The sequence below is a fragment of the Manacus candei genome, unplaced genomic scaffold (genome assembly GCF_025592945.1).
Source record: "Manacus candei isolate 608988 ecotype Guabito, Panama unplaced genomic scaffold, ASM2559294v1 h1tg000057l, whole genome shotgun sequence".
NCBI classification, from domain to species: domain Eukaryota; kingdom Metazoa; phylum Chordata; class Aves; order Passeriformes; family Pipridae; genus Manacus; species Manacus candei.
In genome coordinates this window covers 4,546,464-4,615,069 of record NW_026138105.1, presented here as the reverse complement: position 1 = coordinate 4,615,069, position 68,606 = coordinate 4,546,464, and the positions used below count along the sequence as shown (strand labels likewise).

General features: G+C 45.8%; 1 long non-coding RNA gene across 1 annotated transcript; it reads left to right on the top strand.

Annotated features, from left to right (window-relative positions):
• The first annotated feature begins 39,019 nt into the window (after nucleotides 1-39,019).
• LOC127477840 (uncharacterized) lies at nucleotides 39,020-47,643 on the top strand. The gene is made up of 3 exons (XR_007907044.1): nucleotides 39,020-39,133; nucleotides 46,950-47,032; nucleotides 47,538-47,643. It is a non-coding gene; the product is annotated as an uncharacterized LOC127477840 (long non-coding RNA).
• The last annotated feature ends 20,963 nt before the right edge of the window (nucleotides 47,644-68,606 follow it).

Sequence of the window (68,606 nt, the reverse complement as noted above, 5' to 3'; positions counted from 1 at the left end):
CTCACAGCTCTCTGCATGGCAGGATAATTGCTGTACCTACTGCTGTTGGACTTCCCAGTGTGAGCAGGGCTGGTTGGCACCTGCAGGCAGCCTCCCTGGCTTGCTCAGGCTTCAGTGAATGTCACTGCTGGGGCAGAGGAAGCTCAGGTGCCCCCTCAGTTCCTTCCCTGCTGGGCTTTCTCAGGCAGGACTTGATGAGGGACCATCAAAGAGCTCAATGCCCTGGTCAGCCATGCTCCAGCTGGGGAAGAACATTGCACACCAGGAAAACAAAGGGCAGAAAAATGATATTTTTTTTTTTTAAGAAAGGAAAAGTATTTGTGGGCTGATACAATCCTTTTTCAGCCTTGCTGTTAAATCACTGTTGTAATCAATCCCCAGCCAGCAGCTCAGCTCCATCCCCTTGCCCCAGCTGCCTCCCCACTCCCCTCTGGTTGGATGGGGAAGAGAAATGGGAGGGTAAAAGGGAGAAAACTCATGGGTTGGGATAAAGACAGTTTAATAGGGAAAGCAAAAGCTGTGCACACAAGCAAAGCCAACAAGGAATTAGTTCCCCACTTCCTATGGGCAGAGAGGTGTTCAGCCATCCCCTGGGCAGCAGGGCTCCATCACATGGAATGGTGACTTGGGAAGACAAATGACACCATTCCAAAGGTTCCCCTTTCCTTCTTCCCCCTAGCTTTATACTCTGAGCATGATTCCATATGACATGGGATGTCCCCTTGGTCCCAAGGGATCCCCTCCCAATCTTCTGTGCACCCTGAGCCTCCTCAAAGGTGGGATGGGATGAGGCAGGCCAAGGTGCTTGCGTGTGCAAATCATGTGCTTAGTTAGGAATTAACCTCTGTTAACAACTTTTTCTCTAGAAACCTCAAAGCTATTGGTGAGGGAAGGAGATGGATTTTTGTGATGGTGTGGGAGGTGCAGAGCATCACTGCAGGGGTGTGGTTGCCTGTCCCACACCTAGTAAGAGGCTGTCAGGGATGGCCATGACCTGTTCCCATGGGGCTGGATGAACTTGTCTTCCCCTGTGTGTGTGTGAGCCTGGCTCTGGGTTGCAAGAATTGTTAGCACAGCCCAAGAGAAAGCCAGGCCCTTCCTTGCTAATCCCTGACTTTGAATGCTTCCCCACCCAAAGTGGTTTTTTTCCACTGAGAGGGCACATGCAGATGACAGTTCTTATATGTCTGCATTGGTAAATCTGTTTTTTAAGGTATATTTTCAGTGGGTTTTATGGATGCACTCATAGATACAGATACACACATATCATAGAACGGTTTGGATTGGAAGGGACCTTAAAGATCATATTTTTCCAACTCCCTCCCATGAGCAGGGATGCCATTCACCAGACCAGGTTGCTCAGGGCCCCATCCAACCTGGCCTTGTTGGATATCAAATACCAAAATCCTCATTTGCTATAGGTTTGGGAGACATTGGTGGCCTGCAAGTGAGCAAGAGCTCAGTTATGCTGCAAATGTTTGCACATGCTTGACTTGTGGCAGGGGAAAAAAAATAGTTTGACTCTTTTTTATTATTTTTAAGACTCAGCTAAAGCGAGATTAATGGAAAATCAATTAGTGCGCTGTAAATTCTGTTTAGTTAATAATACAATGTTTTAAAAGTACAAAATAATAGGAGGGTAGGTAGGGATAAAGAGACAGTAATTGATGGATCACCTTTGATTTTTGTAGAGAGAATAATTGTGTGTGTAACTGAGCTGAGGTACCTAGCAAGCTGACATCTTGTTCTGCAACTCTTCCGTCCATTCAGTCATAAAAATCACTGTTTTTAGTGTACCTGAAGAGCTGCACAGGAGAACAGCGTGGTACATTTGTTATCAAGTCTTGGAGATGTGTTGTGCATGAGGAGCAGCCAGGAAGGCTGCAAATGTAAAATGCTAACCTTGTGTTTTGTTGGGATGAGGACACTCTCTCATGTGCCTTGTGTGCTGGGTCCTTCCCATTCCCCACTGGAGAGGTGGCAGGACTTGCTTCTCCTAATGGGTATGAAACTGTGCTGCCCTTGGCATTGTTTTTGTGGGGAATGCCTGGTAAGAAATGATCTGCTGGCTGCTAACTGTATTCCCAACTCATTAAATCTCTGGGGAGTGAACACTCACTGTGCTTCATGCTTTGTGTAACTCCCAGGGAGTGGCTGTTTGGGACTGCCTGTCACAGCAAAGCTCAGCAAAGGCTGCCCTGGGTTGAAAAACGAGGTGGGTCCCTTGTGCCAGGCTGCTCTCAGAGAAAGGGAACACCTCTGATCTCGGTGGCTTGTAATCCAAGCCAGTGACTGGACAAAGTGCAGGAAGTGGGAATGATGTGGGGGGGTTTTGCCTCTCAGAACCAGGGAGGCAGGGACAAAAGCAAAGGGTCCCAATTTGCAGCCCTATCTTCGGCAGAGAGGGATCCATCAAGTCAGGAACCATCCTGAGATGGGCAGCCAAGCTCCCTGCAGGGATGGGATGTGGTCACCCTTGGCTGCTGCACACATTGGCACCCTGTGTTGGCTGTTGGAGGGACTCCAACTCTGACTTTTTCCCAGCTGTCCTTGTGACAAGGTAGTATTTTCCAAAGCAGGAAATCTGTGAGTCAGCCACAGCACCAGCCCAGGCCAGGGAAGCATGGGTATAAGTTTGTTATGTAGTAAATATTTAAATTTGAGGATGAGGTTTCCCCTGGAGGTCCAATTTTGTCTCAGAGTTGGTGTACCAAGTATCTTCTTCCATGATGAGTGGGATATAGAGTTATGACAACCTGTATAGCAGAGAACTCTATCAAGGGAAGTAATACCTAATTTTCACAACTGAAATGGTTTCCCAGAGCTTCTGGGCAATAAGAAACACAAGCATCCCTCAGCATGCAGTGCTGTATCCTGCTGGTCATTGGTTTATTGGATGAGGTCTTGACCAAAACATTCCCCTTAGGAAGAGGAGGGTCGGGCTGGTGGCAGCATAAAGGTGAGATTTTCCTCCAAGCTGGTCTTTAACCTGGGACAGGCTCTGCTTGGATCCATTAAAATATCTAGGATATTGAGCCCTCGGGAGCAGCTGATGGCATTTGTGGGTGCTAGGAATGCTTCTCAGAGGCACAGATGGAGGTCGGGGCCTGAATCTTGTAAGGGAGACAAGGTCCTGGGAAACTTCATGGGAGTGGGAGGACCTTTTTCTGAACTCAGTGCACCCAAGTAGCAGGAGTGTGGGTTGAAGCCCAGCTGAAAATTATACCCCAAGGAGCCACTTCTGAAATTTTTAGGCATGAGAGCAAGTACTGTGTAGCCATAGCTACACCTGGAAAGGCTGGTCTTTTCACTTGAGATTGATTGCTCTGCCTCAGCCTGTGTTATTAAACATAAAAAATACAGTACTCTAGTAGAAAAACACAGAGATTTATGCTTGAGCTTTCCCACCCAACTCCTATATTTGTTTTACTGCTTACTTAAGGAGCTCAATTATGTCTTGGAAGAGGCAGAGGGTGGGGAAGAAGCCTGTCACCTCAGTGACAAGGCTCAGTGTTCAGTGAGGTGTAATTCCTCCTGGCTGCTGGTGGGGAGGATGAGGGACTGGTTTGGATGACAGTAATTGGGTAATGTTACCTCAGCAATAGCCCTCTTAGTGTGTGTGTGTGTGGCAGGTGAAAGTCTGGGTCTGAGGATGGGTGGGATAGAAATGCTCTTGCAACTTGGATGTGCTGCTGTTCCAAAACCTCCTACCTGCCTCCCCTGCCGAGCCTCAAAGAACAAACACTGGCAATTCTTAGTAGAAAAGAAAGAAGAATAATAAGACTCTTGGGAAGGTGTTTTTTAAGTAGAAAAGTTGAACTTTAATGCAATTCAAAACTCCTGAGGATCTGAGTTAGAGATGTCTCCTGGATTCAGTATGTTCCTTGCTGCCTTAAAAATGTTGTCTGTTCTCTCAACAGCCTGCAAGGGAAGGCAGCATGCTCACTTTCCATCACAAAATAATCCCATATGGGGTAGAAATTTCCCTGCAGCATCTCAGCTGTGCCTGTGTGAGGTGCCAGCAAGGAGGGGGGATCGGGCAAGTAGATTTATGGACTGCTTGTGATGGGCAGATTTAAGATGAAGCAGGGAACTCATGGGTGCTGGAGGAGATATTTGCTGCTGTGGAGATCTTGGTTGCTCTGCTGGCACCTCAAATGGGAGCTTTGCTAGAAGAGTGGCATTTTCTAGAGGTGGAATTGCAGTGACTTGGTGGTGTTGTGAGCTCACTGCCAGCAGCAGGAATCCATGTAGGGTGAGGATCACTTTGCTTTGGCTTTGCTCTCTTGAATGGCACAGGGTAATGCAGCATGAGAAGCAAACCATGAAGAAAACCTTTGAATGCTCCCAGGGATGGGGCATCCACAGCCTATGCCAGTGCCTCACCACCCCTGTTGGAGAAAAACATCTCCCCAAAGCAGACCGAGACTAAGGGTTGGGGTCCTCTTGCCTCCTCAGGGCTCAGCCAGTTTCCAAGGATGTCAGATGTGGAGTCAGATTTGCTAAGCTGAAAACATAAACAAGGCAACTTATATAGTTGGCCTAACCAAAAAGATTCAGGGAAAAAGAAAAACCCAAATGGTTGTTGAGATAAGAAACTTTTTTTTTTTGTTTGAACAGCAGCTGGGTTTTGTTCTGTATCCTCCAGATTTCCACCTCTCTCATCCAGCAGTAATTTTCCAGGGGTTATAAAGGCAGTTGTTCTGCCTCTATACAAACACACTCCTGTCTTTCAAACTTTCACTTTTTAAAATACATTTAATGAAAAAAGCCCACTGAGCAATTCATTGCAGCTGTTTGTCGCGTCACCAGGGAGATACTGAAAGAGGAACAAGTCTGGCATTGCAAAAAGCTGGGAAGGCTGGGGGAGAATGGAAATGGGAGAAGGAAAAGAACAGCCAGAGGGAGAAGCAGAACCCCCCTCTGTGTGTGTATAGGCACATGTGTCCATTATGTGCCTGTGTGTACATTTTCATACACATTTAAATATAGATCTATACGTGTGACAAACCAGCCCACAGAGTTTATTTATTATCTCTTATTGGCAGGAACTTCTCCTTCCTTTGTCTGAATATAAAGGGAAAAAAAAAAAATCTATATTATTGTTTCATGCCAAGTTGTACAAGATGCCAGTACACAGGTTAATGAAAAAAATGCATGAATTTGGGTAGATATATAAAGGTCCCTTGGGTGTTCAGTCATAAATCTTTGTAGCTGGAAGGCAGAGCAGACATAAATAGGCCTGATATAACCAACTGTTTTACATACAAATGAATGCTTGCCTTTTATTTAGTTGACAATATTATTATTTTGAATCCAAGGAGAATATTAAATGAATTCTGTCATGCTGCCTCCATTAGGAGTGATCCCTGATCTGTGAATTGACTGTAGTGCTGGCTTTGGGCTCCATGCAGGGCTCTATAAAGTGAAGGGGTGTGCACATGTGTATTTTATTTCATGTAATGAGGCAAATGTCACTGAAATGCACTCAGTTCTTTATAGAAACGTGCCTTCCCCTTAAAGGTCCACTGGTAAACAGGAAAAAAGGAAATAAATTGACTTATGGTGACCTCATACTTTTAATTATGGGTTCTGTACAATGCATTTCTATTGAACCAACAGCAGCAGAGAACTTATTTCTTTTTAAATATCAGTTATTTCCTCTTTCCCCTGCCAGGCAGAACTGTGCTGGTGTATTCTGCCAACTTTTCAGCACTAGGGTCCACATTTGCTTTTACCTGTGGGATGTGCACAGGTAATAAATGCCTTCCCCTTCCTCTGCCTGGCAGCAGGAGGGGGTGCATAATGTATGGGAACCCCCAGACACCCATCTCGTGGTCATCCCACTGCAAATGGGGACAGAAACCACTGTTTTACTGGCACTGTTGGTGGGACAGGCTCCTGCTGCAGCCTGCTCAGTGTCAGGCTTGTAGGGGGCCCTTGGGAGGAAAAAACTCTGCCAGTCCCTGGAGCAAAAGAAAGATGTGATGTGGGAATTCCCTGCAGTACCACCCAGCTCCTGGTAATTACTGGGCAGTATTAAAAACATAAATAAAACGGTGCTTGTGTATTCTGGGTGTTCACTGACTGCAAACCCAGCAAAAAAGGGCTTGCTGCACTTTGCTGGGCAGTGAAATGCATCTGGAGGGAACATGCAAAAGGCAAGTGGAGATGAGGCTTCTTGAGCTGATTTTGTGGAGAGTAGCACTTACCAGGAAAAGGGGAGATGTCTTATGGGCTTTGTACAGTTTGTTCTTTAGGCTGTTTGTGTGTCTTTGCATAAGCAACATCAAACTACTCTAAACACTCTGGGGTTTTTCTATGGCAAAAGCTCTCAGAATTCCTTAATCACAGGGAACAGCATCCCTGAATGTTTGTCTGGGAGTTGGGGTTGATCACTGATGAACTCAGTCTTTTGCTGATGAGAGATCTCAGCACAGCTTGGCTTTTTTGAAGCTGTTTGGTAGGATCTGTGCCTCGAAGATCATCTCTGAATGCCTGAATATGTGATTTCCTCACTGGTTTGTCTTCATGCTCCCAAAAACCAGAGTAGGTAGGAAAATGTAATTATCTACCCTTTACAGACATGGATGGGGAAAAGAAAATTGAAATGGTTTGTTGAAGTTTGCCCAGACAATCTGTAGAAAAGCTGAGCCCAGTTTCCCACAGACAGGACTCAGCTCCCACCCATGGACCAACCTGCATCTAGACCAGTCTGTGCAATTTTAGTTTTCCACCATCATTCTTTGGGTAAAGCAGATGGTACCCCGGAACCTAAAGGTGCCTCTGCAAGGGTTTAAACAGTCTGGGGGAAAACTTAAATCTAAGAATATTGCTGGGTGTGTGAATTGAGGGCTGAGAGTGCTGCCATGTAGAAAGGACCTTGGTCACCCTTCCAAGTCAATTTGTTTGTTATTGGGAAGAGTAGTAAAACAAACTGGAATGTTTGAGACTTCTCAGATCCTTTATTTTTTTGCCCAACTTGCCTTTTTTTGGCTGCTTCAGAGTGCTGGCTCCACTTCTGGCCCCAGCTACGTGCAGCTCTTAGTACTGAGCTGATGCTGGAAGGCAGATGAGTTATGCAGGAGATGCCTTCCTGGTGCCTTTGCATTTTTTAGCACTGCCAGACACACCATCCTGCTTTCCATTCCCTGAGCTGAGTTCCAGGCTGTTTCTTGCCTCTTTGGGTGCACAAAGCAGAACCCAGTTCAGTTGATTTGCTACAGGTGTTTGAGGTCATCTTTTATCTTGGCTCACCAAAACCATAGAAATATTGGAGCTATTCCCATGAAGGGAAGTTTAATTTTAAGACAAAGCCTTCAGACAGTCAGAGCCAGCCATCAGAGAGGATTGCACTTTAAAAAAAAAAAAGTAAATTAGCATTTGAAAGCAAATCTTTCTGGTTCTGTATTAATCTGGGAAATTAAGATAAAAAAAATAATTATGGAGCACCACAGTATCCTTTTTTTCTCAGGGCTGAGAAGCTGAAGTCCAAAAGTGGAGAGTGTTCCTGAATCTAATAATCCAGATATTTAAAATTTTTATCCAAGTTCTCTCTTTAGTCTCAGGCAGAGCCCTTGGAAGGCAAGTGGGGGCTTCAGCCACCCTGCCCCAGGTTTGTTCCTGGGCTGGGTGCCCTGGCAGCAGACTGTGGCAGGTTTTCTTTTCCTGCTCCATGGGAATGTGGGGGAGAGAAGGGTGGTGGGGAAGTGTGGGGGTCTTCTCTGGTGCGTGGGGAGGTGCCAGCTGCCGGGGTGGCTTTGAACCCTCCAAGCCTGCTGGCCTTGGGAATGGTTTCCTCCCTCAGATCAGCTTTGTGTCAGTGCCAGGGGTTATGGGCTGGTGATAAAAGAGCTGGCAGGAGAAGAGGGCAGGGGGAAAAGGCTTCTGACAAATATGCACATCCCTGAACTGTAAATGAAATAACAAGGAATAATGTGAGCCCTTTGCCTCTGTTGCTGGATCCTCTTACTGCCTCTGTGCCTCAGCGAGGTTTGTTGCAAAGCCAAAGTTTCCTTTGAATAATTGTATTTAAAAGAAGCCTGAGCAGCACGGGGGTGGTGGCTGTGTGGCCCTGCAGACAGAGCCAGGCAGATCTGCTCCAGGACCAGTTGCTGCTGCTCCCCAGCAAGGCAGGGGCTGGGGAATTGTGGAAGTGTGCAGCAGAGAAATGTCTCAGAGTATTTCTGGAGTGAATTATAATTAAAAATAACTGCAGGACGGAGAGAGTAAAAACCACAGATAAAAGATGCAGATGCATTTGCAAGTCTGTTCTGTTTCAAATCCTGCTGGACTGGGAACATTGGGGCATCTGAGGGGGTGATGTGTTGGTTGGTGAGAGCTGGTGCTGCCTCATGGGCTCTGTGGAAGGGAGGATCAGAGAATTCCAGAATGGTTTGGGTGGGAAGGGACATTAAAAGACCATCCAGTTCCACCCCCTGCCATGGGCAGGGACACCTTCCATTATCCCAGGTTGTTCCAAGCCCTGTCCAACCTGGCCTTGGACACTTCCAGGGATGGGGCAGCCACAGCTTCTCTGGGCAACCTGTGCCAGGGCCTCCCCACCCTCATTGGGAAGAATTTCTACCCAGTATCCATTCTAAACTTACTTTCTTTGAGTTTGAAGCAGGATGCCCTCCTGCAGGGGCAGCGAAGCTCTCTGTATCCATCGTGTTAGGAACACCTTTGGAGTCCAGTTTCTACCTCTATCAGCCCAAAATACTTCCCAGCCTTAATGAGACCTGGGATGGAGAGGAGCAAAGGCCAGAAGTGCCTCAGACTGACCAACTTTTTACTAAAGGTGCTGAGGAGCACTGGGTTCACAGTCACTTGCTGTGGATGCCCCAACACCTCTTTATAAACTTTTTTTGTGATTAAAGCAGAGATTCATCGATATCTTGGACCCTCTTCCTCCAGGTCTGCTGGAGACCAGACCTTCCCACTTCTGGGTGTTACTCTGCTGCCTCTCAGGGTGTCAGTTCTTAAAATCTCATGTTTCTCTGCTTCTGGAAGTGTTGCAAACCAGCTTCGTTCAGCGTGTTGTAAAGGGCTAGTGCTAATAGCTAATGTTCTGTGTTCCTTGTTTAATTTGTCAGCTGGAAATAAGAGAAAATAACAACAGTGGACAACGCTGGCTCTGTGGTGTGTTTGCTAATGTGGGAAGTAGTTATTAACATGACTGCTGTTCACAGCTCCACAAACAAAGGCAAAGCCCTGCAGGAGCAGTCAGCAATTTGCACAGAGGGCTGGGAGGGAGCTTTGACTCCTTTCCTGGGAAATGCCTCTGTGAGCCCCTTGTCAGTGCAAGCTCCTTGCAGTGGGGCTGGGTGGTTAAATGCAGCTTAACTCCCTCTTTTATTTGCATTTATTGTAATATGGCTGAACAGAGATGCAAGCCTAGGTAATGAACACAACTGCAATCTGTTTATAAGGCAAATAAGAGTCATAATTTTCCTATGTGATGCCCTGTAACCTGGTTAAAACTTCACTGAGCAGGGTGCTCAGGGACTTGGTATTCTACTGCTGCTAATCCTGTGTCTGTCGTGACCCTGGCATGGCTTCAACTCCTGAGTTTCTTGCAGATTTCTCACAGCAAATTTCCTTTGGTGCCTCCCTACCAGCTCCTGGGCATGCTGAGAGAAGTCTGAATGCTGCTGGCACAGAGCAACTGCAATTAAGACATCAGGATCTGTGAAAGGGCTTCTGTCACTCAGCATATTGGCTGATATGAAGTTTTTGTTGGCATTACTGATTTAAACTTCTCTGTATCACCTACTCCCTGCCACTCACTTGGTTTTTGTGGTTTAAAACAAAAAAAAGAGATTAAAAAAACACCCACAAAAGAACAAAAACCCCACCTGGTTGACATCTTTTGCTGGTGCCCAGCCCTGAGGGAGGGGTGAGCTGTGGGAAGCAGGAGGGGATGAGGACAAGTCAGGCCTGGGCTGTCCCCAGCCACAGGATGTGATGAAGCCAGAACTCAGTTTAAGCCCCAGACCCTCATGCAAAAGGATCTTCAGCGTCAAATTTGAGGCTTTAGCCCCCAGCTGGCAGAAAGTCACGGAAATATTATCCTTTTGCTTTTGGTACCAAGCTGATGGGATTGAAATTTCTTCCTTTATGTGCTGCAGAGGTTGCAGGAGAGCTGCCTTACGCTGTACTTCCCACCACAGCATGAATTGGGCCAGGAGCAGAGACCAAAATGCTGCTGCATCTCTCTTGGGCATGTGTGCAGGTCATTTCCACAAGGGCCACGTGGAGGAGGCAAACATACCTGTTTCCACCAAAGCAGTTAAATGCTGCTCATGCACATCATCCTGTGCATGTGGGGGAGTGGGGAAAAAGGTCTGGGAGTTAAAGCTCTGGGAAGGGCTGGACCTGAGTCTGCATTGAGATACCCTGTGTTCAGATGTCTGGGGGCTGCTCTACTGGTGGAATTTAAGTGCAGTGGTCGTTGAGATATAATCACAGCCTTTATTTGACACTCAGATGCAGGGGAGATCTTGCTGTGTTGCCCACAACTGGGGACACAGTTTATCCTACACACTTTAAAAACGTCAGTGCTTCCTTAATGAATGTTTTCTCCAAAAATTGGCCTCGGTTGCAGGGGAACTCTTAGATGAAGCCTTTGGAAAGAGCCCACAAATGATGGTTTGGTACAACTTGCATGAGATAGACCAAATATCAGTGTAAGGCTTTTTGTAGATGGAGCTTGTGCTGTGGCTACTGGGTGTTTCTGTGGTACAGAGCAGAGTGGGAGCTCAGGTGCTCGTTCTCTACTAAGGGGTCAGAACTTGTGCTGCTGGTGTGGGATGGTTGGGGATGTTGCCCTTGAATGTGGGCAAGTTCAGAAGGTAGAAAGTACTTTAGCATCCGTTGTTTAGTCTTTGGAAGGGAGAACAAAAACTGAAATGTGCTTATGTGCTTTTCTCCGAACTGCTATTTTTCTTTGAAGATGGGAACCTGAGCAAACTCCCTTGTGGAGTTCCCCTTCCTCAGCCACTTACCTCACTTTGGGGGGAGGCAGGTGGAGACCTGGACCTCTGCTCTGGGCTGGGTGGCCACCAGCATTGGCAGCATCAGCCAGTGGTGGCAACAGGCAGTGCTGGCTCCCAGCCCCAGCTGTGTGAAGGGATTGCTGCAGTTCCAGCCCGTGGTCTCTGAGACAGAGCAAGTGATGTGAGTGCTAAACAGCAGGGCCAGGGCTGTGAGGTGTCAGCAGCTGTGAAACACAGAGTGAGCAGAGAGATAAGAGTGTGTATGAAGTGAGACTCTTTCTCTGATGAGCTCCCAGGCTGGTGTGAATGTTGATAGTTTCTTGCTTCCCTTGGTGTAATCCTCACAAGAAAATGAACTCTGCTGTTCTTCCACCAGGACTGGGGGTTTCCTTGTTTTCATTTCTTTATTCTGAGGCTTCCTGCATCTCCTGTCTCATCTGCACAGAAGGGGGTGGTAAATATTGAGATGAAACACAGCCAACCAGGAACACCCTCTTATTGATGTTTCCTGTGCTGTCTGCCCAAGACTCGTGCTCTCCAGGGCTGGAGCAGGAGGTGAGTCCCCTCTTTGATGGACTAAAATAAGAGAGCATCTTTTAAGATAAATCCCTTCCTCTTGTAGCTCATTTTGTTCATTTCCAAACAGCACTTCAGTGCTTCATGGAGTGTATTATTTCTGGTTTTTCCACCTAAAGGAGGACTCAGATCCTTCCTACTTTTTTTTTTTCTAGAATGAAACTTGGCTTTTAAGAGAGCAGGGGACTCCTTGGTGACTCCTATCCTTCTCCACCCACCCTGAGCTGTTCCTGTCTACAGCAGGGCCAGGCCTGCAGCTCGTGGGAGGAGAGGAGGGGAACCCCCTCTTTACATATGTTTGAAGGTTAGAAATATCAAGGATGGTGAAGGTCATGAAAAATTCATGTCCCTCATGTGGGAGCTGGCCTACATTTCCCACCAAATGCCTCCTGGCCAATGTTTTGAAGATGTACCCCGTGTTTTGAGTTGTTGTTCTGTTGTTTCTCTTGTGTCTGTGTGGATGGATCTGGGTGATCTCTCATTCTCCCTGCCCCATGGAACATCCCTTTGAGGTGGTGCTGGGAAGGGATACACTCTCTGCTGTCAGTGAGGTGATGTGTCTGCAGTTGTGGCCACCAGGATGCAGCACCTCAGTGTCCCCAAATGTTCAGAGGGACATGCTCTTCCCCAGGGAGCTCAGCACCACAGGTCTCTTCTGAGAGAGCACAGGGAATGTGTTGGTGGAACTGGAGTTTTTTCCTGTCCAGGCAAAAAACCTAAAGGATTCTTCTTGCTGGCATGGGCACAGGGGCTGGATAAGCTGCAGGGAAGGGCACACTAAATTCATCATTAAATAATTTCTATATCTTGGCAAAACTGGTCCCCAGGTTATATGACATCACCTCAGGGGGGTCCCCCAAGTGCAGATTAGTGGTTTTTTTGGTATGTGTGGCTTTTCATAACTAGAATCACAATAAAAAGAACCCTGACTGGGACACTGCTACCCTGCATCTGTGCATTTTGTGCTTACTGCCTGCATCTCCCTGCTCATACCATGACTCTCCAATGCTGTCCCCTCCATTCTGCATCTCGTATTTTTAATGCTTTTCCCAACATATCCTACTTTGCCTTTGGAAGAAATTGCTGCTCCACACATCTCAGGATGGCACTTGCAAGGAGGGATGTTCACAAACAGGATCACCAACAGATTTAAGTTAGAAGGCTCCAGGGCTGCTCAGGACCCAGGATGTGCATGCTGTGGCTGTCCTGCTTGTAGGCTCCTCCTGAGCTCCCTGTCATCTCTGTTTTAGGTGGTGGTACAGACAAGGACACTAATAAGTTAAGTAGTTACTCATGTCCAAATCAATTTTCTGCCCTGTCAGCTTCATTTTCTCTTTGGAGCCAATATCAGCATTGATTCCTGGAGTCACCCTTCACATCTCCAGTATTGCACACAGATTTTCAGGGACTTCTGGAACAAGGTCTGAGGGGAGACTTCTGCCTTCAGTGAAACTTGTTTCCCAGCTTTTGTAGCAGTTGAAATACCTTGATGTGGGTACAAATTATTTTTCTGGTAGATCAGGGTGATCTGGCAGAGAGGCAATTAGAATTCTGCACTATTGCTTAAAGGTAAAAAAGGAATGGTGTAATCAGGAGGAAATTGTTCCCTGTGAGGGTGGGGAGGCTCTGGCACAGGTTGCCCAGAGAAGCTGTGGCTGCCCCATCCCTGGAAGTGTCCAAGGCCAGGTTGGACAGGGCTTGGAGCAACCTGGGCTGGTGGAAGGTGTCCCTGCCCATGGCAGGGGATGGAATAAGATGAGCTTTGAGATCTCTTCCCACCCAAACCATTCTGGGATTCTGCAACAAAAGCTGGGTGAAGAACAGGGTCTGCTCTCTGAATGGACTCTCCATTAGTTTCCACCACTCTGGAGAATTGGTTTCTAGAGATCACCTCAGGTGGCTGGAGATCTGTGCAGAAAAACCTGAGATTTTGCAGAAAGTATTGGTCATTTGTCATTTTTCCTGGTCCAAGACCCAATAATGCACCAACAAGTGTTGATATTTTGGAGAAAGCAAATCTCTTGCTCCTTGTCATGCCCAAGAGGTGCTATGACTCCTTTTGTTTAGGTTTCAAAGCACAGAACTGTGACCCTGGGAGCATCTATAGCTCTACAGGCATGTGTCATCTTGCCCTGCTTGTGGTCTCTGGGCTATGAGCTCCAGAAATAGGGATCCAGAAAAGGGCAAGCCTGGGGTGGTCCTACTGCAAGGCAGATGAAACCTCTCCAGCCTCCACCCACGGTTTGGAAAGAGAAAAGACTTTTTGTCGCCTTTGAAGATGAAAATGGGATTGACACCCAAACTGGCTGCTGGATGAGCAGTGTAAGGGTGGGTTTAGCATCCATCCACCTCCACAGAATCCCGGAATGGTTTGGATTGGAAGGGACCTTAATGATCATCCTGTTCCAACCCCTTGCCAAGGGCAGGGACAGCTTGCACTAGACCAGGTTGTTCAGAGCTCCATCCAAGGTGGCCTTGAACACTTGCAGGGATGGGGCAGCCACAATCCTCTCATCCTATGGGATGCAGGAGAAACCAGGTGTGTGGAGATCAGGGCAGTGTTGTATCTGCAGGGGGAGGAATCTTTAGTTCTCATATGTTAAAATTTCAGGAGGTTTTTCACCTCTAGACCCTCTTGGCCTGGGTGTGGCTGCTCTGGCTGATGTGGTGGATGAACACTTGCTGTGGGTGTTCATTGTCTTTTCCTGGGAGCTCTAAATTTATGTACTGCCTGCAAAGGAATCTTTATAGGAGATGTGGTAGATAAAAATAGATGACATGAAAGTAATCAGATTTTTTTAAACTAGAAAATTAAGTGTAAAATTCTGACCATCTATATTAAGATCTTAATGTATTTAAATGAAAATGCTAAAGTAGTTTACTGCTGAAGTTTTCTAATGTTTCAAACCACTGAAAGGATGAATATAACCTGGATAAACACCTGCAGTGACCTTGCTGAAAGGCTGCCTCCACTTTAGAAGAAAGTGTTTTCAGGAGCTGCAGAAAGAAAAATTTTTATAAGAGTTTCATCCAACAGCAAAGCTCAAAAATACATTAATTCAAATTTGGTGAGAACAAAACCAAAAAGCAGTTCAGGAAAGTGGTTTTCCTTCTGCAGCCTCAGATATTATCTTCTTGCATCTGATTTTTAGTCAATTAGCTCTACCATCTCCAAGGCTTTGACCCCAGTTATTGAAAACAAGCAATTCAATTTTATTGACCTCATGTAAATCTTCTTTTGTGCAGTAAATCAGATTGAAATGCAAAGCATGTTTTAATAACAATATTTTTATTACCTAGCACACATGAAGAACTTGTAGAAAGCTGTTTGAAATGCTGATTTGTGCATTTTCATTCAGTTCCAGTTGCCCAAGTACAGTTTGACACAAGTGAAAAATAAACTATCATTTTGTAAATAGTAAAGGGATCACTTAACATTGTCTAACATGGCAAAAAATTGGAAAAACCAGACTGTGAATGAATGCAGTTATCTGTATTTGCTTAAGTGCATACAGACAAGGTAGTGAATTGAATGTAAAGGCTAAATTTAATTGCAGTTCGTGTTTTAATGGTTTCCCACTAATAAGAATGAACCTTTCTGCCCACAAATCACTCAAAAGTACAAACAGAAATAGGATGGAGACCAGTGAATCTTCTGATTTGAAGTACTTATGTAAATAAACCCATCCCTGCTACGAAGGGAATTAAAAGATTTCTCCAGTAGTGGTACAATCCATCAACTCTGTGAGTCCTGGTGCTGCCTGTATGCAGGATGGACCTCGGGGGAGCTGCTGTGGTACCTGGTATCCAGAACTGGAATTTCCATCTTTTCTTCCATTCCAGGGCAGAAAAGAAAAGTTTCCAGACCTTCTGAGGACAAACAGTGAGAAACAGCAACTAATCAAATGGGGCGTGATAGATGGCTCTGAAAGGAATAAAAACCTGCCCACACTGATAATAAACATTGCAGCTGCTTCCAAAATTACTCCTCAGGGAAGCCTGTTCAAACTTTAGCTGTGGAGGAAAAATGACTGAGCCCAGCAGAGAGAGTCCATTCAGTAATAAAAGAGAACAGCAGGGAGAGTGGCCTCGGTGCCTCTTGTGGCTTCTGTCAAGGGTGTTGGGCCAAAGTGACCCTGAATCACCAAGAAGGGACCATTCAGCTGGGTTTGAGCCTCACCATCTCTACCTGGCCTCAGCCTTTCTCCTTCCTTGTGCCTTTCCTCTGCCCATGTCCTTCAGGTTGTGTTTGGCCAGAAGTGTCTGTGTAGGTTTGGAGCTGAGATCTGGTTTAGCACTTTCAGTGTGGTTCTTCTGAGATGCCCTCAGTGATTCTTCTGCTGCTTTTGAGGCTTCCCAAGTCTAAGTTTGGTGTAGCAGTGATTGCTCTTGCTGGAGGGTTGGGAGGCCAAAGGTGCTGAGGGTGAGAGGGGATGTGTCAGACTCTGTGATGCCCTGTGGATGTGGAGCTGTACCTGCTGCAGGTGTAGCAGTTCCTCAACAGAGGAGGAATTGAGGAATAGCTCCTCAATTAGAGGAAGCACCTACAGCCCCTTTGGTGACTTCTCCTCAACATTCAAGGGAAAAAACAGGCTGATGTCTGCCCTCCTGTCTCTTTTCCTTCCCACAAAAAAAAAAAAAGCTGGGATCATTCAGTCCTCACCTTCCAAAACAACAAGAGAAGTGCAAAATGGACCTTGTTCTCCCCTTCCTCCTTCCCTCTTCAGGATTTGCTTCTGGAGACTCCTTCAGCCTTAACAACTCTAGTAGAATTATATCCCTAAACTATGGTTCTCATGAAATGCTATGCTTAATAAAATGTGTGGCACATCAATAATTTAGATACTTGTGACAACACATAAAACTCCGTTAAAAATATTGCCAACTTTGCCTGGCGTCCTTGATAATTAAAAATGGATGTAATGGCAAAGTATGGTAGGTGTTAGCTCTATTTCAGATTCCTTGTATTTAAAACAGGGGCCATCAATTTTAAAATACCCTAAAAAGTATGGCAAGATTGTACTATTTTAAATATATCTGATACATTGTCTCATATATTTAAATTATTAATATGCAATGCAGCCAACAGGAGTCTAAATTCTTCCCAGGACGAGCTCTAGGCAATCATTATAAGAGGAGCTTGGTGAGCTCTGGGGGAATGGAGATAAACCTTAGCAGTGAGTAATCCCCTTCTCTGGGCTCGGGTCTCCCCTGCCTGGCTCTCTACACGGAGCCATTTACACCCCTGCTATCGGAATTCTTCCCTGCCTTGCCCTGCAGGTGGCATTTTCCACCAGGTTTGTGTTCACAGGACCAGATTGCAGCACTAACCCTGCTGTGGGAGCCTGGGCATCCCAGCAGGGAGGTCGGGTCAGGGGTTTGAGATCCCTGGCGGGGTGGCTGAGAGCAAACACCAAAGCAGTTTTAGGATGGGAAGAGAAAGTCCTCTGCAGGTGCCTGGAATCTGTGACTCACTGAGTGGAAAGCTGGGAGGAGCTCTGGTGGGCTGGAAAGATTGAGAAGTATAAAATAAGTAGGAGAAAGCAAATATATGGACCAAAACCACAGAGTTGTTATCAGCCCTTAGGGCAGATGCAGCATTCTGATGGTGGAAATCTGGAGGCACCCCAAGTTGCTGCTCTGTATTAGCAGTTACTCAGCTAAAATGTCGTTTTCAGAGGAATGCTTGTCCCAAGATCACGAATAAAAGGGGTTCTGCTGATGCAGGTAAAATATCTGGGGACCTTGGGCAATACAATGTAAAGGCATGACCCTCATTGCCCAGGGGATGCAGCTTCCTGGGGGCATCAGCAGAAGGTAAAGGCTTGACAAAGCCCTGGTATTTTTTTACACCCATACACAGTGCCAAAATAAGTCAAACTATTTTCGTGTTTGCTGCAGGCTGTGGCCTACTGCTGTCTTTGTTTTGGGACTAAAGAGGTGGAATGAATAGACAGGCATCATCTCTGCTTTACCAGCATCTCTCTGGGACTCCTGGCTTAAGGAGTCCTTATTTTAAGGAAATAGAGCTAGTGTGGAGTCTGGGGTGAGAAGGACATGCATCAAGAAGTCCCAGAATACAGGGAAAATGCTCCATGCTGGGAATTGCACTTTGTTTGTAGAAGTGTACAGACAGAGTGGTCAAAAAAAAAAAAAAAAGGAGCAATAATTCAATTTAGTTTGGTGTGCTGTTCCTGGTGGTGCTGTTTTGGGAGGCTGTGTCTGAGTACAGCCCTTAGTGTACCTGGCCAGCTGATTAATATTTTCTCATGGGGGGAATTTATTCCTGGCCTGACACGAGTAGGTGGTTGGTTTATGCCTTTGATCCTGAGGTTTACGGTGCTGTGCCATTAGGAAAATTGCACATCTTTGTGTCTTTGGGGTTGGCTGGATCCTGCTGCTGTCCAGAGGAGCAGGGGGATCCTAATTCCCTCCCCTTTCTCTGCTCCTTCCAGTTTTCCCCTGAGGGGTGATCTGTGCCCTGGCCCCTTGTCTAACCCAGGTGATCCTGGCTCTTGTTCTGTATCAATATCCTTTCTGTTCCTCTGAGGGCATAATCTGTAGGTAATGTTTTAGAGAAATCAATGTGAAAAGAAAATTGGCAGCTTTGGCTCTGCATGAAATGACAAGTGCCTCATTATTGGCCCAAAGACTTTTTTTTTTGGCGGGGGGAGATTGGTGGAAAATTATCAGTGTGCTTTTTTTTTTCTTTTTAAATGGACTCAGATTATTGTGGCTGTTATGGGAGTGTATTTTACTTTCCATTTAGTAGCACCTTCATTAGACACCAGGACAAATGTCTCTACATGGCAGAGAATTAATCATCCTGTTCACAAAGGTAGTATTTTCAGGAGTCACTAATAGTGATGAGTGTGGTGATTCTTCACCAGACATTTTTTCCTTGAAAAATAATAAAAACTGATCAAGAATAAGAAAAAAATAAGATAAAAAACATTCTTCTGACCTGTAGTGCATGGTACACATCTTGCTGGGCAGGCAGGCAGGCAGCTGGGTGCAGGGAGGAGGAGTTCAGGTTGGCTTCACCTGCCCACTCTGAGTGGGGCATTTTCACAGAATCACAGAATATCCTGAGTTGGAAGGGACCCCCAAGGCAAAGTCCAACTCCTGCCCTGCACAGGACATCCCAGAAATCCCACCCTGTCCCTGAGAGCATTGCCTTGAACATTCTTTGAGCTCTGGCAGCCTTGGGGCTGTGACCACTGCCGTGGGGAGCCTGTTCAGTGCCAACCACCCTTGGGGGGAAGGACCTTTTTCTAAACCTAAACCTCTTCTGGCACATCTTCATGCCCTTCCCCCAGGTCCTATCTCTGGTCCCCAAGGAGATCAGTGCCTGCCCTTCCACATCCCCTCATGGGGGGAGTGTTTTACCTGGTGTCACCCTCCTTGTCTGTCTGCCTGACCTTTTCTCAGAACCTCAGTGCTGGAGTTTGTTGTGCTTTCCAGGCAGCCAGTTCTGGTGCTTTGCTCAACTCAAATTCCACAGTTTGTTTTGATGCTGGCCCTCAATGTGCATTGCTGCAACTCAAACATCTTCATCCTTGCTTTACCCATAGCATATGTCGAGGATGATCTGCCTGTCTCCCTCTGAGGCTGTGACGCTCTAACATGAGGATATATCTTAACTTACCCTATGGCTTCTCTTCTTTAATCTAAATCCCAGCTCCTTTGTCTTTCCTCACAGTTTCCCTTTCTTAGGGTGGCATCTTTCCCAGGTGGCAGGCTGTATGTGGCCCAAAGCCTTGCCCCATCCTGAGTTCCTCACTGTTGGCTCCACTTTGGTCCACGAGGGATGGCCACAGGCTGGCTCTTTCCTATCTAATTGTGACTCTACACAGTTCCTCGTTGACCACAGCCTGCTTCTCCTGTGGAGCATTTCCCTCATTCACCAGGGCTGTTCCAAGGGCTCCTTGTCTCCTGTTGGTGTCATCTCTGCTCCAGCTGATGTTGTCTCCAGACAGTTTTGCCCAGGTCAGGATGTGATTGTAGTGGCCCAGGGCAAATCCTCCCCCAGTGCATACAGATATGTTCTTCCAGTGTGACAACACCATTGAAAGCTGCTTTCTGACTGTCTTCCACCTTGTGCACCTTAACAATATCATCTAATCATAATTCTTGCTTAAAGCAATGTCATGTAAAATGATGCCAAAGACCTTGCTCTGGTCATTGTATAGAACAGGGACCTCCTCTCCCTGCTGCCTTGTCATAGAAAAAATATGAGATTGGCTTGATATTTGTTCCTGACAAATCCATGCTTCCTGTTCCTCGCTGCCTTGTTATCTTTTCAGTGCTTAGAAAGTGTTTGTTTGATGATTTGTTGCAATATTTTTTCTGGGAATTGAAGTTAAGCTGACTGGCCTGTAATTCCCTGCTATGTTTGCTGTTCTCTGCTCTTGTGGGACTCCTCACAGCTCCTGAGTTTTCACAGATAAGTGCTAAAAGCCCTCAGATTGCCTCCACCACTTGGAAGTACCTGGCAGTGAATCTCAGCAGACCCAGCTGATTTGAAAACATGTCATTTATATAAATATCTTCCGGACTATTGCTTTCCCCTTGTAGTCTGAATTCTTCCCTTTTTGCTACGAGGAACAATTGAAATATCTATACAAATGAATCCATCATTTTTATTGGGAAGCATTACCCTCTGCAATGAGAGCTGGTAACAGCTCTGCTGAATGATGGAGGAGTTCTTCTCCTGGTCATGAACTTATTATTAATTTGACTTAATTTGGGGGGGTTTGGTGCTATCATTTAGATTCTTTAGAAGCTTTACAACAGCATGTAACTTGATATATTTTTTTATTTTTTAATTCCTAGCTGCATTCCCTACTCATTTACACACTCCTTAGACTTCTGAATCAGTTTCTATGATTTGTGTTGTTCTGACCTGCCTGTGGTCCAGCATCAGTAGATGCTTTTCTATAGTTTACTCAGTATATTAATTTTTTTAAGATTCAAAGGCAGGTCAGGAGGTGAGAAGATTTTATGCTGGAGTTGGTAGAAATTCCCTGATGTGCCTCAACATCTCTGCTGTGACCCAGGAGGCTCCAGCAGCTGGAGTGGGCATCCTGAGTTATCCCACCAGCCACAATGCCTGGTGGACAGGACCAGGGCAGCAAAGGTACTGCTGTCCCCAAATACCTTAACTTTCCATGTCTTTAAAACAGACCAGAAGAATTTTCACTTTGGAATGACAACCCTTCAAATTTACTTTTATCTCTGTGTTGTTTCACCGTCATTTTGTGACACTGGGAAGAAGGATTTAACTGATAATGGTGTACTATGACAACCTGTTAAGAAAATCACACTGATGTTTTTCTTCCCTGCATTAAGGATGGCTGGGATTTGGCTTCCTGAATGAAACATCAGGTTTTTCCCGTGTTTCAAAGCGCTTCCCATCTAGTTTGCAATGAAATGGTTTGACAGTTTTCAAGTAGGCAACACTTTGATCTGTGTGTCAAACTCACTTTAACTCACTTCACTGGAACAAACAGATGTTTTGTTCTAAAGAACAAGTATTTGGTATCTGTTATCCCTGATATTTTTTACATAAAAAGTCAGAAGTGTTTTGATTCATACATTCCATCATGGTAAAACTTGTCAGTCACAGCAGAGTGTTATAAGTCACAATAGATTTGTCGTAAACTGGGGGGGAAAAAAACCCACCAAAGATGCACAACAGAATTGAAACTAAAATTTCTCGATTCCGAAGTTAAATTCTTAATGGAAAAATTGACTGAAGATCACGTCATTCCATAACTTCTTACTGGTGATTGACAGAAAGGAACATTTTTCAAATAACTTCGGTTTCAAAGAAACTAAATTGTTTTAATGGAAGGAGACTTGGAAACAAAATCGAAACAAATAAAATGTTCTTGTCCCCGCTGTGAGATGCACAAGTGAACCCTCCATTGGTGCTAAACGTTGGATTGTGTTGGAAAATCTCTTCCATTGAATCATTCAGTCTTCTGGCAGGAAGAGCTCCTTTTCCATATGTAGGAGCTCTGCTGGTGCTCTGAGCAACCTGGTCTAGTGGAAGGTGGCCTGTCCATGACAGGAGGGTGGAATGGGGTGGAGTTTAAAGTCCCTTCCAACCCAAACTCTATGATAAAGGATGATAATCCAATAGCTAATTAGTCCTATATCTGTGTATTCCTACAAGCCTGACTAAAAAGAGGAGCACCACAGACTAATTCTTTACATTATTTGCAGTTCTCATCCTTTGCAGAAACCCACTGGGCCCTAAAATGTCCCTGTCCCAGCCTGGCCCCCTGTGCCACGTGGTGTGTCTGCACCTCATCTGGGTCTTCCTTTTTCCGAAAGATTTCAGTTGGAAAATAGTTGTTTGAAGATATTGTATGTTCCTGCATGTGCAGCACGCAGAGCTGGTATTGATTTGACAGTTAAGCTTTGCAGGGAAAAAAGGCAGCATTTTGGGAATTGACGGGATTCGAATGACAGGTTTCGATATTTTTAGTTTTGAAATAACATTTTAATTCAAAACACAGAAAAGGCAGAGGGAGGGGAAAACAGGATCCCAAACTGAAGAGAAATGTAGCAGTTGATGAGATTATTTTTCTTCCTTTTGGAAAGACATTGAGTAATTTAACAAAGGAAAATAATAATTAAAAAAAAGACTCTGTGGCCAGTCTTACACAAAGTGCCTACCAAGAGTGAAAGAGCTGCAGCTGGGAAGGAAAGGCTTATTTCTGCAGTGTAAAACATTCCCTCCCTTCCCTTTTCATCCAGCCTGAACCCAATCATGGTGAGTGTTTATTTTGAAAAATCATCAAGGCAGAGTCAGAGCCGTGGTGACCTGATGGCTGTGACTGAGCCCTGGAACAGCCACCTTCAGTCTGGACCTGACAGAGCTGCTGTGCTGCTGCTGGGATTGCAACCAGTGCAAAAACCTTCAGCTTTGAAGGCTCAGCACGTAGTGAGGTGTTGTGGGTCTTGCATGGAAACAGAGATATAGTGATGAGTGTGTGCACTGAGGGTTTGTCTCTCTAAAACCAGCACCAAGCTGCTGGACCTGTGCCCTGTTTAAGTTATGCAGGATTTGAAGGGTTTGGGTCTAAGAACCAGCCCTGGTAGGTCTCTGCAGGGCCCAGTCTAAGCTTGCAGGTTGGCTGGTTCTGTAAGCAAAGTAATAATGAATATAATTACATGTAGTTTCCAGCTCGTTCACAGTCAGAAGCCAAGTGGAATAATTAAAGAATCCTAATTTCCTTGGCATGACACTGTCCTGTTCAGGACTGGGCAAATAGCACAGAGCTTTCCATTCATATTCCAGTCAGCATCTTAACAGAATTCCTGTCCTGCTCTCTGCTCTCACCTTTGATGGACAGACCCCTCCTGGTAATACTGATGATCTTGGTGCCACGAGGCTTCCTCAGAGTGGGGCTGCTTTGTGCTCAGCAGGGCAAAGGGAGCACATGGCAGCACCTCTCCTGTGTCACACAGGACACCCTGGAGAGATGCCACCCTCAGTCACCAGAGGGATCTCCTGTTGGTGTGACCCTTCAGCCCAGGCTCAGTCTGCAACCTGCCCACAAGAAAGTGCCAACCCCCCAGTGCACTGCTGATTTTGGGATGGGGGTGTTGGCTCAGGAATAGAGGGGTAGTGATGGCATCCAGGGGCAAATCCAGGGCAATTCCTGGGCTCGGGGAGGAGAGGGGCTCATCTGGATCCTGTGTGGCAGCAGCACTAGGGTTTGAATCTGTGTGCTCTTTGTTGTACAGCACGAGGAGTGTCTCCTCCTGCCTGGGGAGAGGAGAAGCCCCTGCAGCAGCAGCAGGGCAGTCAGGGCACCTCCAGCCAGAGCCTGCAGGGCAGAACTGCAGTTTGCTGAACACGCAGTGCTTGGGCATGTTTGATGTGTAGCTGGGGGATAGTGAAATGCTGGGAGGCAGATTTGCAGTTTATAACCTTTTTCACTGCCCTGCCCGTGTGTGTGATGAAGTTAAAATCCTCTTGGTCTTGAGAAAATTACTGCAGGATTTTTGGTGACCGCTTGCCACCAGAAGAGCATCGTGTATCTAAATGGGGCTTTTTTTTTTTTTTAATGTCTCTGAATCTCTGAAGATGCTTAAAATCCCTGACTCTTACCTTTGAAAGTCTACTGTAAAGCCCCAAAACACGAAACAGATACACACATAAAGAGCTTGGCACTCAGGGGGACTCACCTCCAGCTCAAAAGCCTTACTCACGTTTGCAGCATTCATCCCAAAAAACTCGCTGTGTTGAGACTTAAAACTCAGGGAAGGGGAAGGCTGTGCTGGGGTTGCCTCTGCTGGGAGGTGGAGGGCACAGGGGGCTGCAGCAGGGCACGGGGTGATGTGAACTGAGATTCCCAGGGCAGGTCCCATCCCGATGCCTTTGGCTTGATGAAAGGAACTCGACTGACTTAGAATGGTGAGAGAGGAGTGGATACCCACAAAGAATAAAAAAATACCTATCTCATCTGTTTTGACCTCATTTTGAGTTATAGTTTCACTGCTGCCACTACTTTTTAAAAATTATTATTATTTCTAAATTCAAAAAAATATAAAAAAGAGGAAAAATAAAGTCTGAAGTCCATTAAAAGCTCCTTAATCTGTGGACATTTAAAATATCTCCCAACCTTGACGTTGTTGGAATTCTCAGTGGTGAAGCTGAATTCTAATTTTGCTCCAGTAGCTTTGCTAGCCAGCAAGATCTTCCTGGCTCATATCATATGGAACCTTAGGAAAAAATAACTCAGATTTCACTTTAAACAATTTATCCTTTTTCAGATACCTAATTGCACAGCCTCTTTTAGATAACCACGTGATGTGTATGTGTGTGAGTGTTACATCTCTGATCACAAACGGCACATCTGATCCCTATGGAATGATCCATTGGGGAAGGAGGGTAATTAGTCTCTAACAAATACAAATTTGGAACCGTCTGTGTAGATTTAAGCTTAGGGAGCAGAGCTGGGGAGGAGGTTTCAGCAACAGGAAGAGAGTGAGAAAGCAGAACTCAAGATACCAGGCTAATATTGCAATTAAATTAGTCAGCTTGAGGAAATTAAATCAAGGGAAATTGGAATGTGTCATATTTTTCAATCTGGATTTCTGGCTGTTATGAGATTTTGAAGAGAGACAGTGAAGAAAATAGAAGCTAATAACTTTTTTTTTTTTCCTGGTGACTCAGATGAGAGGTAGATGAAGCCCTTTCTGATTTTGTGATAATTAATGTGACTCCCATGCTAAAGTGAAATGCAGTGATTAGTTATAAGTCATCTGAACTCTCACAGTAGATTTTTGGACAATTTCTCATTGTTTCAACCTTTTTTTTTTCCTTGAACTGTTACTCTTGCAGGGCTCCATTCTGTCTAGAGGGTCAATCTTTGCTGAAGAAACCTGATTGCAAACTTTTCTGGGCAGTCAGTGGTTTTATGCTGGTTTTTCCTCTCAGAGGCAGGTGAGGACTGGCACTGGCTATGGAGCAGGTCTGGGAGCTGCAGAAGTAGAGCCACCTGCACCTTCTGCTGTGTGTTATGAGAATGTAACTCTCTGGCAGGGCAGCAGGATCCCAAATCCCTGGATTTTGTGTTTCTGGGGACAGGTCAGAGAGCAGGTTGTTGTGTTTGAAAGGGGAGAGCCTGCCCTGTGCTCCCTGTCACCTCTGCCCACACCAACTCCAGGACCCCTTGAATGCCTCCAGCAGCCAATTCAGATCATTAATACAGTGGAAAAACCTAGTTTGGGGCAGGACAGGTGAGTTAGGTCAGCTGGTGGAGGGGGTAGGACTGCACAGGCACTCTGAGACAGAGGATGGAGCAGAGCTGAGGTGCAAATCCTTCCTGGAAGCTGTGAATGGTTTGACTGGGAACACTGGGACTGCAGCATGGACTGCAGCTTTTGTTTCTGGTTTTGAAGAGTTCAAGGCCAGGTTGGATGGGGCTCTGAGCAACCTGGGCTAATGGAAGGTGTCCCTGCTCATGGAAGGGGGGTTGGAATGATATGAGCTTTAAGGTCCCTCCCAACCCAAACCATTCTAGGATTCTGTGATTTACTGGAGAACAGCTTCAGAAATCTCCTACCTTCCTACATGTTCAAAAGATGGTTTTATTTCTCAGACATAAAGGAAAGAAAGAACTTCTCTGACTTTTAGGGCTTTTGGATCACCTTCCTTTGCTTGTATTTCACCATTATTAATTTGGTTGTCCTCTGAGGTCTGCACTGGGAAAAGTAGCTAAACTCGTGATTAATTTAAAGTGCACAGTTGTGTATCAATAATTATGAATAAGTACCTAAATGCATTCATGAACAATGACACCTCTGAGTGCAGATTTAGCTATTCCTTTAAAAAAAAAAAAACATGTAAGATGCTATGAGTGCATTTATAGCAGTGCCCACTAAAAGATGAATAGGGCACATGGTCTGAGTTGATGGAAAACAGACCCAAGAACCTTTCTTAGAGACTTCTACTCTCAATTTCCAATTGAACTGAAGCTTATGACAGCTTGTAATTAGTTTGGGTACAGTTTTGGTGTCCTGTCACAAGCCAGGAGGATCACAACTCCCCTAAGCTGGGCTCTGGAGTGCCAGGGAGTGGAGCACCCCATGAGCAGTGTCATTCCTCTCCCTGGGGCTGTGCTGGCCCCGTGTCCCCAGCAGATTGAAATTCAGCTGCAAGAGCAAGTGAGGCCAAAGGCCTCTGCACACAGGCAGATGAGTTACTGCTTCATTTTTCACGATTACTCAGGTAGACAGCACTGTGCTGAGGGTTAATATAGAAAATGGGATGTGTCCTCCTCCAGGGAGATTGAGGGAAGGTGAGTTTGTAGGGATAGAAGCAAACTCTGGAAAGCAGCAGGCAGGGAAAGCAGCAGACCTTCCTTTGGAACTTTTCTGTTGGAAAATATAGGCAGGAAGAAACTGGAATTATTATTTTTCAAACCTGCCAACCCAATCTCTTAGACTTTTTCATAGAAAAAGGCTGGTGTTCCAAAAATCTATGCAAAATCTTTCCAAAACAAGCCATTATTTGTGCTTGCAGAAGAAGAAAATAAATGTTTGTGAGGTCTCTATGGAGAAAAGGAAGGGGCTAAGTTTGTATCCATGCTGGCCTAACAATTCTATGTTAATATATGCCATAAAGTTCCTTCTTTTTTTTTTTTTCCCTTCTCTTTGCACTTTATTGCACATCAAGCATTTATTTTCAGGTTCCTGACAGGCTCTGAGAGGTACCTCTGGTTATTTTAAACAAATAAATCGTGTCTTGTCTGCAGGATCACCCCAGGGTGAGGAGCAGGCAGGGCACTATTTCCAAGTGGTGTGAGTCTCCAGGTGGAGCATGGCAGGGGGATGATGGATTCCTGCACAGTCCCCACACCACCAGCCAGGGCAAATGACCTGTCAAACCTGCTGGGAATGCAAACCACAGGGATGTGCAGAGGGAAGGCTGGGATGGTGGAGCTGGGAAGGACAAATTTGGGTTTGGACGTTTTCTTTGGGTTCTAGGTAACATGTGGGAAGTTTCTGCTGTAATTTCTGAACTTGTGCAAGTTAATCTTGTTAATCTGGTCTTGTTTCTGCTGTTTTTTTAGTCTCTGATAACCAAATGTGGAGTTCAGTTTAAATTTGGGAGCCCAGCAGGAATGATGCAGCACATGCCCCATCTCCCCACTTACAATCTAATTTCTTTGTGCGTGTTTGCAAGTAAAAATAGAAAAGTAAATAGATGTTGAAGCGAATCCTAGATATGATCTCTAATTAGATTAGGACCCAGAGTTATGGAATAATAAATTATCTAACTACCATGGTACAACTTCTCAGTGCTTTTAAGACTGATTTTTGCCTAAGGCCCTGGGAAAGTGACTTCAACAAAACTTAAACAGATTAAGCCTGATTATTAAGTGAAGATAGTTTTTTTTGATGCCCCTTCCAGACACAAGAGCAACTCTTAATGGCCCTTAAAAAAAAAAAAGATGAGAGCCTGTGTAGTTTTGGCAGCTGAGTGGAGCGTGGTTCGTTTACCAGTGCCCAAAGCTGAAGTTAATAAGTCAAATGCTGACCTGGAGATGTGACAGCGAGATGATTTTTTACTTTCAGTCCTTCTAAATTAAAACACATGCCCTGGTGTTTCGAGTCCGAGGACTCCATTAATTTCTGTCGTTGTGTTACGTTTGCAGCTCAGAAATGATTCTCAGCATCATCCATCTCCAGCCTGCTGATTTTATCAAGCTGAGCCAGGCAGGGGCCATCACTAACAAAGAAACTTTATTTCCTCTCACCCATTTGCTGTGATAATCAGCAGCACTTTTTTCTCCCACTGGCTGATCACTGGTTGATCTCCCAGTGCTGCAGCCCTTTCCCCAGGCACAGGAAACAGCAGTGCCAGGGAAGGGCTCCTGGTTTGAAACTGGACAGTTCAAACCCCCCAAAAATCACTCTGGGCATCACTTGCCCAGCTGGGGAATGCTGGCTGTGCTTCTGGTCACCCAGGCTGTGCTTGGAGGGGTTGGATGCTGCACATGAGAAAGGTTAAGTGCCTACCTGGATTTTTGGCTGAGTCTTGATCTAACTTCTAACAAACCCTTAGCTGCTGATTTTTTAATTTATGTTCTTTCTTGGCTTTGGGCAATAAAAGTATGTGCCTGGCTCAAGGGACTGTTAATAAGGACTAATTAGACAGTGCTTGTATGTAGTTTTGAGAGCTGGGGGCTGTTATTTCTCACCTGCAGTGTAGTTAACAATCCATATACTTTTTATTCTCTGCTTCACAGCACACCGTGAGAAGTATATGGGAAAGAGTTGCTATCTGCCACACAGGAGCATTTGGAACCACTCTTATTAAATTAATCCAGATGGCTTGACAGTGCCACTGTGTAGGGCACTGGCCTCTTACCTCTGGACATGCAAGAACACTCTGTCTCATAAAAGCACGCATTGCTCACCATCCATCTTCACCATGGAGCTCTTGCCTTTGCACTGTCCAGGGAAATCCTGCCTTGGAAGAGTCAAGGGATTCACTATGTGCCAAGGTTGTGGAGAACCAGTTCCACAGAGGAATTTTTGCAAAGCTGCAGCTGATGTGTCTGGAAGGCAGTGCCTTGCAGGGCCCTGCCCCGGGCACTGGGCTGGGTGCGGTGCCTGACAGCTCCACACAGCTCATCAACCACACGTTTGCCATCAGCCATTAAAAGAGGGGAGCCTTGGAATAGCTTGGAATAGCTTCTTCATGGAAAATCAGGCTTCAGACAGGGCTTTAAATATGCAGCAGATTGCTGGGTGCTGCAAATGGACATAAAGGCTGAGAGGCTGTTTCTGTTCTGCTGCCGATGCCCCCCTCCAGAATCGGGCTGGAGTGGCACACAGACTGTAGCACCCGTGCAGCAGAGGGTACAGAGGGGATGGGATTTTCCTGGGGAACAGGAGGATGTTTTCCAACCTGTAACATTTAAAGCAGAGCTTAGGAGAGAGTGTAACCTGTGGAAAATGCACCTCTTGGTATCCATTATTTCATATTGGCAAAAGTGTGTTTTACCCTCATGTGCCTGCCTTAGCTTTGAAACTGTTTGGCCTTCTCTAGTGTCTCAGCAATTCTGTGCCACCTGGGGATTTGGGTCCCCTGGTGTTACACTCAGGGAGACCCTTGGTGTCTCAGCAGTGTGTTGTCCCCTGTGTTATGGTCACCACTGCTGGTCCCACCCACACACTGTACTCTGTCCCTTCCCAAGGGGTGCCAGGGCTGTGCCCTCACCCCATGTCCTCTTGTCCCCCCTAATGTTTTCTTTTAAAGGATTTGATGAGGGTTTTGGAAAAGACCAAGTGTTTTACTTGGCCTGCTTTTGGTCATTATTTTATTGATGTTTTGCAGAAAACTAATTAGAGACTTATCTGCTCCTGACGGGAACTTTGCTGTTCTCTCCTGTCACATCATGTTCACTGTGGTGCTTCATCCCTCACTAGGTCCCAATCTAAACCAGAGGGAATGTCCTTAAGTGCTTTATGTTCTGTATAAACAGCAATTGTCCTCTCAGCCTGGTCAGTCTCCATGTCACGAGCATTTAATTTGGATTAAGGTTTGGTGTTGAGGGCAGAGGGGAGAGGTGCTGGTGGAGAGGAGCCGTGGGGCTGCCCCAGGGGAAGGAGGGTGCTGGGTGGGCCATCAGGCCCTTCATCCTTAGGAAATTGGGTTCACCCCTGGGCTCTGCACACGATGGCCATCTATGAAATGGGGGGGATTTGGGTTTTTTCCTGGTGGAGAAAAAAGGCAAGACTATTCCCTGGCCCCACAGTGTGACCTGACCTGCTCCTGCCTCTTAGGAGCCCCTGTGGAAGGGTGACATGCTGTTGTGCTGGGTTTGGCTGGGGTAAAGTTCATTTTCTTCACAGTAGCTGGTATGAGCCGTGTTTTGGGTTTGTGCTGGAAACAATTGATAATATAGGGATTTTTTAGCTAATGCTGAGCAGAATTTATACAAAACCAAGGCCTTTTCTGCTCCTCACCCTAAGCCACCATTGAGAAGCCTGGGGATGCACAAGAAATTAGAGCAGGGACTCTGCTGGGATATTTGACCCCAGCTGGCCCAAGGGATATCCCAGATGAAATGACATCAGGTTCAGTTTATAGAGCCAGGGAAGAAGAAGAGGGAAGGGGAGAACATTTGGAGTGATGGTGTTTTTCTTCCCAAGTCACTGTCACATGTGATGGGGCCCTGCAGTCCTGGGGATGGCTGAACACCCACCTGCCCATGGGAAGTGGAGAATGAATTCCTTGTTCTTCTTTGCTCTTGTGCACAGCTTTTGCTTTCCCTATTAAACTGTCTTTATCTCAGCTTTTCCCCTTTTACCCTCCCAATCCTCTCCCCATCCCACTGGCAGAGCAGCAAGTGGAGCTGATGCTGGGGCTGAACTGGGGCTGGGGTTAAACCACAACAGCTGTTGAGTAATGACTTGCAGTGTCCCAAATGCTTGAAATAGAGAAAAATAAATGAACTTGACTGGGCAAATAATTCCCAAAGGCATTGACATGGGCTGTAATAGGCAAAGCCAACATGGAAGAGCAGGCCCCTGCTTTCTCATGGAGAAATCCAACATAGAAGAGCAGGACAGTGCTTTCTCACTTGGTCTGTGGAGCAGCCCTGCTGGTCCAGGACCCCCTGCCCCTCTGCTGCTGCTGCATGCACAGGGGAGGAAGAATTGCTCTTTCCATGAGCATTAAATGCTTTATTTTGTGACCTTCCTCTAATCAGATGCTTTATCTCGACCATATATTAAAAGCACAGCAATAAAAAAAGGATTTTAATAAACTTAACCTCTCTAAATTGTGTAATTGTCACTTTCCCAGGACATTAGGGAAGCTGTAAGAGGGAGGAAAAATATGTACAGAGCAGTTTTTGGTGCATTGATAATTTATTATCTAATAATCTCTTTTCTTCCAAGCTATTCCCAGTTTTCTCATTACTCGTGTGCAGCACAAAGCCTGGTTGCTAACAGCAGGTTGCTGTGCTACTGCAGAGCCAGATCTGCTCCATGTCAGTGGTGAACACACTGGTGGCAGGAGGAGGAGGGACTTTGCTGGGTCTGGACACAGCCAAGACCTGAGGCTGTTAAAGTTGTTAAATGAGGTGATTTCTCTCCTGATGCCTGAGGAATGTTGGTTTCAGCAGAGGGATGGTTGATGTTCCTGCCCAGACAATCTGTGGCCCGTGTTCCTCAGAGATGCAAAGCTGTGGCAGGAGGTTCAGCACCACGCCAAAGAAAGCTACCCTTGGGAAACTACAGGGTTGGTTATGGTTGGAAAGGTCCTTAAAGACCTTTCTAACTCCCTGCTGTGGGCAGGGACACCTTCCACTATCCCAGGTTGCTCCAAGTCTTGTCCAACCTGGCCTTGGATATTTCCAGGGATGGGGCAGCCACAACTTCCTTGTGCCAGGGCCTCCCCACCCTCACAGGGAAGAAATTCTTCATTATATCCAACTAAATCTACTCTCAGGAGCCCAGAGGACATAGGTTGGCCACCCCTACTCTTGTGTTGGGATTCTCCTGTGTCCATATGTGCTGAGGCCTGACCAGTGTGCACTGGGATGGGCACAGGCACAACTTCCTTCTTGTGCCTGTTCCTCACAGGATGGGTTTGGGGATCATGTGCAGCCTTGGAAGAAGGAGAGGGAGACATTCACATACAGATCAGGCAGTTTGATTTGCACCTCTGCATACAGTGCTTGTCAAAGCCCTGCAGGGTCATTGGAAAGGCAAAGCACAGCAGCAATTCCCTGGGCTGGGTCCTGGTGTGCCAGGGCTGTGTCTGATGAGAGGTGGCACTGCCTGAACCTCTTTCAGTGTCATTCAGGCTGTGTAACGCACAGTGGGGGTGTGACTGTCCTGCACAGAGGGCAAAGATGTGTGTAAGTCTGGTGTGTGTCTTTTAATTTGTTCTGTTCCTTTCCTCAGCACTCCTAGCTGGGCATAACTAGGGTGGAATAACACAACAGAGCAGCTCCAGGTGCAGCTTAGTTTCTGTTCCTATCAGGGGGCAGAACCATCCTTGGCTGTGGTGGGCACACATATCCTCAGGCATGAGCTGAATAAAGGTGATTTCCGTTATGTTGAGATTTTGATATGAATCAGACCCTCTGCATCCCCTGTGTCTCCCAGGGAACCATCCCAGATGAGACTTCTGGTTTGACTCATCTTGAGCATTGAGAGCACCAAGTACCTCCTTGGAAAGAGCACAGCCCTGCCAGCACGGGCAGTAAGCTCCTGTTTAGGTCAGACCAGAAGATCTGAGGCACTGCAGGATCTTGGAGGAGACAAAGCAGGGGTTTTCTTAACCCCTAGCTGGCATCTGGAGAAGCCTGGGATAAAAATTACCTTGGCCTTGGTTTTTGCAGGGATGTGGACCTACCAAGTTGCCTGTCAAAATGTGGTTCTGTTGAAAGGTTTGTGCTTCAGGAGTGATGAGGTAGTGCCAAGCCAGGTGTGCTCTGGGAATCAGAGGTGCAGTTGGAAGCAGAGCTTCTCCTCTTGCCAGCTCCCCACATTTAACAGTGGAGAATTGCCTCCTTTTACAGTTTACCTTTGTGTGAGAATTTATGTGCGAGCTTTACCTGCCACAGGAGAGCTTCTCCCAGAGATAAATTCATACAGAAAGTCATCTCTGGATGAGGAGGTTATCAAAGAAGAGTGATCATGAGTCAAATAACTGATGCCTGCTGCAATTTGCAATTACAGACCACGTTTAGGAGCACACGAGAGTATTCCCATTGTTGTGCTTTGGGCTGGGCAGATTGATGGATGTGATTGAAATGGTGTAGAGGGTGATTACAATAAGGAGGTAGGAAATTAAATGAAAATGCTACTGGTTAGGAACCAAATGCAAATGTGCTTCTCTTCTCTAGAGCTCTGTGTGTGTTGATTTGCATCTGCATTGCCCAGGAAGGGCACAGTGCACGGGAAACACAAAAATACATGAACTGAAGGCAGATAAATGTGATATGACTGTGACTTATTGAGCAGAACCTCAGCTTTGGCTGCTGGGCAGGCAGGTTTTACCTCCAGAGAGCAGAGCCAGATAGTCTTGCTTATCAAGGAGAAAAATAGGACAAACATAAAAAACAACCAGAGCATGGGCTGGTGGTCATGAACGAGGAGACCTGAGCTCTCATCTCACCCCTGCACGTGTTTGCTGAGTGCCTGCAGCCCCTGGGATGGGGTCAGTCAGTCAGTGGTGCTGGTGACAGTCTGGGAGTGCAAACTGCTGGGGTTTGTAAGCATTTTTTAGGTGTAGTTATGACTTTAAATTCAGGGAAAGCCCTGCAAATGCAGAATCAGGAACTCGGTGTGCAACAGCCAAGGAAAGGATTTGGACAGGGGTTTGCATTGTGGTCTGAAGGCACAACTGGGTACTTGGAGGGGGTGGTGGGAGAGAAGGAGAGTTGTTATCAGAATCAGACTTCTGTCTATCAGCAGTGAAGTTCAAATCCAGACTGAAATTCAGCTGCAAGGGGAAAGGGCTTGGACCTTACTGCTGCCCCATCTGGCCACGAGAATTGCTGCCTCTGCCCCTGCACTGCCCTGCTCTCCATTGTTGGGATTTTTAAATTATCATCAGTCTCACTATTCATGAAAGTCTGGCATGTCTTTTCCCACCAACAAAAGGGATTCTGATAAAAGAAGTCAATAAGGCTAATGTTGTTTTCAGTCACTAAATCTGACTTAAAGCTGGCCTAGGAAAAAGAGAATTCATCTCTGAATACATTAGTAAATGACTGACAGGAAAATATTGCAAATGATGTAGCTGGTGTATATTTTCAGTCACCTGTAAAGCTGGCTGAATATTTGAAAAAAGGTTTTTTGCAAGTGTATCCCAGTAATTGGCAGAAAAGAAAGAAATTAATATTATGCAACCATTTCCCCCCAAATTGCTCCATAATGTACCTACAGCAGCAAGGGCTTCCTAAAGCAGGAGTGGATTCGACATCAAAATCTCCATCTCGGGCTCCCCAGGAGCTCTGCAAGGCATGTAAGCACAAGGCACTAGGGGCAGGTGGGCTGGAAGAGCCTCCCCATAGTTCCTTCCATGATGACACGACCAGGGGGATGTCACCTGTGTGCACAGCAAGTCCCTGTGTCCCAGGAATTGGTCTGTGGTCAACAGCTCTGTGGTCAAGTCAGGGAAACTTGCCCTGACAAACACAATTCCTATGTGCTGACAGCAAGGCTGGGACAGGGAGAGAAGTCTGGAAAAATCAATGAGAATGACAGTTGGAAAAGATGATAGATAATATTGGCAGATGGAGAGCAGTAGAGCAGGAAGAGGAGGAATAATCGATGAGGGAGTTCATAATGGAGTTGGTTGGTCTCCTGAGGGTGCCCAGTGCATGTCCAGCCTCTGTGCTGCATCAGCTCCTTGCCAGATGGACCCTTGCTGAGCTTAACATAGGAAAAAAATAAAGATTTCAAAGACCAGTGGCCCAGCAGGATTCAGAACACACTTAGAGTCTTTAGGTCAGACTTCCTTTGGCTCCAGACAGGATTTGACATGCTGACTCAGTTTTCTGAATGAATCATGTCTCTGCCTCCCTTCAACCCTCCTGCTTTGTGTGCACCTCCTTGGGCTTTCAAAAGCCTCGAGATTTCTCCGAGGGGCCCAAAAGGAGCTGAGGAAAATAGGGCAAGACTTTGTGCCCTGTCCTATGGAATAGGGCACACACAAACTCCAATTCCCCACACATTTATTGTTGTTGGTTTCTCCTCTGAGCTGTGTCCCCTGGATCTGAAATGAAACTGGTGTAATTGGATGCACCACCATAGTGGCCAATGACAAACAGCATTTTTCTGAAAGCATTTTTCCCCCTGTTGCTGAGAGATTACATCTGATGTTATAAACCAGCATCGCTCCCAGTTGGTACCACCACTAATTTACCCTTCTGGAAAAGCTTCTTGTTATTGCAGCTTGTTCACTGCAGCCATCGAGGTGAAATTATTTCTTTCAAGCTAGGATAAAAATTTTTGTCTCGTGTTGTCCAATATCTGAAAACCCTTGGAGAAAAATGAGAGATAGATCCCAGACCAAGAGGGCAAGAAAACTCATTATCATTTTTAAGATAAGAGAGAAGCAAGGGAAGCAGGGTGTTGGTGGGGAACTGAGGGGTGCAGGCAGCCCAGGGTGTGCTGACCATGTTCAGAATGGGTTTATGTCAGGAAACCTTGAATTATACAGTGCAAAGTGGGATTTGTGTAGGAATTTCCCTGACCACAGTGGAGATTTCAGAGGAAAGAAATCAAAGTTCATCAAAAATATCTCAGTGAGTTGGTGAATCTGCACTGGGATATTTTAGGGGAGGGCAGGTGTGATGTAACTGCATTTGACTGTCCTTAATGTCACCTTCCTTTATCCAAAGAAAAACTTTTCTCTCTCCCTACGCATTCATGCTTATTTGCACTGCTCTTTTCCTCCCCTGGATACCTGGAATCAATATCAGATGTTTGCAGGAATTATCCAGCCATGGCTACATGGTGCTCAGAAATCTGTTCCTCCCCTAGGCACTGTTTTGGGGGTAATTACCCCAAACCAGTGGGGTGCTCAATCTCTGCTGTCCTCTACTACACACAGACCAAAGCTTGTGTCTGCTTTAAATCTTGGAGTCCTCCTGCAGAACAGGGGCAGCAGGAGACCACCAGCTATCTGAAAATAAAGTCAGATCAGGATCCAAACTGGAAAGCTGCTTCTTTGGTTTAGCACTGCTGCCATCTCAAAGCCCTGTCTGCCTCCTGTGCCTCCCTCCAATTTGGGGTACAGCCCCGTGGGGGCAGATTTTCAATCTCAACCTCCACCTGGACCTTTCCCCATGGCCCAGGGCATCCCATCCTGGCTTGGGGGCTAATAATTCCTCATGGTCCAGGGCATCCCATCCTGGCTTGGGGGCTAATAATCCCAGAGGCACCATCCTCATCAGGCTGGGTGGGAAGAGGGAGTTATGTTTGTTGGGTTTTTTATGCTTCTTTACAGGGGAGAACAAGGGCTGTGGGAATACCAAATGCCTGTGAGCCCTCCTGTCAGACTAGTCTTGTTAAAGTTTGAAGAATTGGCCAATTTCAGTGCAATTTGACAGACTTCAAAAGAGCTTCAAAAGGTAATAGATTTCTGAAAAGCTCTGCAAAAATAGTTGGGCAGGTGAAGGAGGCTGAGGGAAAACTTACAGCATGAATTTGCATCTTGGGGGTTGTAAAAATATCTGCTTGGGTGCTTTCCACAGGAAAGTAGGACCTGGTAATTTTCCTGTTTAGAAGGGAACTGAAGTGTGTGAGACTGTTTTTCAGCTCAAAGAAAGGGGGGAGCTGGGGGTTTGGATGTTCATGGTGTCCCATGCCTGAGGGCCTAGGGGACAATTGGAGGTAACCTAAAATAAGGTGGACATTTATAGGAAGAAGAATCAAGGAGGAACAAGACCGTGTTCATTAGGACTTGAAGGAAATAATGGGAGTATCCAGTTCTAGAAGAAAATTAATAACCCACAGTTCTATAAAACTTTCTGTCCAAGGGCACTGTGATACCTTCATAGAAAGTTGGGGGATACCTCCATCACCTTCTTTTACAAGGGCAGGGGAAGTCTGTGCCAGGACCAGACATGATCTCTGATTCTTCTGATTCACATTTCCGAGCCTCTCCTGGCACACTTCGTTTTCTCGTGGTCAAGGAGAAGCCAGGGGAAAAGCAAACGAGAAAGATGTTGGTAACTTGTCATTTCTCATGAAAAACTCGAGTGGTACTGTCTATTTTTATAATAGGTGTTTTAGAAAGTCTGCCAGGATCGATTTCCAAACTGTAGAATCAGGGAATCCCTGACATCTCTAGGTCAGGTGTTCCAAAGGTTAATAATTTCTATTAAAAACAACCCTTTGCTCCTTACAGACTGTTTTGGGGTGGGGAACGGAGGCACAGCTCTGCTTTCCTTGGTTCTCTTTGCTTTGCTGACTGCTAAAGCCGAAATTTCTCTCAGAGCCTCTGCATACTGACAGTGTGGCTGCTATTTTTAATATTGCTCCCAAACGTCCAGACAGGCAGGTGCTGACCTTCACACCTGGCTAAATTAATCTGCTCTGCACTCCCTGCTCCATCAGGAGGCCGCGTGCAGAAGCCACACGGTGGGGCTGGCAGGAGCCTGCCCTCCCGGGGGAGTGTTTTTGCAAGCTAAAAGGGAAAGTTTAAAACCATCGGGATGTCCCTCTGTCTGGGGAAGAAAATCTATCAGAGATTATGCTGAGCCTTGTTCCCAATCAGCCCGAGGCGACGGGGGAATTGTGCGCTCCTGTGATTTAATCAAGGTGGGCTCGGCGTGGTCCTGCCGCTCCTCGGGGGCCGGGATGCTGCTCCCGGGGCCGGGATGCCGCTCCCGGGGCCGGGATGCGGCAGCGGGAGCGGGGCCAGCGCATCCCCCGAAGGCAGCAACGCGGGGCCTGGGTAGATAAACTGCCTGAAAAATGGTTACAGTCCGTACCCTGCTTAGCCTCTCCATCCACGGAACGGCTGGCTAATAACAGACAGATCCTCGAATCGCTGCTGAAGGTGGTGTGAGGGAGCTGCTGCACTCTGCTGACTTTCAATAATTGGTGAAGCAGTGGCAATAGAGTTTGTGCACTGCCGTGGAAGAGATCTATTAAGAGTCCCTTCCAAGCCTGTGCTGCTGGGAAGAACAGTTAATTGAAACTACAGTGCTCGTTTTAATTGTGTCTGTCCGTAAGTTTTTGCTGGAATTGCTCTGTCAGGGCTGCTTCCCCCTCTGCCAGCTCTGCTCCTCAGCTGGGTGATGCCACAGTGTCAGGGCTTTTTTCAACAGGCATGGATTTATTTTTGTGCAGTGCAGCAGGACTTCAGAGCTGCACAAAAAATAACCCCTCAGCCTCTTTGCTGCAGAGAGACAGGGATCTACCCCTGGAAGTGTTCAAGGCCAGGTTGGATCAGGTTTTGAGAATCCTGGTCTAGTGGAAGGTGTCCCTGCCCATGGCAGGGGTGTGGAATGTGGTGATCTTTAAGGTCCCTTCCAACCCAAACCATTCTGTGATTCCATGTCTGGCACTTCTGGCCTGGAGCTTTGTCTCTGGAGCTTTTGTTACCCTGTTGCCCCCAGCTTTTTTGTTGCCCTGGAGGGGAACAGCACCTTGGCATGGGTTTGGTGCTCAGTAATGCAGACCTGGGGCCCAGCTGAGGCTGTTCATCTCTGCAGCACTGAGATGCACGAGCTCAGAGCCAGTTTGAGGGTCGGGCACGGGGTGTGTTGTGTGGCAGGTCTGGACTTGGTTCGTGGCAATGGTGTGTGTGTGTGGAGGGGCAGAACTGCCACGATGGAGAAGGGCAGTGGTGTGGTGGCAGCTCCAGTACTCCCACCAAGTGCTGGAAGCACTGTCAGTGCTGACACTGGAGCAGAAGAGACAGGGAAAGATGGGATAGTTAGTGATTAAAGTGATCCCAGCAGACTGGTGTGATAAGGAGCAGTGTTAGAAGAGAAGCCCAAGCCAGAAGCCGGATTAGCGTGTGGCAAACCCGGGGGCAGCTGCAGCAATGCTGGAGCTGGGGAAGGGATAATCCTGCACGGGAACAGGCTGGTGGGAGGGAGCCAGGGCTCATCACCACAGGCTTTAGCCCAGTGCTGTGCCAGAGCTGTGCTGTTTGCCAGGCTGCCGTAAAATAAAAGAAAGCCCAAAGAGCAGTTTGTGTTGAGAAATGCAGTTTGCGTCAATGAGGTTGGACACCAGGCTGCTCTGTGGGCCCTGTCAGTGGGGGCTGCTGCTCCAGGGCTGATCTGTGTGGGAGAGCTAAATGCTGAAATTTAATAACTGCAGAGGCAAAGTTAATAAGTGAAGTTTATCTGTGTTCTGTGTTAGTCTGAATCTCCTCGTTTGGCCATTTCTTCCTTCAACTTAACAGTTGTTTTGCCTTTCAGGAGGGTCTGGCTGCTGTTGTGCTCTGATAGTCACATCACCCACTCCTGGTACGAGGTGAATGTAGAGGTACCATGAGGTCTTTGAGAGAGAAAATTCACCATTGCATTGCTGAGAGGGAGGTGGGTTAAGCCGAGGGAGGTGCCAGCCTGGAGGGGTCAGGCAGTCACCTCCCCTAGGGAAACCACCCCTGGCTTTGCTCCCCATTTTTGGACTCATCCCTCCCCTCAGAGGAATGAAATGAGCATTCAGCACACTGAGTCCAGGCCACCAGTGTGTTGGTGCTGTGCTGGCATGTGAAGGGGACTCAGCGTAAATTAAATTGAGTGTAAATTATCCTCATTTCAAAACCACTTTGCAGTGCCAAGAAAGCATAAACTGGTTTTAAGGCTACATGGGAACCAAGCTAGTTATTTTAAAAACCTGATCACCTTGAGCTTGGCACCCCTGGGAGGTTTCAAAAGTCTCCAGCAGAGTCTTGCTTTGTTTGCATGGATTATAAATGTAAATATATTTAGGCTATGAATGTAGAATGGGAAGAAAAGAAAAGATTAAAAGATATTATGCATTTCTGATTTTTAGATTCATGTTCTTCCTCATGAAAGTGTGAATGACATTTATTTGGCTGGCTGCATAATCCATGTTAACAAGACAATTAGTATGTGCTGAAAGTTATTATTTTCCTCGGCACGTCAAAGTCATGACTGTGCTGGATTTGGAATGGAGCCTTACTCCACTTTTTCTTTGTGGTAAAAGATAATATTGAATTTTTCTCTGAAGATCTTGGCAGCATGTAATTAATATTTTTTTTTCCTGCCTTAAATAAAATGGAGCAAAACACAACAACCTAACCGAGGAAAAATCTAGTCAAAAACGAACCTTTCCTCTTTGGCCCTGGATTGAGTGGATTCTGTGCTCCTGGGAGGCAGCAGTTGGAGAGCCAGGGGTGGCTGCAGCTCTCTCCTTGTTCACAGAGCAGGGACAGGAGTAGCAGAGGCTCTGTGGGTTTCTCAGGCATTGAAGGGGGAACTTCACTGGACTTTCTCACCTCTGTTGGCACTGACCCAAAAGCATTCAGGTGGCAGAATCTGGAGTTCAACAAAACTCCCAATTCTGCATTAAGTGGCTGTGTGTGACTTAAATTAGAGCACAAATCCTGTGGGCACTGCTCAGTTCTGTTCAGCCTAAGCCAGGTCTCCTGTCAGGTGCTGCAGGTTTCTTCTGCAGCGAGACTCCAGGTAAGTTACCAAGGCTGGTGTCTGTGTATAATAGGGGGCTTATAAAAGAACATTTTAGAGCAGTTTATAGCCCTTTTCTTTTAACTTTTTCCGCCTTTCTCCTCCTTCCAACAGGCTGTGGCTGTGTGAGCCACACACTGCTGAGCAGAGGTGCTGCTTCTCTGGCTCCAGCAGCTCGTGCTTGGCTTCAGAAAGTTTTGCAGCTACAGCTGAATTTGAGGCTTTTACATCAGAAAGACATGAAATATTGAATTTCTGAGGTCCTTTGGTATCTGCATTCAGCCAGCCTTGGAGGAACACAGGCCCTCTCTCCCGTGGCTGGGCGAGGTCTGAGCTGGAGGCAGGAGGAGAGGGCAGGGCTCGATGTCTGGGCTTCAGGGTAGGGCTGGGGGCAATTATCTGAGTGGTGCTGTGAGCAGGAAGATGTGGTGTTGCTGAAGAGCATGTGGATGACTCCATCTTTCAAAGTTGATGTCCTTTTTAGTATAGGACTTTGGGTCCTTGGTGGAAATGAAGCTTGTCTTGGCTGAGGAGTGGAGGCAGCTGAGGCTGGGAGGAGGCAAACTCAGGAAATGCAGAAATGCTCCATTTTAGCTTGTCCATTATCTGTAGTCACTGACTCTGTGCTGTTCCTTCCCATGACACTGCCCAGAGTAAGAACAGGGTGGTGCCATGGAAGGAATCAAGACTGAGCAGTGAAGGAATTGCTTTATGAGCAATTGTATCAAAAGGGAGACAGAGCAAACAAAAATAGGGCAAATGGTGCTGGGTCCATCTCTAGTGAAGCTGTGGGCCCCTCTCACATGCTGAGGGGGTATCTGGTACCCAAAGTGATGCTCATCCCTCTGGGAAATGAGGCTGCCAGTGGTGGGGCACAGCCAGGGAGGTGAGGACCATCCTCGTGGACTTGATTTCCAGCTCTGCAGTTGGTCTCCTCTGGGCATCACAGGTATCCCTCTGCCCTGACTTCTCCACATGCAGCAAGGGCAAGAGCAATTTTCTGCAGAGAGAGACTGATTAGCATCTGTGAGGCAGAATGATGAACGCCCCTGGAAAGACAAGGAATAATCAAGCATGAGGGCTGGAGGGGTGCAGTAAATAAGGCAGAGGTTCCCTATAGAATGAGGATGAATTAAAGCACTGAATAACTGTCTTGTTCCCCAAGCAGTGTCTGTCTTGAGCTGCAAAAGAGACAGGGGTCCTGTGGATAAAAAAGTGTGATTAAATGCCAAAAAATCCTTCATCCAGGCAAGGGGGAGGAGGGCACAGCAATTAGTGAGGAGGAAGCCCAGCAGGAGGAAGGGAGAGGGCAGGTCTGCACATCCAGAGCTGATCCCACCAGCCCAGGTGCTCCTGCTGCCCCCAGGAGTGTGATGGGTGAGCTGGGGCCAACTGGCTTTGACAAATAGCAAAACTGGCAGGAGAATTGATGTAAAACTTCAGAGAGGTGAAAAGATTTAGGGTTAAGTATGGAAAATGTAAGTGTTCCTGGCAGCACAACAATCTTCCCAGCCATATTTCAATTTCCTGGGTGAGAGTGTTTTATTTAGAAAGGTCACAGGTTTTCCTGGCCGGCCACCACGGGTATGTGGCCAGGTTTGCCCCCCTTGAAACACAGAAGCACGAACAGAATTGGAGCATGTGTTTTCTTCTTATTCAAAACCAACTCCTTTATTGGTCTTTCCCCACCTCCCTGCAAATTGTTTGTTGATGAGGGGCTTTAATTGCTCCAGAGCTGGTCCTGTGGGTACAGCTTAACTCCTGTGATCTGACACCCCAGTGTCTCTGAGCTGGGCTCACTCCAGACCGCAGTGAACTCATTTAAGGCATTAACTGTGGTGGCAGCAGGCATGAGCCTTGTGAGAAATGCTGGTGGGTGACATGTGCACATCAGCCCCAAAGAAAGGTTAATTTCATTCATCAGGAGATGCAATTAAACCCCTGTAGCTGGGAGCAGTTCTTCTGGGCTATACCACCTATTATGAGCATTTCAGGAGCCGTGATTTCTGTGTTTCTTCTTGCTGTTCAAACACTAGAATAAATTAAGCTCCAACAACCCTGAACGTAAATAATCCCTATAACATTGTTTTTTGGTCATATCTTGGCCAATCACTGTTATTATTTTCATAATTATGCCATTCTCCATCTGCTTGATGGAGTTAATGTCTCACTTTGTCAGTCACTGGCCCATCTTTCTTTAGCATCTCAGTAATAGGCAGCCAGAGTACACAGAAATTAGGCTATTTTCCAGGCATTTAAATGGCAGCTTTAGTGCATGTGTGTTCAATTTGGTGTGCATTCGTTGACTGGCTCCTCAGTTCTGCCTCATCAGGGAAGATGCAGGAGGGGCTGAATCCTGCATCTCACCACGCTGGTGTTTGGTGAGGCATTTGAGCAGAGCTGCAGAGCTGTGATGCAGCAGAGTGGGTCTGGTCCCTCTGGCTCATCTTCTCCCCCCAAAATATGATATTCCTCCCCAAAAAGCAAAACCAAGGAAAGCCCTGTGGGGCATGGCTACAGGCAGACAAGAGGGTGCATGAGAGAGAAGCAGCTCCGTGTGCTGCCACACGAGCTGTACTTTGCAGAAGAAGCCCCTGTTTTCTCATTTAGGTGATAATATTGATAATTATCAATTATCATCAATAATAGCCTGTGGCTACTGGTAATTGCCCCCACCCCAGCAAGAAGTGGGGTTGGGGTAAAGTGCTGTCATGTGTTTGAGTGCTCCCAGAAAGGACCAGTTCTTACAGCCCCACATTTTTTAGGCAGAGAACAGCCCAATGTGCTTTTCTTCTCCTACATTTTCTGTGATCCAGCCTTGTCATTCAGGAGTGAGACAAAAGAGAGGGCAGTCCCCTATCAGGGACTGCAGGCTGGGTGGGGGAGCAGTATTAAAATGCACTGCTAATCACAGAGCAGCTCAGCATTGTCTGGAAAACCCACTGGAAATCTGGGCAAGAGCCCACCAGAGCAGCCCACCCTGACCTGGCACCCTCCTGCACCCCATCAGTGGGGCAGGGCAGGCAGGAGATGCTCCTCAGCCTCGTAGCACATTAGAGGGGACATTAAGAGCACCTCTGAGCTTACCTGTGTGGGTCCTGAGCATGGGCAGGTTCAGATGGACTCAAATTAGCTTAGATATTAGGGCAAATTTCCTCACTGAAAGGGTGGTCAGGCATTGGAACAGGCTGCCCAGGGAAGTGGTGGATTCACCCTCCCTGGAAGTGTTCAAAAATATATGTGGATGTGACACTGGGGGACATGGTTTAGCTGGGTTAATGGTTGGACCTGGTGATATTACAGGGCTTTTCCAACCTAAGTGATTCTATGACTTTATGAACAAACCCAAGGTAAACTGCAGTGTGGTTCAGCCTGGTCATTCCAGCACAGCTCAGTGGGGCTGTACAAATCCTGCCAGATGTGATGTCTCCCCAAAGCTCACTGTGGTGGCTGAAGCACAGAACCAGCACAGCACCCAAGCTGGCTCAGTTAAAGCTGGTTTGAGTAGTTCTGCCCAGACATTCCCTAAGGGAGGAACAGTTGTTTGTTCTGCACAGCAGTTTGGATACCTGTAAACAGCCGTGCCTCCTGCTCAGTGCGTCCATGGTAATGAGCTGAGGCCGTCGCCTAATTAATATTCCAAATATTCCCAAGTTAGAGTGATATACTGTAAATGAACAGTGTCAGATGACAGCAGAAATCAGATAAGGAGCAGCTGGAAGTGATCTGCTTGTATTTAAGATCTAGCGCTGCTAGAAAACTGCTTGTATTACCAGCAACTTGAAAAAAACTTCAGGGATTTTCAGAGATTCTATTGATGATGGGTGAGAAGGAGGGGCTCATCATCTTGCTCCCCAGTAGCCACTGTGAGGAGCAGATTCTTCATTAGCATAAGCCATGATCACTGTGCAGTGTGGTGCCAACCATGTTCATTAGCTGAGTGTAATTGGCCTGTGGTTTGGAAATTGCAGGCAGGGTCAGGGGGCAATTTCTGAAATTCATAATGCAATGAGGAGCTGGGTAGCTGAGCACAAAGGTTCGAATTTCAAGTGAGGATGCTCCAGCTTAATGAAAGGTAGGATTTCTCCAGTGATTACCAAGGGTTAAAATTCGCAGGTTTCCTGAGCAAACCCAAAAATCACAAACTGCACCACCTGTACCCCGGCGACAGATTTGCCTATTTATCTTAGTTATTATCTGTCTTGGCACAGGGCTTGCAGTTCATTTTTGTCATGTTGTTTGTAGAGTGTGGGTCTGATTCCAGATCTCTGATCACTAAAAGATTATTCAGTTCAATACTGTGGTTTGTGTTGTGTGTGTCATACTTGCCTTGAACCACAGTCACGTTATTTACTTCACAAGGAGATGCTGTGTCCCCTTCACACTGAGTGGTTAACAAAAGTTTGAAGGCTGGCTGATTTGTTTCTGTCAGGATGAGAAGGCAGTGATATGTAGCAGCTACATTTTCTGTGTAGCCTTTTTTTAATCATTTCCATGCACACCAAAAGGAAAATGCACATCTGTCTTGTTTCCTTACACACAATGGAGATAATTTAAGCAGATTCTCCAGCCAGAAATCAACATGTCTGCTACACCAGTGAGTGCTGTGACCTGAAAACTAAACCTCTCAGGTCCCATATATGTGATTTCTCTCTGCTTTCTGCCCCTGGCCCACACAGCACTGGGCAGGAGGGCAGAGCTCTGCCCTTTCCTGCCTCCTGCCCACACCTCCTGCAGTCTCCCAGACTGCAACATCCTCCACTGATGAAGGTTCTGACTGGCAGAATGGCTCCCTGACAGGCTGGCCAGGCAGTCCAGATTGCCTGGCAGAGACCAAGTACAAATCTGAGTGTCTTAGAAAGTCTTCAGGATGCTTTTGTACCAGATCTTGGATAAGGCAGCTGGAACAGGTTGTTGTCCCATATCGCCCCGTTTAGAACACAGGATTTCTTGTCTCTCCACAACATGACCAGCCCTGAAATATACTGGTTTAGCATCATTATAGGCTACTGAGGACTGCTTGTCTTCTGATAAAATATATTCTGTTCAATAATGAATATATATCTACTCTGCTCAGTATGTGTTTGGCACTCATGGGTTTCAGGGGTCTGTGACTGTTCCTGGGTCCAAAATATATCTGGTAGCAGCTATAAGCCACCTGGGTTGCAGGTCCTGTTGGGAAACAAAACAACTCTTCAGTCATTTACAAGGCATGGCATCAAAAAGAGAAAATATATTTTTGGTTTGGATGAAGAACCCTTGCGGAAGGGAAACCTCTATGAGAGTAAAACTCGTTGCAAAACAGGAAGAGGAAAATATTCCTTTTATGAAATGAAAACTCCCTGCTGTGGAAAACTATTGAGGCAAGTAGATGAGTAAGATTATGAAAAGGATTAGATATGGATTATCCAGGATTAAGGCAATGAACTCTCTTGGATAAAATTCACAAGTGGTTTTCATCCTGGTGTCTTTGGGGTCCAAGATAAAACTGTTATGTAGAAAAAACCCCTCCCCTCTCCTGCATTGCAGGGACCAACCGATTGTTTGTGTTTTCTCCTTTTCATTCTTAAAAAAAACCCAAAACAATTCCCAAATTGAACAAGGGCTGAGTGTAAAGACCTCATAAATGTGAGAGGTGAAACAGCACCTGATGAGATGTGGTGGAGTTGAATATAAATTATGCACATGGGGGGAAAGAAACCACAGTGTTACCTGTATTTGTGCACATACATATAAATATACATACATATATGTGTGTATATACACTCTGATGGTCCTTGACCTCACTAGACACCTGAGGAATGTTGGACTTATGGCAGAGAGTCCCTGTGGAAGTGTAAGTTTGGTGAATCAAACAGGTGAATTCTGTGTGAGAAATTACCAAGGAATAAACAGAGAACAAACCAGAAGATCTTGTTACAGCACTGAGCAAAACCATCACCTGGCTCCCTGCTGCAGGATGTCCTGCAAGGCTGAGCAAGAGCCAGGGGCAGCTTTTCCCCAGGGACAAACAGCAAAGGAGCCAAGGAGTCCAACCTGGAAAAGAAAAGGTGGAGGGGAGGTTATGACAGAGCTTGAGAAAATCAGGAGTGGCTTGAATTGGGAAGAGAGGTTCGTTGCCTCTTCTACATGTAGATCCAGAGCTTTAATCCACAGCATCATCTTTGGCAGGGGTTTGGTTTTAAAGGAAGTTTGGAGCTGCAACAGTCCAGGCTATCAGCTCCACCCCTGTTTCTAATAAAAGAGCTGTGGCTTGGTTGTAGGCAGAGAAAAAGAGTTTTCAGATGTTGCTGCTACTCTCAGCGGGGTGTAATAGAAACTCATTATCATTCACAAGTCTAACTTAATTACATTTTTTCTTGAAGGATTTTATGCCGTCTCAGTGGGAAGGGGGGTTCATCTACATACATTCAGGGGCTGTCTTCTCAAACCTTAGTAATATCTATGGTAAATGCCTAAGGAAGGTGGGGAATTACTTTAGGACTTTCATTTGATCAATGCAGGCTGCAGCATGGATCCACTGGACCCACAGGAAACATTATCATGCCCAGTACCTGCACTGGTAGACAATGAGGTGTTACCTTGCTCCTTCTGTGTTCGTTGCTTTCAGCAGACAGTCACAAAATCTGAAAATTAATGATTTCCTCATTGGTCAAATCTTGAAGGATTTTCTCGGTTTGTTCTTAAATTTCCTTTGCAGAAGGAAAATTTCCTCCACAGAAGGCTCAAGGAGTTACTGAAAATTGAAAGAGCAGACGAAAAGACGCTGAAATTCAACCCAAGGTGATCAAAGCACTCCTTGGTTGGCCATGGGTGACGACTGAGGGGAACCTGGCACTGTGTGTGTGGGGTGGGGGTCCTTATCTCATTGTGTGGTTAACCAAGGGGTGCAGCAGACAGGTCTGGGGAGTGTTTCTCCGAGGCCAGCTCCTCCAAAGGCTGCCTTCTGCATCCGTGCCGCTGCTCCAGGCACGCCGCGATCCACGGGGCGCATCAGAGAGCTGGAAATACCTGAACACAAAACGCCTTTGAGCATTTTATTCACGGGTCAGCCGTTGGGAGGGTCAGCACCAGCTTCCCAGGGCTGCTCTCTGGGTCAGCCTGGGAGGGCTCTGCAGCCTGACCCCGGCCCAGCAATTAGAGCTGCCTGGTGGGGTGGTCGTAACCTGCACAGTGATGGGTCAGGGAGGGTGAACTTCACCTGCAGGCTCCGAGGTGGGAACAAAAAAGGAGGTGAAAGGAGGTGAACTCAGCCACGTAATTAGCCGTGTAATTAAACTTTCTCCAGGGCAAGGAGCTCCGGGCCAGTTCTGCCTCCTGTGGAACGCGGCAACGCCTCCGACACCTCTGGCTGAAGAGAAATAAAAGCAGTGCCCTGAAGTGCTTCCACAGGTAAGAAAGCAGTTGTGGCTGCAGGTTTAGCAAATGACTTTGGGCTTAAACTGGGAGGATTTGGTCTTTGCTATGACATAGGGGGTTGCCTAGTAATGCACGTGGCCCCAGTGGGGGACAGAAAGGCTGAAACAAAGCAAAAGTAATTAAACAGAAGCAAAGCAGGCAGCACTTCTCTGCTGATAACCTATGCAAACGACAAGGCTTCTTGTTTGGACAATCAATAAACCAGCCCATTTCATTTTAGTTTTGTGTGGTTGCATGTACTGGCTGTATTGTGATAGAAACATTGCGAAGCATCGATTCACAGATAGAAATATATCTGGGCTGCTTGTGGTTTATTAAGAAGATCAAGATAAGTGCTGCATTATTGATCAAACCCCAGAGGGACACTTCCTTTTTTTTTCTGCTTGTCAATGAAATCCCACTGTAATTATTTTTTCCCTTTTCTCATTCTTCCTTTCCTCTCACCCCTCCCTCCTTCTCTGGGGATGCAGTAATGAAGTAAGCACAAAAAATGTCAGTCAGGACTGGCAGTGGGCAGGAGAAGGGTCACAAGCAGAGACCCTGCAAGGAAAGTGCATTTCCCAGTGTGTACAGGAGTGCTAATGCTCTTCATCGAGGCTTAACAGGGCCAGAGGCTTAACAGGAGCTGAAGTAGCCTTTTTTGTTTGCATTTTAGAAATCTTTCACTGTGGATATAAATCTTTATTTACAGCATAATCAGGCCTGCCTACTGGGTCCTATGCAGAGCTGGATTTACCAAGCACAGGGATTTGCTGTGGGAGAGGGAAGAGAAGAACTGGTGGTCTGCTAGCAGGAAGAAAAAGGGAATATTTTCCTGTGGTTCTGCAAATAGACTGCTTGAAGTGTGTATATCAGTTATGACCATGGTGCAACAGTTTTTGGGACAAGCATAGAAAAGACATTTCTTGGCTCTTGGCTGGACAGAGAATCTTTGAAACAAGAGCAGCATTTCCTTAGGCAGGGCTTGATTCGAGTTCCAGATGAAGCTTTGATCTCCTGTTCCCTCATTTTGCTCCCTGAGTGAATCTCCCACATCAGGACCCAGGTCATACAGAACTGGGCAGGTTCCAAGGACACCTTGTCCTCTCTGCCCTCTCACAGCTTTGCTCCTCCTGTGAGCTGAAGGTCTTGTCAGCACTTCAGAGCAGGCGGACACTGCAGTTTTCTGTCCCTAATTTTTGCATGTAGCTGGGGGTACCTTAGTGGTGCTCTCCTGGTACACCTGGAGGATGGTCTCCAGCTCAATGATCAGGCTGGAAAATTCCAGCTGTGCGGATCCATGGTAAAGAAAAACATTAGACTTTGGGAGGATAGGCCAGTTGTCCTGTCCTTCACTGCAGTGTCAGCCTGAAGTGTCCCAAGGGGTCCTTAGAGCAAACCACTTAGAAGTTCATGGGCCAACAAAACTTTGGGTTGATTTTCCTTCTCTTTCTGCCTTTGCTTCCCATTGCCTTCCTCTCCCAAAGACAGAAAGGAGCTCACAATTCAGGCCGTTTATCACAAACCAGGGACAGCACCAGCTGTTGCTCTACAACCCCTGGCCACATCAGTGCTGCTCTCTCAGCTCTCATGCCAAGGCCTGGAGCCTGGGGCACATCTGTGCCACGCTGCTGGGGCCACACAGGCAGCCAGTGACAGGTCCCAGCTGGCCAAGAGTCCTCACGTGTCCTGCTCCAGCCTCAGGGACTGTAGGATGGGAAGAAGCTTCTCTTAGTGCAGGGTTTGCTTATTCATAGCAAGTTTGCACATTGGTTATTAACATATTGGATTTAAAGTTGCTTCTGGGAGAGCAGGCTGTCCTCCCAAAGCTCCTTTGATGACATGCTTGCACTTCTCCTCGTGGTTATTGCCTCCACTGACACATTTCTGTCAGCTTGTCTTTGCCCTGAGAGCTAATGCTGGCCTGGAGGGGGAGGAGTGTGGATGCCATGTGCATTGCTGCTGGAAAGGTGATGCTCCAGCTTGTTGAAAACCTCCATTCCCATGGACCTGCTTAAACACAATTTAAATGGCTTGTCCACTCAGAGGATCGGGGACATGTTCCTGTCCTTTATATTTTTCTATTTCTAACGACTGGATGATCTTCAAGGTCTTTATTTTTATATTTCTAACAACTGGATGATCTTAAAGTTCTTTTCCAACCTAAACAATTCTATGATTCTATATTCAATATTCAGTATCTTGTGCTCTCAGCTCATTATTTCCTTCTTACACCCCATGCCTGCTGAGGTTGCAGCCCTGGGCTTGGTGAGCCCTCAGAGCTCCCACGTGTGGCCCTGCCAAGGGCTGCCTCTACCCTGCAGCTGCTGCTGCTCCTCCCGCTGCCTCTATTTGTTGCTCAATTTGTACAGGCTGAGTTTTCCCACTACATACATCCCACAGCCCCATAAAATTTGAAAGACTTGCCTGGGTGTAATTGGGTTGTGTTTTGTTTATATAAGCACAAGAACAACACAGTCGAGGGAGTAGGAGAGCAAAAAGTTGAGCGTAACAGAGTTAGGAAGAGGCCAGAATTAAACTGGTTTGTACTTTTGCCTTGTGCACATACCTGTTATGACCATCTTTAATTGCAGGGCCATGTTTAAAAGCTCCCAGTTAGCATTTCATGTCCTCACCTGGAAGATGAGATGCTCTTACCCTCCCAGGAAAAGCGTAGCTGGCTGGTTTGGTTTTCTTTTTGCCATAGGAATGATTGTGTTTGTTTTCTCTTGTTTTCTGAAACATCCAGCTCATTTGGGCTCTCTCAAACCCCTTTAGCCTGACATAGGCATTCCAGGTATAAAATTCTGACCTTGCAGGAAATTTGTCATTATAATCCAAACCAGGTCTGCTAAGGGTCACTTACTGGACAGTGCTTCTGGTCCTGATGGTGATCCATGTGGCTGACCAATACAGTTTATTTACTTAGAGAAGAAAAATACAGGCAAATATTGGAAATCTGGAGTTCCCCTCCTATTTGAGAAGTGACAGACAAGTGCTGGAGTAAACCAAGGGTCAGGAGCTCATGACATGGCAAAGAGGAATGGTGCTGCCTATCAGCCTTCTTGGATTTGGTACTGAGGTTTAAAAGGGTTCTGAGAGATTTGAGACTCAGTGGTCACTTCAGGTTTGTCCAATTGTCAAGGAAGAATGAGGCAAGACTCAAAAGCAGTTCAGGCTTTCTGTGGTTCACAACTACATTCCTGGTTTAGGTGGATGTGACAGGCAGGTAAACTTGCTTTTGTCTAGGCAAAATAACAACATTTCCTGCAGCAGCACCAGCTTTACTTGCAGAGGTGGGAGAGGGCATGAATCAGAGAAGATAAATTTTATATTCAAAGGTAGTCTGGCAAGTTCTTATGGCACTTAATAGCTGGCATACTCCCACTGCAAGGGAAGGAGAAAGCAAATTCAATCATTTATGTTACAAAAGTCCCACTGCTCTTTATTATGTGCACAGATGGTGTCTCGGGAGCTTTGCTGGCTGGCAGTGCTCTGCATGCCTAATGCCAGGCAGGGAGCAGAGCTTTTCCAGCCCAGGTGACAGCGGGAAAGCTCTTTTTTCATTTGCTAGAACCACGTGGATTTCCAACCTCTCCCATTTTTACATTTCATTTAAACCAACCTTCAAGCAAAAAGCCAAAATATTCCTGCAGACCACGTTTAGCAGAGGTACAAATGAGAACAGATTATGCACCACGGAGGTGAAAATCTGTTGCAAACAGAACAACAAATAGAGAGGTATTGCAGGACATCTGATGGGCTGGGAAATGGAGTTGCTCTGTCTTAAATCCTTTCACACATATGGACACTTTTAAAAGGTAAAGTGGAGAATCAGCTAAATTTGTGGAAATATGTCAACTCTGGGAATGGAATGATCTCACCCAATACCTTCTTGTTTTTTATGAAAGCTTTTCTTTTTCTTTTTTTTTTTTTTGAACAGCAACACCTTCTGTAAGAGCTGCATTTCTGCAGCTATTTATAAACAGCCCTAGACTGGCCTTTTCTAATCAGTGCCATCTTTCTTGAGCTGACCACTCTTTGCTGCAGCAGTATATCCATCACCTTGCTTTACTTCCCTGCTGCCTGGCTTTGGGATAGTGTTCTTAGTAAAAGTTACAGGAGCGTAGAAAGGTCAGATCTGTTCAGCCCCTCTTTACAAGGGCTGCACTAAGACTACCATTTACTTTAAGCAATAAAACACTCTGTAGGTTTATGCTTTCCCCCTCCAGTCTAAAGCTCTTCCAGCACTTAACAGCTATTGTGGTGTGATATACAGCACCACTAGGACACAGCAAAGCACTGCCCCAGGTTCTCAGGTAGGAGAGAAATAAAGACCACACAGGTCCCACCTGGCTATTGAAAGTCACACATCTTATCTCAAGAAATGCTTTGGGACAGTAGAACTTAACTCCAGGGTCTTCCAGCTGACAGAATTTGGCATGGATCCATCTGATTTCATGCTAATAGAAGAATTAGTGTCAGCTGAGACATTTGGAAACTGGTTTTTTTTTGTTTGTGTGTTTGTTTGGTTTGGTTTTTTTTTAAGAAAAATCCATAGAAGATAAATACCATTGTGCTGTAACTGAGGGGCTTTGTCCTTGGCCTTACTTGTGTAGTTTGTGTGTTTTTGAGTGAGAATGTGCTTCAAAGCAGAAGCCAAAAAGGAGAAGCCCCAGGTAGGTGGAATAAGAGCAGATATTTCACTTTCAGTGCACATACCTGGAGTGCCTGTATATTGACTGTGTTGGAGGTTGGGGGTTTAATGTGTGTGACATCTCTCAGGGTGTGGGCCAGCTGAGATGCTGGCTGCAAAGGATTTCAGGTAGAATGGCTCCTGTTGCACAACAGTCTAACTGAAAACAAAATGATTTCACCAAACCACAGTGCCTCTGAGCTGCCTTCATCTCCTACAGCTGGGCCAAGGTAAAAGTGAGTTCCACGGGAGCACAGCTCAGGGGTTCTTGATTCACCAGGGTTTGTGCCTCTACTTCCACTGGGCTTCAGCAAGCTTAAGCCTTCAAGTTGCTCTGCCTCAAAGCTGAATGGGTGTTTTTCTATTTGTGGGCACAAATGGAGACAGAACTTCCTGAGAGTTCTGCCCTGGATTTTTTAATTTTCCCACTCACTTTGCTACAAAACTTTCCAGGTTTCTCTGATGATCTTAATTAATTAGACAATTGCAGAGCACTTTATGGGCCTGTCCTCTTTGTGTATTTAGGCATTGCTTTTATAACCAGTGCTTTATTTTTCTCTTGGTCTTCCTCCCCTCTGCCCTGTTGTTTGTGAATTAAAAGGCCAAGGTAAAGAGCCACACACGTGTGCCATGCTCAGATCACCCTGATGCCCGGGATAACTAGAGGGCATGCTCAGGGAATCAAGGGGTGGTCATTTTTCTCAGCACATAACTCTGCTGACTTCTGAAAGAAATTTAACATTTCCAGCCTTTCACCTGCACCAGTGCTCACAGAGCTGACCTGAGGTTGGCCCAAAGGGAGCTCATGAGATAACTGGCACCGTGGAGCTGGAGGAGTCGATAACAATGAATATTTAAGTGGTGAAATTTTCCACTGCCACCACTGAACTTTTTTTCCTACTAATTACTGCCATTAATAAAGTCCTGCCAACACCTGACTAATGAGGACTCTGGCACCAACTTTACTTAAACTGTGGCCTTTTGTTTTCCTGGTTGTGCAACAATTGCCAGGCTGCTGAGCAGGAGGGTTTTTAGAGGGGCTAATAGAATATGGAAACAGCTTTGCAAGAAGTCCATGGTGATGTAAATAGAAATTATTATTATTGAAAACAAGTTGAAAAAGTTCAGATAAATGCTAGTTCTGCTTGTTTCCTATCAGGTGTTCAGAGAGGTGACTGGTGGTGTCTTCTGATTTTTAAGACGGGGCTCTGAACAACCAGACCCAACTGAAGATGTCTCTGCTCATTGCAACCAGGGTGTTGGACTAGATGGGCTTTAAAAGGTCCCTTACAGCCCAAACTATTCTATGTTTTGTTTTCTGCTGCTGGAAACCAGGATAGTCTGAATTCTCTGGTTTCAGTTTGACTAATATACACCAGTTTATTAAATAAAGGCAGGAAAAAAAACCCCACCATTTTCTTCGTTCAGAGTTCTTTGTTGAGGCTCCTAACTCATCTCCACCTGGATGATTCCTTATACAGTGTTTAGATAGAGGTGAAATTCCCACAGTGTGTGCAAGAACTTAACCAACCCCTAAAAGCACCTTGCCACAAAAGGTGCTGGGTTGCTTAAAATTAGTTTAGTTGCATAAATCTTTTAGAAGAGGAAGCTTATAGCTAATTTTTAACTCTTTTTCTCATGGTACCTGTTGCACTGAGTCAAGGGCCTCAGTACTTGACCCTGGTGGGGACAACGTTGTTTCATCTTGATTTCTGGCATGGGGATGTGCTGGGAATGTCTCCCATCTGAGTTTTGTAGGGTCTAGGGGAGTCTGTGCAGAACAATCTGAGATGTGGAAGTCAAATCTCTCACTCAGGAGCAAATCTGAATCCTCTGACAGTGTGGAATTGCTGTTGCTGTTGAGAATAGTTGGGGGTGTGGTTGCAGGACCAAAAAGTCAGCCTGGCTCTGAGAGATGAGCTTTGGGGCTGTGGGTTTCACTTGACACCAAGCTCTGGCTTCTATCATTTTAGAGTTGTTTCATGTTCAAACTGTGTTAATTGCCATTGAACACAAGTTCTCTGAGCTTAAATAAAAATAGCACCACATTAACCTAATGAGTTTTTACTGACAAGATTGATAAGATTTATTAAGGGGTTTATATAATGTGTTTTTCTGCAATAGAAGATGATAGGACTCAATGACCTGAGAGGTCTTCCTGATCCCAGGGCTTCTGTTACAGGGAAACCATCCACAGGAGAACAACAGAGGCTCTCATGCCACTAGTGGGGCTGGAAAAGGTGTGTAACTAGGAAGTCTTTTAATGCATAATGAACCTGTCAGCTCTGGGAAAAATCTTTGCCACTGTTCACTGGCAGGTGCTGTGACAGCCTCCCTTAGCAGTGCCACTTGGTGGAGGTGCTGCTCATTCAGGACGTGGCTGTGGGACATCAGGGTTGGCTCCTGCACTGCAAAGGCACCCTTGGAGGAATGTGCTCCCTGCCCTGTCTGGGTGATCTGAGGGGTGGCAACTCCCAGGAAGCAACAAATTCCTCTCTGTGTGGGCTGCAGGAAAGGTTGACTCCATGCTCAACCTGGTTGACAACCCAGCTCACCAGTGGTGGCTCCTAAAGCAGGAGAACTAACGAGTGTGTGGCCATGAAGCCTCTGTGATAGATTGAGATGTGCTTTTACTTACAGCTCCCGTTCAACTTCTTTTTTGTTTTAATTGAAATGAGCCTGGTGATGGTGAGGAATTTCCCTGGATGAGGTGGAGTGTGCAGGGTGGTTGTGGCCAGAGCCTCTGGTGGTACCTGCCCACAGCATGATAGAAGTCAAGCCAGGTTCACCTAAATAGATGCATTCATATTTTTTGTATCTCTGGAGTCCTCTGGGATGACAGTTAAAACTACCCTCTCCAACCTCTGGTACTAGAAACTGAGATTCCATAGGATCACAGAATTTGCTGAGTTGGAAGAAACCCATCAGAATCACTGAGTCCAATTCCTGGCCCTGCACAGGCCACCCCAACAATCCCACCATGTGCCTGAGAGTGCTGTCCAAACACTCCTTGACCTTGAATTTCTTTAACTCCTGGATTCAGCTCTTCAGATTAGCCTCCATGTAACTTTTGGGGTTTTCCTCTGGACTCAGGGGCCCAGAAGAGAAGGAAAAGAGACACCCCTTAGGCTGAGCTCAGCCTTGGGCTGAATGCATGCAGTTCCCCATCAACAAGGAATGCCTTAGAAGGTGCTGGTGCAGATTTGCAGCAGAGTTGTGAATGGCAGCAACCACCTTAACCATTGCTTCTTTCAAGGAGTGTGTTTAACTGTTGGCATTTATTTTGTTTTGGTTTTTAAATTAAACCCAAAGTTTTCCTCGAAAAAAAATGAACAAAAAATGGTAGAGTAGGAGGTGAAAAGGCTGATGCTAAGTGGCAGATTTGATACAGGAGATTCTGGGGAGAAAACTCTAGAAAAGCCAGGGAAATAGAAGAGCAGAAAAGGGGAAGGAAGGGGAGAGGTGGGGACTGCTGCTCAGAAGAGGGAGAAAAAGTAACTGGGAAAAGAGCTGCTGGAAAGTTTGACTCACCTGACAGACAGTTTTCCGTCCTTGGTGGTCCAATCATGAGAAAAGAGATCTGTAAATATTTAACATGGAGGGTTTTGAGGGGAAATTTCCTGCAGCCTGTTTGTCTGGGGCAGGGTTTGACCTGCCTTCCAACGTGGCAGGAATGCAGACAGCACCCTGTCAATCAGAGAGCCAGGGCCGGCAGGGAAAGGACGTGACAGGGATTATAACTGGGAGAGCTAAAGATGAAAAACTACTCCTTCCATGGACTTGGAAATAAAAGCTTCATGTGGCATTTTTTATTTCCTTGTGCTGCGCCTTTGTGTTTAAGAGGAGGGAGAAGAACAAGGTTATTTGTGGAGGCGTTTCTTCTCATTTTGGTTTGGTGGTTGGTTTTTGGTTTTTGTTTTTTTTTTGATCCTAGATGCATCACTCTCCAGCATCTTCATAGGCTGAGGAATAAAACATGACATAACTAAGATGTACAGTGTGCTTCTTGGCTAAATGGTGGGACTGCTGAAACATTACAATCATTTTTCTGGCTTTTATTTGAAATCATGAAGAGTTAAGTGCATCAGTTTGCAGGGGTTATTTTTTCTTCCCTTCTGTGAATAAGAAAAACGAGGGAAGAATGTGGCAGTTAATTTAATAGTTTGTTGGGAGAATATACTGGCTATGACACCATTAATTGAAATGAAAGGCAAAGAACATCTTGAGCTGTGGGAAAAAATATAAGGGAATGTTTTGCAAATGACATGAGATAAAATATGAGATATCAGGGCTCAAATTTACTACTAATACAGTTTCCAGTTACCACTCAGTGGTGAATGTTAAGGAGCAGGGAGTAGAACAACAGGGTGGGTTTTGGGAGAGAATTTGGTGTTGAGGTTTTTTTCCCAGAATGTCTCAAATTAATAGACATTTTTCAATGTATATTCACGGAATTCCTACAAATTAGCCAGCTTTCAGCTTCTGTGTTTTAAGGATTACACAGTAATTGTGGAACAGGTTTCCAAATGGAAGCATTTACGAAGGTAGGTGCTAAATCCATATGTAGATACCTAATATTTATTTTCAGTACTTTCCTGTCAAAGAATGACAGAAAATAAATGATAAAAGGTGTCTCTGAGTGCCTGGGATGATTATTTAGGCACATTTGTAGATATCTCAGAGGATCTTAGATATAGGAAAGACTGACCATGAGGGGATCATTTATTATAAATATCACTAATAGTCCTGTAAACCCAAAGTACTGCTGTTAATGATAGTTTCTTCATCTCCAATTGTTTTGATTATTCTTCATAGTTCTATAGGATGAAATGGTTATGAAGGATGAAGAGAGTTCTATGATTTCATAGTACATGAAACCCCAGAACTGCTCCTCTTTTACTGAGGAATATTAGTGTTCCAAGAAGGTTGGATAGAGCTTGGAGCAACCTGGGATAGTGGAAGGTGTCCCTGCCCATGGCAGGGGGTTGGAACTGGAGGGTCCTTCAGGTCCCTTCCAACCCAAACCCTTCTGTGATTCTGTGAGGTAACATTTGCCATGAATACCTGATGCCATTTTTCTGGATGTCATATCTGAACTTACAGAAAGAAGGAGGAAGATTGTTCATGGTGTGAAACCATGAAGGTGGAACATCCCCCCATGGACCAGCAGCCCTTGATCATCAGCTTTGGCACTGATGCCTGTGAGATAAATGTTGTGAACAGAGGAGCTGGTTGGAGAACCAGGTTCCTGTGCTTGTGTTTCTGACTCTTCTGACCTTTTTAGGGCTTTCTTGTCCCATTTCAGTGGTTTCTGAAGATGCTGGACACCTTGGTGCTTGAGCAGGTCTTGAGCAGGACAGTCCTTCCCTGAAAAACAAATCGATTTGTAAATACTGGCAGAGACAAAACAGGAAATCTGTGGTGGTTAAAAAGCATTGTTTTGATCAGGGCAGTGCCTCAGACTTCAACAGCTGCTCTTGTCTGAAGGGACATGTGCCCAGGGAATGTGTAGGATGGGCTTCCAGGGGCTGTCTCTGCTCCCTGTGGGCAGGGTGAGTGTCCCAGCAGAGCAGATGGAGGCAGAAAATCCAGGGATCGTAATTGTACACCTGTGCATCTATTTCAGAAGATGGTCTGCTTTGAAGTTTGAAACTTAAGGGGTGGGATGTTAACACAGAAATTAATTTTTAGACATCAGTGCTATCTGGTTGGAGTAATTGCTTATTATCTGCTTCCCTGGGGTTTTAAGCTCCTGGAAACGACTATTTACATCTCAATGCGTGCTTAAAGACAAGAGAAAATTGCACTCTATCATATCAAGGCTCTGTTCTGCTCTCTGGTGTGCCAGGAGGAAAACAGAATGTAGAGGAAACTTTCTCCTGACCTGTCTGTTCCAGGGAGTACTTGGGTTGGACACACTGGTTTGAGTTCTGGGGTTGGTAGGTAGATGAGATTTGCCATTATACCTGGCCTATCTAAGGCCTACCAACATCCCAAAATGATCCCCATAAGCTCTTCTAGTGCGTTAAAAAGGAGTTCTTTTTGTTGTGTTGGTAGTTTTTGGTTTGGTTTTTTTTGTTTGTTTGTTTGGTTTCGTTTGGTTTTGGTTTTGTGTGTGTGGTTTTTTTGTTTGTTTTTCAACAAATGCACATTAAATCACCATGTAGGTACTGTGTGTACTCATCTCATCAAAAACCCAAACTAGGCAGAGAAATTTAAATTAGGAGCCAACTTAAGGCTTCCATATAGGAAGGGGATGGACTAGAGGAACTCAAATTTGCAGTGGGTTGTTGGAGGGGAATATTAGGTCATGTTTGGGTACATGCCAGATTGAGTGTCAGCCAGGCTTACAAGACATCCCTACTCCTAGGAGGTGGATAGTTTCTGGTGGCTACATGACAAAAATAGGATAGTTTGGACTGCCATCACCAAGATATCTCAGTTTAAGAAAGGAGGGTAGAAATCAGTCATTAGGATTTTTTACCTGGAGTGTTGTAAAAAATCCGATAGAACCCAGAGCTGTGGTCAGGGTTGGAAGCACCCAGTGCTCTGCAGCTGGCACCCCAAAGAGGCCACCCAAATGGACAAATTAGAGGTGAAAATATCAGCATGGCTGGAGAACTGGAGCACACAGAGAGGGAGAAACTGGTCCCAGATTGGACAATGGGGGCTGGGATGTGAGGAAGGATCCATGGGTGCAAAGTCCTACTCTCACCAAATGTACTGCAGTGTAGCTCTTGGGAATTTGGTTGTGCATGATGTGGGATAGAAACCCAGGCATTGTCTTCTCCCAGCACTGTTCTGTGCTGTCCAGATTGGGATCTGGGATCACAAAATTATAGAGTGGCCTGGGTTGAAAAGGACCTTAAAGATCATCTCATTCCACCCCCTGCCATGGGCAGGGACACCTTCCACTAGCCCAGGTTGCTCCAAGCCTTGTCCAGCCTGGCCTGGGACACTTGCAGGGATGGGGCAGCCACAGCTTCTCTGGGCAACCTGTGCCAGGGCCTCCCCACCCTCACAGGGAAGAATTTCCTCTTAATATCCAGTCTAAACCTACTCTCTGTCAGTGTGAAGCCATTCCCCTTGACCTGTCACTCCAGGCCCTTATAAAATAGTCTCTCTCCATCTTTCTTGTCAGCTGCCTTCAGGTACTGGAAGGAACCATAAATGGTCTCTGATTTTTAATGTTATTTAAGTGGTGAGTAACCTCAGTGCTGGTGAGTGGGTTAGAAGCCACACTGGGGTGTGGGGAATAGAGAAGTTTTAGTCTTTGTCTTTATTTGTTTATTTGTTTGTTCTGAAGTCTACAGGAAACACTGCTATAAACAATACTGATGTAAAACAACTGCAAATTGAGGCATTATTTCATGTTATTTGTACCACAATTTTATTGCATTCACAGTTATTTACAGTATGTAAATAAGCTTCATAGTGTAGAAAAATGTTCTGCTATAACTCAGTAGTTGAGCATTAAAAAGAGGGGGGAGGGAATCAACCAGACCCCATAGACACATGCAGCAAGGAAAGATTAGGGATAATATTATAGATTTTTTTTTTTTTGTTATAGGATTAACTCTGTTTGAAAATAGCACCCATTTCCTGAAATGCTGAAATCTGTGTACTTCAGCTACCTGCATTGTGTTATAAATCCATAATGACTGTTTTCCATCAAATATCGTGTTACAATTTGAATTATTAAATGCTAAATGGCTGTGTATAGTTTGTAAAGCAATGAGAATTTCCTGCCAGCTGAGAGGGAGAGCCAGTGTGGGTAAGAATACAGCCTTTGACAAGCATTGCAGCATCTGTAGACACAAGCAATTATATGCAGATGGAGCACAGGCAGCACAAAGATAAATGGAAGGTCCTTTTAAATCCTGCTTGCAGTATTCCCTCCATGAATATGGACTGCAGTGTGACTGCCTTTCTTAGGGTTTAATTTTCATCCCAGTGAATGTAAAGGTAAAAACAGCTATTAATTTCAGCAGCAGCGGGGCAGGGTGTTTGGGGACTGGATTAAAGCAGGCTGAACAATTTTGGAGAGAGAGGCAGTGAACTACTTTGGCATAAAAATATTGCTTGGATGCATGTAGCTTGAAGAGACTGTTCAGATGGGGAAGAGGCTTCTGTGTTTGCCCTCCTGCTTTGTCTTGGCAAGTCGGGTGTCTTTCCAGGGCTGTGATGGAGATCAGTTCTACAGGTTTGTTTTGTTTTTTTCTGGAGGGGTCAAAATGTTTGACAAATTTAACATGAAAACAAGCCATTATAATCAAATCAGCAGAAATGAGAGATTCATTCTGGTGGTCCTGGCTGAAGAAGGAGGTTTTTGAGAGCTAAGTGAAGCTTGTGTTTGATGGATCCAGTGCGTGCACTGCCAATTAGAAGACAAGGTGCCTCCAGGTGATCTGTCCTACGTGGGCAGAGGAGCTGGTGGCATATCTGGACAGGGATGAATGGACACTTTTAGCTCCACACGTGTTTTGAGATTGAGGCAGGATGAAATAGGTGCTGTATAGGATTCATAGGCAGTTATAAGGGTGTGTGTAAGAAAAGGAAAGGAAAGTAGCACGTGAAGCTGTCGCAGGTGATGTTTGGTATCCTGGTGGATCATTCAACCACTGCATGTCCCATAGCTACAAACAGGACATGATTGCTGCTGAATGTGAGCACACAGCTCTTCATCCTACTTGGAATTCACCTCCTGGTTCACAGACATGAACTCTCAGCTTCCCTGCAAAATATTTAGCAAACTAGACAAATCCATTCTGTCAACTCTAATTATTAACTGTGGTGTGGAGATGGCTCTTTCCACCACTGCTGCCTTCTCATCAGGACAGACAGTGCCTTACTTGCAGCCTGCTGAGCTGGTCCTGCCTGCTGAGAGTGTGCTGGAAGCTGTGCTGGCCTGGAGGGGCATTGTTCCAGGGGTGATAAGTCTCCCTTTTGGGCAGGAGGGTTTCCCACTGCTTTTCCCAGCAGCTGGATGAATGTACCTGCATGCAGTGTGCTATCACAGGCAGGTCTAGCTGGGAGCTTGGCATCTGAAGGCCATTCCCTTGGAAACAGAAGATCTTGAGGGCCTAGAAGATAGCAAAAGCTAAAATCTAGCAGTGAGAGCTGCTGGCTCATGTTGGAGCTCAGAGGGTCTGTCCTGCCATGCCTGGTTTAGTATTCACTTCTGCATTAGCTTCTGCTTTAAAGCCCTTTGCAAAGTGCCTGGGAAGATGTTTCAGTGGTTTTACAAGCCTTAGGACAGAGCAGTAAGTGCTACACCCTTGTTCAGTGCTGGACTAGTCTTCCAGTGTGTGGAGTGGGTGATCAGTGATGTGTTCAACTGGATGTTTTGAAAGCACATCAGCCTTAGTTCTTCACAAAGTTCCTTTGGATAGCAGCTATGGAAACCAGATTCCTAGCCCCTTGTTAGGCCTGATGGCACTGCAGCAGTACAGAGAGAATTTGGAGTGGTTTGGAGGCATCCTTTGAAGAGCAGAAGGAAGCACAGCTATTCCTTCATTATTATTTCTTCAAGCAGTGCACGGGTGGCTTCTCAGCCTGTATTGGGACTGACATTGTCAGGTACGAGCCCACATTTCCTTTCACTCTCAGTTTCATCCCCCAAACACTTTTATCTTTGCTTCCTTTTCCCTTTTCCTAGGAGTCAGGGAAGGCATCTCTCTCCCAGGCTTAGTGTGCTGGGCTTTAATTGGTATCAGAAAAAACCCCAACCAACAGAGCAGGACGAGCTGTGTCCAGGGCTTTTCTCTTTGTGTGTTCAGTGGCTGTCATGATCAGACCCCCAGTTATGTGCTGCAATGAATCAGCACCTTGCAGACATGAAATAAATTAGTCTTGTGAAAAGAACTTTGCCATAGAAGCATCATAAACTTTGCTGTATTACCCTAAGGTGCCCAGTAATTGCTGTTGATGGGAAGGGAAAAGCCATCCAGAGGAGAAATGCAATTTGTTGCTGTGGCTACTGGCTCTCAGATTTATTATCTCCCTCTTTCTTCCCAAGTGTTGTAAAATACACCACATATTCAGCTTGCTTTCTTTTTTGTTGCTGCTGTTTTTGTTTTGTGGGTGGTTTTTTATTTATTTTAGAGTAAATCCTGTCTGCAGGTTTATAGTTCTGGCGGGTGCAGTGTCACAGTGGACTTGCACTGTAACTGCTGGTGTGAGTTATTTGGGATCTGCTCAGAGGCTGCCATTTAAACATAAAACACCTTTCCCTGAAGTTCCTGCAGTGTCTCATCCTGGGCAGTGTCTGAGGTGGAGTCCTGGTGCTGACATGCAACAAAGTTGTGTGTGAAGTGGAAAGCGAAGGAGGCATTTGGGGCATCAGGGGGCCATGGCATGAGAGAGTTTTCACAGTTTGAGGGAAATGTGATTCTGACTTTATACAAGTGAAAGTATTAATTTCAGAGATAAATTTCATGTGCTATGCTTTATGCTTATAAAAGTGGGAAGACAGCAGGAGGCAGAGAGAACTTCCACAGTGTGAGAGAGCAGCATGGAGAAAGGGAAGGTGTTTCCCTACAGGAAGAGCCAAGGTTGATTCTCCAGTTCTTCTCTAGGATTTCTAGGTGAGCCTGGAAAAGTCCTTTCAACCCCTGGGTGCAGCAGCAGCAGCACTGCTTATTCTTGGTGCTGTGACCTGGTCAGATATTGTTGTGAGTTAGAGCTGCCTTGGACTATTTAGGGATGCTGCTGCTTTTCTTCAGACTGATAAAAGTGGTGACAGTGTGAGCTTTTCTCCTCTGCTTTCATTTGCATCTGCCCTCCACTGATAGGCTTTTGCTTTTAATGGGATGACCCCCAAATTTCACTAACATATCTCAGAGGTATGGCCCACAGAATGAAGTCATATGGAAAACAGGGCACGAGAAATTCTTGTATGAGAAATGAAAGCTAATGCATTGAGGGAGCACCCTGTCTTCTTCAGAGGCTGATTTCAGCACAGTAAATGGCGAGGAGATGTTGTAGGCTCTTACATGGTCTGGGAGTTAAGAAGCTTTAGTGATATCTCCTTGCCAGGGAAACTGGCTCTTGATATGGGAGTCTCTTGGGCCAGCTGTGGCTTTCTGAGATCTCCTGATTTCCTGTGAAAAGATGTTCATAGCTTTATTTGTAGTGCCAAATTAATCTTTTGATTAAACATTCTGATTTACCATTTTGAAAAGAGAAAAAGAAGCACTTTTTTCCCCCTCACTGTAGAAGAGGGTTATTTACTTACATTGGCTTCAGAAGAGAAATTCCAGAGGGTACAGAAGACATGTAGCAACCCCTGTGTTCTCCTGGGTAACACACCTAACTTTTCCCTTCATCTTGTGATCTGGCAACTGGGATCTCATCTAAACATCCTTCATCTATGTCAGACAGAGGCTAAAATCCACCTCCTTACCACTGCCTTTTGTACTGCTTGCCCATTTTTTCTTTATGGTTTACTATTGTTTGCTGCCCTGTGGGTCCCATACACAGGGTACACCTCTGTTTTCAACCAAGTCATGTTTTTTGTATCCTACCAGCCACTTTGGGACTTTATCTCCCAACCTAATGCTTTTGTCAGACCTTTCACTTTGTGCAGCTCCTTGCTGGGTCAGGATGTGCCATTTCAAGCACTGCAGACAATGGAGCTTTTGTCCTTTTGCAGCCCCTCTGTGCTGTGGAGTGAGGGCTCGTTCTGGAGAGCTGGAGTTTGTTATCTCACTAAATGCAGGGATGGATTTTCCAAATAACTCAGATTTTGAACTGGTGAGGCAGTAAAAGAAATCCAGGTTTTCAAACATGTCTCACCCATTAACTCCCCAGGTTTTCAAACACGGGGCAAGCTTACATGAGTAGATATTTTTAAATAAAATGTGATGATTTGCTCTGATGTCTTCATGGCAGCCTGAGCTTTTCTGCAAAAAAAAAAAAAATTGCAGCTATTGAGTGGGGTGCACTTGCAGAAATATGGGTGTTGACACGAGGCAGAGAATGACTCTGCAACCCAAAGACAACATGACCCATGAGCTCATACATAAGATGTCTAAGAGAGCCAGCAAACTCATCAACACCACAGTTCACTAATTACCTCAATTATTTTGACAGCTTTGTGATCCAGTGCCAGCCTTTTAGCCTGTTCCTTGATCCCTGTTTAATGACAGAGTGCTCCCGTAGTTAATTTTTATATTTATGGCCCCTGCCATCATATTCCTTGGGTCTGTTAAATTTTATACTCTGTAAAACTGCTGAGGATTCGTGGTGACCCTGGTGCTACCCCAACCTCTGCACAGAGTGTAGATCTGAGTGCCAGCACCAGAGCCATCCCAGGCTCCCAAAAGCTTACAGAAAAAGAACATGAAACTTCAAAATTCTGGTGTCAGAACTTCAAAGTGGGCACATGTGAAAAGTGTTCCTGGAATTCTTCAGCCTCTAGAACTGATGTCTAGTTTTGTGTTAGGAAACTACTCTCAAATTTTTTTTTTCTACTTAAAATAGGCATTATTTTTCACAGTAGTTCATAGTAAAAAATATATGCATTGTCTCAGGAATTTGGGAGATTTGATTCTTTTTTTTGGCTCATGTTCTTTATCAGATATTAAGTGTGGATTTTTAAAACAGTTATATAGCATTCCATAATTTAGTTACAGTCGCAATTAAGTATTATTTAAGCTTCGGTGGTTGTATATTCTTACTTAATGTGTATAAAAACTAATAATTTTGTCTTGGATTTCAGTACATTCGTAGGCTGAATTGCTGCTATAATTAAAATGAAGTATTTTTGTTGTTTTTTTTCCATACTCCAAATGGAGTTATTAGTTCAGCCATAGGCTTTTAGAAGAAGTAGAGAGATTAATGTTATAACCCAGGCTAACTTCTTGTATAACACAAGTCACAGGATTTCACTCACATATGTATCCATCCCAATAACTTCTGGTTGACCTGGAATGAAAATGTGTGTATGTGTATATAAAACTCCATCTTTTTTGAAAGATATGAAGTGATGGAAAAACTACTGCATCCCTTGGCAATCTGTTCCAATTTGTTAGAATAAGTTCTCCTAACTCTTCTTCAGACCTTCTTTCAGATAAGGTTGGAGTCATTTAAACTGCCTGTCTCATCACTCCTTTACCTGCAAATGTTTTCTGTTGCCAGTGCTTCCAGCTGCTGCTCAGGTCACTCTCACACTTAATTTCAGGAGTTCATTGGAACATCTCATTCTCTGTACAGCCTCTGGGGTTTTGCTGTTTTTGAAAAATCAGCAGCATTTGATTGGATTCCCCAACAAAATACACACAAGGAAACAGAGGACACCTCAGCAGCTGTCTGATTGCAGGAAGGTGTCAGCTAACCCTAAATACTGCTCTGTGGGTAAATAGTGGAAATGTTGCTTGTGGTTTTGGCTTTTCATCTGTAAATAACAGACACTTCTGGAGACCACTAGTGATTTAATCCCACAATCTCAAACTCCCATCTGTGCTGAGCAGACTCCCAAGTCTGCATCTCCATGAGGGGTGTCTCCTTTTGGAGCACCTGGTCCAGCCTGGGTTCTCAGTGTGGCCTGGCTGCTCCTTGTAGGGAGGTTTTCCCTGGAGTCAGCAAGTGAAACTGTTGGGATTTATTGCAGGAGTTACTGAAGTTGCATTGCATTGATCTTACAGAATCATTTAGGTTGGAAAATACCTCCAAAACTGAGTCCAACCTTTGACCAATCACTACCTTTTCACCCAGCCCAGAGCACTGAGTGCCACATCCAGTCATTCCTTGAACACCTCCAGGGATGGTGATTCCCCACCCCCCTGGGAGCCCCTTCCAAGGCCTGACCACCCACGAGACATTCCAATGAACTCCTGAAATTAAGTGTGAGAGTGACCTGACCAGCAGCTGGAAGCATTGGCAACAGAAAACATTTGCAGGTAAAGGAGTGATGAGACAGGCAGTTTAAATGACTCCAATCCTATCTGAAAGAAGGTCTGAAGAAGAGTTAGGAGAACTTATTCTAACAAATTGGAACAGGTTGCCAAGGGATGCAGTAGTTTTTCCATCACTTCATATCTTCCAAAAAAGATGAGTTTTATATACACATACACACATTTTCATTCCAGGTCAACCAGAAGTTATTGGGATGGATACATATGTGAGTGAAATCCTGTGACTTGTGTTATACAAGTAGTTAGCCTGGATAACATTGGAGGCACATGTCCAAGGGTGGTGGTGCTATGTTAGAACAAACCCTGGGTTTGACCTCCTGCCATCAGATCCATGGTTTCCATGGGTGCCATGGACCCCCTGACATCAGGTCTGTGGTTTCCATGGGTGCCATGGACCCCCTGCCACCAGATCCATGGTTTCCATGGGCAGTGGTGCCACCCTGGCTGTTGAGCTGTGGAAAGCAGAGCTGGGTCATTCGTTTGATTGCTCTGAACATTCTGCTTTGCACGTTTCACTTCCTTCTGATTCTCTCTGCTTTTCTTCCTGGCTTTGCTCCCAGGCCATCCCCCCCTGAAGCCCTGCATGACCCTTCCACTTGGCCTCATGCTCGTGCTCTCTGTCCTCTCCCTTATTTCCCTCCCAGTTCGGTGTTTCCTTGTAAATCCGCCTCGGCTGCTCCGTCCCTGCCCTGTGCCTGCAGGCACTTCTGCCAGCACAGTTTCTGAAGGTTGTGTCGATGCTTCCATCTGGTTACCCGGTGGATCTGCTCACTACATGAATTCCCTGTGTCTTTTTAACTGGTCACATCTCTGAGCATGAAGGGAAAAGAAAGAACTGCTGCAGGGCACAGGGGTCAGTGTGTGTGGTTGGTCGTCTTCCACCCAGCTTTGACAACCTGAGTGTTGGCCACTGACCATGGTAACAACTGTCTGTTCCCAAAGCTGGGTGTGCTGTGGGAAGGCATGGAAATCTGCATGTTCTGTTTAATGCTAGATTTAAAAAGCTAGGGGTTTTTTTATTCTGATGAATCAACGTATTTTTTCCCTGAGCAATGCCGTTCTAGAACCACAATAACACACGAGTAAAATAAATATTTAAACCTGTAAATTACAGTAAACAAAAGTGACCAGAATTGATACCCACTGCTCTTCCTTCCACATGAATTGCAGAGCAGGGATACTTGTGTCAGCAGAGGCAAGACCTGTCCAGCACCACATCTGCCAAATCACTGGCTGAGCAGTGCTTAATTAGCAATCTGGAGCTGCCAAGGGATGCTCTGGGGGTGTGTGCAGGCACCACAGGGGCTCTGCATCCCTAGACCTGCCCCAGGGGCTGTGCAACCCTCAGCTGATGGTTCCTGGAGGAAGGGCTGCCTGCACCTGCAGTGTGGTGATGCTGGAGTGATCCATGTGGTTGCAGCCTAGAGGCAGTTCTGGGCAGGAGCCTGATGCTGGTTTCCAGTCTCCACCACTGAAGCTGATGGCATCCCTTGAGCTTCAGTGGGTAAATGGCTGCTTAAATATTTTATCATACTTCTGTGCATCTTTCAGTAAAATAGACCTGAGGCTGTCAGAAGATTCCAGCCTTTGGCTATGTCCTGGAGCTCTCTCCTGCTGATGGAAGTCAACAGCAGTAATGTTGGGGAATTCAGGGGAGTGCAGTTACTGTAAAAGAGCAGGGAAAGTGAGTGTGGGATAAAGATTCAGGGAGAATTTGCTCATTTCAAAACAAGTGATAGACTGCTGCATCCCTGGGATCGTGCAGTCCCAGGGTACAGGGCAGGCTGATGCTGCAGGAGTACCCATGATGGATGATAATGAATGCTTCTTTAGCATAAGATTTTCATGTTCTGGAGAGAAACATTTATTAGTGGTGAGTGGTGGTGTGGTCTTTGATTCTTTTTTATCTGCTGTTTCCTAATCCACTGATAAATCTTAACTATTCACATTCTAGCTGTTCTTAATTATCTAAATGACCCTTTTCAGAGCTGACTGACATTTTTGCACAGGCTGGGCAGCTGGAAGTCTGGTCCAAGTGGAAAAGCAAAAGAAAAAAGAGAGGGAGGCAAGGCTGGTACAACCTGCCAGGAAAGAATATACCAGTTCCAGGGTGACCTGGAGAGTTGCTTCCTTTGGATCTTGACACAAATCCCTTCCCTGCCTTTCTTGTCCCAGGGCTACTGGGGTTAAAGCAGCTCGTTTGGGATGGCCTTGAGTCCCACAGGATGCAAGGTGAAGCCAGGGCAGATTCTTGGATGTTTGAGGGAGGGAACTTGGCCCTGGCCTTTGTCTAAAGACAGTCTTTTCCAAAGGGGTTTTGGTTGCTGCTCCAAAGCTGCCAGTTCAG